The sequence below is a fragment of the Protopterus annectens genome, chromosome 8.part0 (genome assembly GCF_019279795.1).
Source record: "Protopterus annectens isolate FY-2018-M chromosome 8.part0, PAN1.0, whole genome shotgun sequence".
NCBI lineage: Eukaryota > Metazoa > Chordata > Ceratodontiformes > Protopteridae > Protopterus > Protopterus annectens.
In genome coordinates, this window is record NC_056741.1 from 367570028 (window position 1) to 367642116 (window position 72089).

Here is a 72089-nt window from a genome sequence, read left to right on the forward strand (position 1 = left end):
TTCCAGAAAGTTATGTGCCAAGTCATCCTACTTAACCTCCAAAACATGAAGGATAACAATCAAAGCCACTGAGCTTGTAAGTGTTGACCAGACATGGCAAATCTTACTGCCATGTTTCACACCTTCCTTTTTGTTTGCTAATACCTCTTTCTACTTTCCATTGCATAAATGCAGTTGATGTAGTTGTGTGTGTTTGTGCAGTGGCTGTTAAATGCAAGACTGAAATTTGACACTAATTCATACTTAGAGTTGCTACTTGACTTCTGCAGGCATGGTTGGTGCTGGAGATGATGGTGCTAAATTTAGAGCACACAGGTGGGGGTGTTGAGGAGTCCAGGATTTTTGTGGCACTCTTTGTGAAGTGTTAAAGCCATAGGCTACTACAAGGGGGCTATATTGGTCTCAGTGTAAGACTGACGCTTAGAACAGTTTAGCCTAGGCTGTCTCCAGTGCAACTGGAATTCCATGCAGTGAAGAGAATTTTTATCACCACTATTGTGGAACAGGGCAAGAAGGATCTCCTTAGATGATGGCAGGAAGAGTTTAGAACTGCTGACATCCCTCAGTTGTGTAAGTATTTTGACCCATCTGTATGAAATGATATAGAATACAGTACCCAGACAAGACTGCTATTCAATAGTCTTCCATGTCTCTTCTATTCATCTGTGTTTTACAGCTACTAAAGACATTGCAGTGAACTGTGAGGCACACCAAGAGAGATTAACTCATCTCATAGAGGCACAGGGGGAACTATGAATCAAATCTAACTGCAAACATAATAACTGTTGTAATTATATGCAATATAGCAATACTTTAGTAATAGTTGTATTTATGATATCATAGCAGTGTAACTGATTAATGGTATAACAAAGTAAGACCTTCCCATCATACCTGGATGTGGTAAAGGTGTAGAGACTGGATAATCATAACTGCTTCTTTTCTGAAATTATATTGTCATGTGACATGCCATGAATCTAATTCTGTCTCATTGTTTGACTCACTCCACCCTTTCTTTTTTAGTTTTATTTTTTAGGGGAATATTTTGTATGCCTTAAAAATATTATGTTGTCATGCATTTCTAGTGACAAAAACTTACATGCAGCAGAATGAGGTGGACCAACCACCAGTTCTGCCCTCCATCCCTCCACAGGCTTCAGCACTATCACCCAGCACTTCAGGGTCCCAAGCTGTCAGCTATGCCTCCACAATGCCTGCCCTATCTGCTCCATCTGCATCAGGTAGCTCTGCCCTTGCTACTGGTACACTGGTACCTTCCAAGAGTAGAAGTAGTAGTGGAGGGGATGCTTTTGTCACCCAATAAGATTTGACAGGGCCACTGCAGTATATTATAGAAAGGGGCTTTTGTGCTTGAATTGATTGTGTAGAAAAGGTGCTTCATCATATTGCAGGAGACAGTGATGGCAGTTCTGAGCATGAGGACTAGATTCTCATTGTTCTCAGGCTTGATGTCCTCTACCATCCCCAATCACGGTGTCCCCCAACCTTTTTAGTCCATCAGTATTCTTGTCTGTCTTGTTTGTCCTGGCAACTTAATGCCAAAAAAGCCCTTTACATCATCTGTATTTACATACCTCCAGGAAACAACATACCAGTTGTAGAAGACTTTCTCAATTGGGTTTCCAACTACTACCCCCAAGAAACCATCATTCTTGGTGACTTAAATATTGACTGGAATGCTATTAATAACGATAATCCCATCTCCCACATTAACCTAAATGGTTTCACCCAAACCATTACATCCACAACAAGAGTAAATAAGTTAAACAGAAAACAGACTATATTAGACTGGATTCTTATAAACAAACTTAATATCACTTATAATGTTGGGACCCTGCCTGATGACCTCAGTGATCACTGTTTAACATACATTGCAAGAGAAAAGTCTGATTATCTTCCCCCCCTTAATATAAGAAAAATACGTTCCACTAAACACTTCAAAACCGACCTTTTTCAGAACGAACTCAGAACTTGCAACTGGAACCCTTTAAAAACTCTTCCACTTAATGAAGCAGTATTATTCTTTAATTCTACTTTCCTTTCTATTCTAGACAATCATGCCCCCGAATGCACTATTAGAATGAAATCTAATACAGCCTTGACTCTCAAATGAAACTAGAAAACTAATACTCTCCAAAAACAAGCTCTGGAACAAATGGAGGTCCCATAGAATCAGCTCTGATTTTCATCACTTTCGCCAACTTAGAAATCTTACCAAAATGGCCATCCTCACAGATAAAAGAAAGTTCTACTGCAACCTACAAGAAACTAACCTAAATAAACCAAAACAATTCTGGTCTTCTATTAATAGACTCCTTACTCCTGGTACTGCTAAAACTCCTCCCCACTAAATGCCAACCCTGACACCCCTCTTCAAACTGCAAATACTTTTAACTCATTCTTCTCTGATACTATTCAATCTCTCGCTAGACAATTAAATACTAATAACTTTTATCCTCCTAACAATCAAACTCTAACTGTAGCTTCTCTTACAACCCATCTCTACTTCTACCATCTTCAAACTACTTCTCAAACTCAAACCGTGTACTCCTCTGCTGACAAGCTCCCCCTATTCTTACAGAAAGCAGCCAAAGAAATTGCTTACCCAATTTCTTTACTCATAAATAGAACCATCCAAGAAGGAACCATCCCTCATATCTGGAAAATTTCTCATATTATCCCACTACATAAAGGTGGTAACTCTATTGTTTATTCAAACTTTAGACCTATTGCTCTTCTCTCTCCTTTAGCAAAATTATGGAGAAATGTATACATCAGCAACTGGTACAGTACCTATCTATTCACAATATTTTAGCTCACTGTCAGCATGGCTTTAGACCCCACCATAGTACTACCACTGCCCTCCTTTCCTTTGCAGATACCATTAACAGCAATAACAAGAACCTACTCTCTTCTGCCCTATTCATTGACCTCTCTAAAGCTTTTGACATGGTCAACCACTCTTCTCTAATTAGCATTCTCAACTCCCTCTCATTTGACAGCCTTGCCATTAACTGGTTTACATCATACCTCAGTAACAGACAACAAGCCGTTCTTTGGGAAAACCATATCTCCTCCTTACTTCCCATTGAAATTGGTGTCCCTCAAGGCTCTATCCTTGGTCCTCTCCTGTTCTCCCTCTATATTAATGATCTCCACTCTGTAATTCCGAAAGCTACCTGCATTCAATATGCAGACGACTCTACTATCATTTGTTCAGCATCCACCTCCTCTGATCTAACCACTCTAACTCAAAATACATTCAACACTGTAGAAACATGGTTTACTAGACGGTATCTACTTCTCAATGCCAAAACCAAACTTCTCCTCTTCACCCCCACCACTCGTACCTCTCCACTTAACTTCTCTATCTATTCAAACAACAAAACTATCATCTCTCCTGACTCTACAACAAAACTACTTGGTATTACCATTGATAACAATCTCTCTTTTGACCAACACATCAACAACACTATCAAAACTGTTTAAGTGGATCACTATACCGTATAAAACCTTTTCTTACCCAATCAACTAGAGCTACTATTGCTCACACCCATCTTATATCAACTCTTCTATGCCTCTCCTATCTTCACCAACCTTAAAAAACTAACCTAAACAAACTAGCAACTTGCTATAATAACATTGCCCGCCGCCACTAGTAACCCTTTTAGAACACATCACTGCCTCAATTTGAAACAGTTAGGCTGGCTGGAACTACAAAACTATCTTAATATTTCACAACTTACAATTGCCCAAACTACTGTACCAACCTAGTAACACCCCTATACTTTCACAACTACTACTCCATTATAACAATCTCACCTCTCTTCGTTCCTCCTGTAAACTTATGACCAAACCCATAAAGGCCCACAACTTAGCTGGTGACTCTCTTTTCACCAATACTGTAGGCAGAGTATGGAATTTGCTGCCACAGAGTTAACACTAATCTCATCCCTACCTCTCTTCAAACAACAAATCAAACTACATTACCAAAACCACTGGCTCTGTTCTTGTAGTACCCAGGCTAACTTCCCTCTCCTTACTCTCCTTACCTTTTACCCTTCCTTCTGCCTGAAACCAAACATCTACCCTGCACTTCCCCTGTCCTCTTATGCTCTGACCCATCTACTATCTCTCCCACCTCGTCTTGACTGTCTTTTTCTTCTCCTCTCTTCCTTATGATTCTGGCCTTGTGCCCTATCGTCTCTTTCCTTCATACTCCTTCCACTTCCCTTCTAGCTTTTACTGTCATCTTCTTGGCTGTTGCCTTACTGCATAACCATTTGTTTTAGGTAAACTTGCCTTGAAATCTACAGTACATTGTGTATGAATTTAAATTTTTGAGTTCCTTAAATGTATGTTGATTTTGACTACATAGTTGATTTAAATGTATATTTGTATGTGTAAGTCTTTATTAACAATTTGTCAATCTGTCTTGTTTATGTTGTGTGTGGAGCTTTTCTCCCCGGGCCTCTACTGAAAATGGACATATATCCAGCTAGACTAGCCCGGTCAACAAATGTAAAATAAAATAAAATAAATAAATAAAAATGTGTGCACCTGCTTCTTGACCTAACATTCTTACCAAACTCTCACATTCCTAAGTGCCTTCCTCAACATTCCTCTGTCTTTGAAATAAAAAAGTAAAAAATGGGCATCTGTCCCACAAAAAACAAATCACCCAAACATAGCTCTCCACTTCACCTATGTGCCCTCTTGACACACTTGATTTGGTACAATTGGTTAAATAATGTTATTATAAGTTAATAGATTCACAGATGTTTACTAGGCCTTTTTAAGCCTAGCTATGTATCTCAAATTTCTGACAAGTTCTGCTATCCTTGATAAATATAAGCAGCAGCTTGGGAGATGAAACACTTACAAGCAAGGGCCTGGGAGATGAACCATTTACAGTCCCCCTGTGCCCATTAGAGACATAGGTGTCAAACCAGGGATGACTTTGCTGTTCCCCCACCAATTGTACAAATTACATATGAATTGGGTTGGGGGAACACTGCTTCACATGGATGAAGAGCTTGTTCCAGAGAAGGGTAGTCTCTAGGACACATGTCTGTCTCTACAACAGGTCCTATTTATATCACAGGCAAGGTTTAAGTCTTTAGAAAAGGTAATGTTGGTGCTGTTTGTTTTGCAGATATGCAGGGAATCCATCAGAGTGGGGGTATGACAATGTTGTGTACGCCAAGTATAGATATCTCCTCAATAGCCTGTAGGAGACATAATACAGGGATAGGGCATTGAGGTAGTCTGTGCATGACATGTTACTTAATACCCTGTATTCATTTAGTGAGAACCCTCTGTGGACATTCCAATTATTGAATATACCAGGTAATGCACATACCAAAGGGGACATTGTATTCCAGGATAGGTCTAATGAATGCCAAATACAGTAGAATAATGACTTCCTTGGACCTAGATGCCATACTTTTGGTTATAAGTTGCACAAAATAGAATGATTTCCTTACTACTATAGAAACATGATGATCAAAGACTAGATTACTGTCTATGTGTGTTTCCAAGTCCCTGACTGCTGGGTCAACTCTTAGGGGTGTGTTTTCAATATGCTAGTTACCAGAGGTAGATGGCTTTCTAAAAGATAATATTATGCATTTCTTGGCATTCAGTTTTTGTTCATGGCTTTGACAGCAGTTGGTTTCTGTGTCAGTCCTTCCAAGAGAACATCAGTGGCAGTGGATGATTCAAGGACAGCTCCAAATTTGCAGTCATCTGCAAATTTAGTCAACCAGAGACCTTAGGTATGATGGAAATGAGCTTTTGTGGTTGAATCAGCTGTGTAGAAAGGGTGCTTCATCTTATTGCCAAGATGATGCCATGTTGAGCACTAACAAATGAAACTGAGAAAGAAGACAGTGTTGACATTTCTGAGCATAAGGACTAGATTCTCACTGTTCTTAGGCTTGATGTTGGTATCCCTCTGATGTCCCCTACCTCTCTCCAATCATGGTGTCCCCCAACCTTTTGAGTCTATCCCTACCTTTGTCTGAATTGTTTGCCCTGTATGGCTGCACCTGCTTCCTGACCTAACCTTCCTACCAAACCCTCACATTCCTAAGTGCCTTCCCCAACATTCCTCTCTCTTTGAAAGAGAAAAAGCAACGAATTGGGCACCTGTCCCACAGAGGAAATAATGACCCATACATAGCTCTCCACCTCACACATGTGTCCTCCTGGCACATTTGATTTTGTACAATTGGCTGAATAACATTATTATAGGTTCATATATTCATGGGCGTTTAATTGGCTAATGACTACAAGGGGGGTTTTAAGCCTAGCTATGCATCCAAAGTCTCTAACAAGTTCTGGTATCCTTGATAAGTGTAAGCAGGGGGCTTGGGAGATGAAACATTTATAAGCAAAGGCCTCGGAGATGAGCCATTTAAAGGTTGCCTGTGTCCATTAGAGACATAGATGCCAAACCAGGGATGAATTTGCTCTTCCCATCCAATTGTCCAACTTATATTTGAATTTGGTTGGGGGAACTCTGTTTCACATGAATGAGGAGCTTGTTCCAGAGAAGGGTAGTCTCTGGGATGCATGCCTGTCTCTCCAGCAGCTCCTATTTATATCAAAGGCTAGGCTTAAGTCTTTAGACAGGTAATTCTGGTGCTGTTAATTTTGCAGATGCACAGGAGATCCATCAGAGTGGGGTATGACAATGTATTGCATTGGTCCAGTGTCTGAACGTTTCCTATGTCATTATTGATAATTTCCATGATAATTCTTAACATTTCTTTGCATATGAGACTTGTGATACTTATAGGTCTGTAGTTTCCAGGGTCTGTATATGACCCACCTTTGTGCAGAGGAATGACTCTTGCTGTTCTTCATTCATGAGGTGTGAAGCCTGTTTGAAGACTACAGTTAAATAGCAATTCTGTTGTTGTCACCTACCATTGGTGTGGTAACAGTCCAAATTAAGCAAATTCTGGTTACAATTCTACTTTTATGTTGAAATGAAGTGAATAGTTATGATTTTCTTGCACTTCCTGTAAATTTCTCTAGTCTTTCCTTTGTGGCCTCCCCACTTCCCTCCCCATTTTACCATTTTCCTGTCAACCTAATTTTTTCACATTTAATTTGGTCAAAAATAGAATCTCACACAACATGGCTAGGAATGGCCCATCCAAAAGCCTTCACTTTTCTTCTTCTCAACATTTGTGTAGACTTTGGTTGGAGCACCAATGCCAAGTGATGGTGAATAGCTGTTAATGTCCTGTGGATGTATTAAATTGTATTATATTTATGCTTCTAGAGCATTAATTTGAGTCAGTATGTTTAATTTAAATATCAGTTTAAAATATTCCTAACACTGAATATGTGACAGACCCTTTCAGTGTTGAACTGCAAATTACATGGACTTTTTAAGAACCAAAGTGAGGAACATTCCTCATAATGAGGCACACTTGGGAGGTATGGTCCATCCTGTGTTTCACAAGTGTGTATGTTTCATATACATGAGACAGGTAGGTACATGTCACTCTCAGGTCTGCGATATACATTAATGACAGCACAGCTAACATAGGTCAGCAGTTTGTATGCATTACTGATCCTAACATTACACTTAATCCATCTTAACAACAAATATGTATTTGCACAAAGCATTCATCTTCACAATATTGTCTGACACAGAATGAGAGCTAATCCTATTTATGTTGCATTGACACAGTTTAAAACTTATACTTATGTGGTGGTGCTAACATTAAATACTGTCTCTTTAACATTGCATAACTAGAAACTAGATAGGTAGGGGTTCAAATGTCACAGCAGTCAATGTGTGTGTGTGTGTGTGTGTGTATGTGTGTGTGTGTGTGTGTGTGTGTGTGCATGTGCGCGAGTGTGTGTGTGTGCGTGTGCGTGTGTGTGTGTGTGTGTGTGTGTGTGTGTGTGTGTGTGTGTGTGTGTGTGTGTGTGTGTGTGTGTGTGTGTGTGTGTGTGTGTGTGTGTGGAGTTGTGTTAATATGACCTTAAGTAGTAATGGCCTCAATAAATCAGTAGCCTGAAATGACTTTTACTCTGCAGGATGAGTCCACATCAGTGACAGACCCTTCTCCAGACATCATCTTCACTGCAACACCAAATCATGTCATCCACTAGAAAGTTTAGTCTCATAGTGTAAAAGTCAGGCTTCTGCAATTTCACTACTTTAAGTACTGTGTCCACTAGATAGATAGGGTATTCTAATCTCATAACAGTCACCTTGTGTGTATGGATTTGTGCAAATATGACCTTATCTACTACTTTTCTCAGTAATGTAGTTAAATTTACATTGCAGACTGAGTCCACATCAATGTCAAACCCTTCCCTCAACATTGTCTTCCCTGCAACACCACACTGATGTCAACCTCTTGAATGTGCAGTCTCTCACAATACAAGCCAGAGTTCTGCAGTTGAGTTTGCATTAAGTACTGTGCCCTCTAGATTGTGTAGCTAGATAGTTTGGGATTCTAATCTCATAGTAATCAACTTGTATGTGTGTGCATGTAGTTGTGTAACTAAGACACTAACTAAGGCTGACCTCAATAAAATAACAGCCAAGAGTAAATTTTATAGTATAGGGTGAGTCCACATCAGTGTCAGACCCTTTTCCCAACATCATGTTTTCTGCAACACCACAGTGATGTCATCATCTGAAAAGTGTGTTCTTACACTATAAAAGTCAGACTTCTGCAGTAGTTCTTGCATTATGCCCTATGTCTTCTAGATTGTGTAGCTAGACAGGTAGGGAGTTCTAATCTCATGGCAGTTAAAATTGCATGCAAGGAGTTCTATAAATGTGATTTTAACTACTGCTAGCCTCAATAAAATAGTAGTTAGGAGTACATTTTAAACTGCAGGGTGAGTCCACATCAATGTCAGACCCTTATCCCAACATCATCTTCTCTGTAGCCCCTCATGCATGCCATCCTCTAGATAGGAGAGTATCACAATATAAAAGTCAGACTTCTGTAATGGTGCTTGCATTAAATACTATGTTCTGTAGATATATAAGGCATTTTAATCTAACAACAATCAATCTGAGTGTGTAATGGTGGGACCATTGCATCACCACTGGAGGATTAATTCAACAGGTATGTTTATTTGACTCTCACTCATGAGAAATATTTACATGGTCAGATCAATCCCACATCCCTTTTTCACTCTGTCCACAAACACATACTGTCCGCAACACACTGATGATGTCATAATTTCACTAATGCACTCTTACACCATTAAAGTTATACCTCTTCAGTGGTATGCATGTATAATGTACTTGTGTGCAGATTGTGTCAGTCGAAAGGTAGGAATTTGAAATACAGCAGTGATCCTCTCCTGGTTGTGTGGGTGAATGTAAATGAATGCATGACTGTATTATATCTCAAGTATTGACAATATTTAGAAGCCCACATAGCTATAGAAGTCATTTTTGCACACCCATCTCCTTTGCATGACATTGCTGATGTCATCCTTTCAAAGATGCTGTGTACCTTGCATGCAATCTGACTTCTCCTGTGATGTGTGCATGTAATACATTAAGGTGTTGATTCTGCAGGTCAATAGGTTGAGAGTTTGAATACAGAAATGACTGTCATCTGTGATCCTGTGTTTCTTTCTCTTACTGTGCAGAACAAGCTGCAAATCCATATATGAGGTTATCTATACAATGTGGTGTGCAACCACATTTTAGAGGAAGCATGGAGGTAATACACAATGGTGATGCTATCCATTGACATGTGCAGTGTCACAGGCATCAAATAAATCTGTAGCTGTGCTTAGTCTTCATAAGCATGTGATGAAAGCCTGTAATGTTAGCCATATAGCCATATTGGTCACATTTTAATATCACTGCTTATAGTCACTGTACATGTCATTAACAGTGTTGTCACCAACATGTGCAATGTTCATGTGTAGATGTCATTTCCTGTTACAAGTTTTTATTCTACATTTCCTTTGGAAAGGCTGTATTGAAGACTGATGTTGTCATTGGAGTAGATTAGCATTCCATCACAGTTCTAGTGAAGCACATCCTCAGGACTGAGGAGAAAAGACAGTGTACTATATGTCCTTGCCTAATATTAGATGATATCCACATTGTATGTAACTGTTGTTTTACCATCACAGTGATGACATCAGGAGGCCACAGGTATGTTTGGGTATACCTAACATCAGGCAGTGCCATCTGCCATACAACAAGGCTCATTCTGAGTAATTACAGGGACAAATATTCCTTGATTCATACACATGATGTGATGCTTTCACATAACCACACATATGACAATGTACAATGGTACATTAATTGATCTCACTATGGTGCTGATTTTCTCAATGCTTAGGCAAGTGTTCTAAAGTAGCATTGAATGACAGTAAGTATTTGTGCCCTTAACTGTTCTGCATGAAAGACATCCCGCCAATTATACTTTGTCTTCCCCATCAGTTTTAGAAGATACAAATTATGGACAAATACAGTACAGCTGATTGAATGACTTCACATAGGTGGAACTCAACACCTGTGATAACAGTTCCTCTGTGGAAATTGTAATTAGTAGCCATATTGTTATTTGGAGGAGATGTACAGCTTAATGTTCAGTTCTAGCATGGGTTTGTTTAATTTTGTGTGAACATACTGACATCACACAACAACTATTATATCACATCAGTTTTATCCCTTGATATGTTGCAGAAACATATGTGAACAAAGCTTTGGATTTCATGGCAGTAGACATTTGTTCTGCTAATGTCATGGTGAGAGTGCAACTTTAGTACATGCATTGTGTCCTGTTGTGTATGCGAGTGTGCTCCAGTTCTTGGATGGTATGTGTACAGACATACAGAGAAGCTGTCCTTGACCATGGAACATTGATATAAGATTGATCACAACTGTGTGCACATGAGTATACACATTTCATTGCTATTAGTCTGACATGCTGATTTGATATTCACTATAAGAGATCCTTTCTTAATTCACATATTCATTTCATTTGTTTGTGACAATACCAACTGCTACCTCCTATGGCCGATACTGACAATACACAGCTCTGGGGAAAACATTGCATCATAGTGAGGTGTTTGCATCTGTTCTTATCTGTCTGCACAATAACTGCGTCAGGCAGGACTGTCTTACACAAGGGCATTATGTATGTTACACTCAGCTCCCACATTTGCAACACCACATACACCTATACATGGGATACATGACCATTAGAATATTGAAATGCATAATTCTCTTTAAGGGTGATTCTCCTCATGCATGCGTTAGAACACAGTTAATACACATAGCAGTGTTAAGAATAATGGAATGGGTTCAAATCCTGCAAAAGAAGAATGTGGCTTTTGAACCATTACAAGTTTCCAACACATTAAATTGATGGAATGCATGCTGTGCAAATATCCCATAACGTGTATACGGTCCTCGTGGACTATCATCTCAGCATGTCAATGACATTCATATACTATTTCATTCCTTTCTGTTACAATTTTCATTTGTGTAACTGTCACATCCTATAATACCTTGTCTGCTTTACTTACATACTTTTATTTAATATTTGTTGACCAGGAAAGTCCAACTAGGACAGAGCCTATTTTCAGTGGAGGCCTGGTGAAAACTGCTGCAGACACTTGTCTTTGGAATATGGGAAGAAACCAGAGTACCCGGAGAAAATCTATACGAACACAGGGAGGACATGCAGAATCTGCACAGTAAGCAACCCAGCTGAGAATCAAACTGGAGAACCTCTTGCTGTGAGATGACAATGTTACCGCTGCACCACTGCAAAAGTCTATTACTACAAAATTGTCTTTGTAACATAAGTACATTCACATCAGTTATCTTACTAGACTTTGAACATTTACTCTCCCCTCTTACATATCTCTATATACATATCTTTGATATTTTTGTGCATATTGTTTCCAGTACAGATTTTCTGTCTGGTAACCCTTGTATTATACTCTAAAATAAACACTGCAATGGCAGGGATCCACACCACGTAAATCTTTATTGAAACAAATGTACATGATTGAGCTCTTTCTTCCCTGCTACCAGGGATTTCATCAGAATCTACTTCCTTCCCAGTTTTCCCCTATAAATACTTAAATTACATCATGATGTCACAAACTACTAAATTAATTGATGAATTTTAAAGTGCTAAGTGTATTTAAATCATGTTAAAAACAATATAATTAACATTTTAAAAGCAACAATAAAAACTTATAGAATACAATTCATACCAAATGTTCCCATAAAACAAATTCATTTTGTGAATTCCACTTTTCTATTTAATATTGGCTTTATTGTAATGATTTCATTTAAACCAGGGGGTAGGCTTGCTTGTAATTTTATTTGCCACTTGATTTCTCTTTCTTCTATAAATGTTCTATAGTCCCCACCCCTTGGATTTCTTAAAACCTTTTCTAAAATTGTAAATCTAAACTCTTTACAGCCTGGAGAGCTACTAATATGCCTATATAGTGCGTTGTTAGAGTTGTGTGTATTTATCTGGTATGTGTGTTCATATATTCTGTCTTTCAATTTTCTTTCAGTTTTACCTATGTAAAAACTGGGACAGGTTTCACACATAGCCAGATAAATCACACCAGTCATTTGACAATTCCCTCTTACTGGTTTCACTACATTTTGTAAATAATTGTTAATTTTTATATTTTGTTCTGTACATTTGTATTTACACTGTGTGCAATTACCACATTTTGTAGTCCCTAGTTTAGAATTCAACTTAGTGTTCAATTCAAAATTCTTTTTCAGGTTTACACCTACTTTGTATACAAAATTTGGTTTATTACCCCCTATATTCCACAACTTAGGGTTATTCCTCAAAATAGCCCAGTTCTTTGTTATAATTTTTTCTACCTCCTTTGCGTAGCCTCCAAATGGAACTATCATAGCTCTTTCATAGTTCTTATTATTTTCTATGTTATTTATTCCACTGTCTTCTCTCAAAGCATGGATGTTACCTAAAAGTGGCTTATATTTTTTACCCCATTCACCTTGAATGTATTCCACATATTCATTTACTATTTTTACCGGATAGTCCCTCTCTAAGAACATGTGGGCTACTTTTCCTAATTCCTCATGCAAATCTTCCTTTTTTGAGGTCATCCGTGCAACCCTGATAAGTTGTCCCTTAACTATACTATGTTTTTGTTTAATCGGCTGGTTACTGGAGTATTGCAGGTATGAGTTACTGAAAGATGGTTTTCTGTATGTCTTAGATTTAAAAGTATTTATGTCCTTGTTTATATATGTATCCAAGTAGTTTATACCTTGTGTATTGTAAACATATGTGAATTTCAAAAATCTTGTACTGTTATTGAGGTACTCTACCAGATCCTTAATGATACTTACAGGGCCCTTCCATAAAATAAAAATATCATCCAAAAATCTGATGTAAAGTCTCATATGTTGAAAAAAAGCACTGTTAAACACATAGTTTTGCTCCCAGTTTAACATCACCAAATTTGCAAATACTGGGGCACAAGAAGCACCCATTGCTACACCTCTATGTTGCTTATAATATTCTCCATCAAAGAAAATGTAGTTAAAATCTAAAACAATTTCCATAAATTCCACTATTAAGTTTTGTTTATCTGAATCCAATGTTGTGTTCTTATGTAAACAGTCCCTAAACATGTCTAATCCCTCCTGTTTGGGAATGCATGTGTATAATTCAACTACATCTATCGTAACAAATGTTATATCTTTATCCCAAAATTCTTCCTTAATTCTTCCCAGGAAATCCCATGAATCTTTGATTATGTGATCACTATTGTGGACCTGGCGTTTCAGCCATTTATCTATAGTTGCTCCAAAAGGGTACGTTTTTGACCCTCGTCCATCCACAATTGGTCTAAAACATAAATTTTCCAAATTTTTGTGGGTCTTTGGTATTCCAAATATAGTGGCTATTTTTGGGTTTATAACTTTTAAGTATTTGTAAATTTCTCCTGTTATTCTTTCTTCTAGGAGGTAATCTTCCAAGTAATAATCTATTCTTTTGTTACTAATATTAATCTCGTTAAGGGATGCTGGTTGATATGTATTTGAGTCGTTCAACATTTCGAATATTTTTTGTGAATATTCCAATGAATCAAAGAACACCATCCCTTCTCCTTTGTCTGGACGCATAACTCTTGTATTATAATAGCGCTTCCTGTTTCCACTCTCTCCTTACTTATTTCTGCATTCATCTATATGATCTATGTGCAGAGTACACTCAGTAAACTTTCCGTGCCTGTGTACAGCTTACATTATTTACCTTATGTAGTATGTAGCTCTTCGTGCTGTCCACCCCAGCATGCTTAATTGGTTTTCCCATAGGCAAGCTTGCTTGCTTACTATATGTGCTCAAGCTGCTCAACACAATTCCCTAGCTGCCAACACTTTTGCTGGCCATGAAAATGTGTTGATATTTGTGTACATGTGATGAGTAGCATGCATATTCTCTTAGCACTGTTGCTCATTGTGCTAACACATAAACATCACCTTAAACCTAAATGATTGCTCATGAATCCCTGACAGTGAGATTTCTATGCATAAAGTGTGTGTGTGTTTTTCAAGAGGCTCAGCAAAAGAAATGCCTTTAAAAGATATCTGCAAAACTATATGTCAACTCTGGGTGCAGGAAACACTAAGTAAAATTATGATTATGTGAGTTTTGCTGTCCTGCATTACTGCTGCATTGAACATTCATAAAAGTGAATTAAGATGAAGTATAAATCATTTTTGCTACAAGTATAACATTTAGATAATAATGTTTGCCTACATAATATATGTGGTCTACTTGTGTCTTCATTCTGAGTGCTGTAAACTACTTAACAAATCATTTTTATAATTATACATGTTTAAATTGCAGACATTGTCCAGATTTCTTGCACTAAGAGGTTGAGATGTATGGTAGTTAAAAGAAATTGAATTTGCTAGCAAGGCCTTATGAACTAAACAAAGATTTTCTGCTGTGTTATTGAAGTTTTCCATTGCTATTGTTACTGTTAAGCTTCTCATGTATATATATATATATATATATATATATATATATATATATATATATATATATATATATATAGATATAGATAAATATATATATATATATATATATATATATATATATATATATATATATTTATAATATATCTATATATTTATATATCAGAAGCATCATTTCTGCATTACCTGGAATTAAAGACCATGTGCTTCTGAAGTATATCCAAACTACTTATGTGCTGATGATATCAATAAAAAGGCAGAAGTATGCATGTTCACAGCTTGTGGGGTTTGGCTTTAGTTGCCTGAATGTAACCATAAAAACTTATAAAGTACAAAAACAATCATGGGCATTCAGAAGCTGTGTATCTGAAAAACTCAATGTTGTTAGGGGCCATCTGTATATATCACATAGGCCTCCATTACAGGAGGGGTAAGTATCACACAGTGAAAACTCTGGATTACCTTGCTTTTTCTTGCAGTTTTTTACTGAATATGTATAGTTAGATATAGATTTAGATATAGATATAGATAAAGATATAGATATAGAAATAGGTATAGATAGATATCCATATATGTCTTGCATCAGAAATATCAAAGTAATGCCTTTATTCAAGTTAGTAAGTCATTTATGCTAGACAATGACATACAGTCAGATGTTCTGACTAATTAAGCAGTTGCATTCATTACTTTTAACAGCAGATTTATTGGGGTCTATATCATATGAGTGAATCGCACAAATTGTGAACGCTCATAATATCAAATGTACCGGACCTCAAACTTCCTATTGTGGGGGGTTGTGCCCCCACACCCCCCCGCTTAATATATATTCCAACTCTGAGATCGCACTACAGTGAGGAAATGGCAAATATTCCATTATTCACTGTACTGCAATCTCAGAAAAAGCACTTTGTGGTCCAGTACGTTTGATATTATGAGTGTTCGCAATTTGTGCGATTTGCTCATATGATATAGGTCTAATTTAGTGAGACTTTTGTATGAATCCATTTGGTGAAGACAGTTTATAGATTCTTTTGATTATTTTAGACATTGTCTAATTGACTAATTAAGCAGTTGCATTCATTACTTTTAACAGCAGATTTATTGGGGTCTATATCATATGAGTGAATCGCACAAATTGCGAACGCTCATAATATCAAATGTACCGGACCTCTAACTTCCTATTGTGGGGGGTTGTGCCCCCACACCCCCCGCTTAATATATATTCCAACTCTGAGATCGCACTACAGTGAGGAAAGGGCAAATATTCCATTATTCACTGTACTGCAATTTCAGAAAAAGCACTTTGTGGTCCAGTACGTTTGATATTATGAGTGTTCGCAATTTGTGCGATTTGCTCATATGATATAGGTCTAATTTAGTGAGACTTTTGTATGAATCCATTTGGTGAAGACAGTTTATAGATTCTTTTGATTATTTTAGACATTGTCTAGGATTCCAGAAAATCTTCACCACTCCTGTGACACTTGGCCAAGCAAGTTAAACAAATAATATCTGGCCGTCAGTAACCAAATCAATACACACATTTTATATCATATTAATCTTTCACTTTAAGACTGTCACCCATCTATGGCAACATGCTTGGCATTATATAGTCACTATTTTAATCTTTTCATATCTCATACTATTTTACCAACTTCACCCTTAAGAAAATTTAATTTAAACTACAGGCTTCATAACCCATTGAAGGTGGACCTCAATCACAATATACATAAATAATGCATCTTTACTGCAACTTCCCCAGCTGGTAACTCAACTTACCTAAATTTTTAATCTAATTAAACAAACAAAAAAAATCTAGCCCAGTCAAGGTTACCTATATAATATGTATATGTATATATATGTTTATATATATTATATATATTTCTATATATATATGTTTGACATTAATCTTATTCATTCTACACTGGGGTAGATAACAGTGTGCTAGACGCAAGAAGAAGGAACAGTTGAGATAAACTATGCTGGAAGCTTGAAATCAGAGCCTCAGATGCCTGAGACACTAACTGAACTCAGGGTGCCTCATTGGAAGTCAGGAATCCCTCTATGCCACCTGTGCAGAAAAATATACTCTTTGTCATTGTCTTTTGTTATACACAGACCTATTACTTTTTTTTTACTATATATAAGAAGCATAATGTTTTAGTATCATAAAACTATATTTGTTTCATCTGCACTTCTATTGTCAGTGGTATAAAAATGTTGTAGTGGAGGATGGTCCCCTGTAATGCTTTTTACCTACAAAAACAAATAAAATAATAAATAATTAGTTTCTTTGATTTTATTTATTTATTGAAATTTTAATGATATTAAGCATATTAACATTATTAATGAATTTTTGTATACATAAAAAGACAACTTGCTTGTCAATAAACATTCTGTTTTTATACTAAATATGATCAGGTTAGTTTGACAGCATTCTCCAGAAGAACAGTACGGTTATTTTTGCTGTAACTGTAACATGCCGGTTCAGAAGGTAAGTATCACTTCTGTGCAGCTCCTTTCAATTTCTATTTTCATTACTGTTATCGACTTCATTGCTGTTCAATCTAGTTGGGCGACTCATTGGTTTTTCCTATAAATGAGATAAAAAATTAAATATTACTAAGACATTTGAACCTGAAACTGTTTCCTGGTCAACAAAGTTGCATATTTAGTATTCTAATGTTATATTATGGGTTTGCATGTGTTTATTCACTCAGTATATTTTTTAATAATCACATTCTTACCCATATTATGGGTGTGCATATGTACATTAATTCACGATGAGAGCATAATGAAACAATTAATAACTGATTAGCTTTTCTTACTAATACTACACCTATTGGATAATATAGCCATGGGACAAAAAGGTTATATAGGTTCATAGGTTCCTAAGATCATAGGCTGGTACTAGGCTATCGGCCGTAGGGCCTATACAAGCCTAGCCATAACAATTCCCTGGCTATTTCTTATAGCTATACTTAAAATGTCTCACCAGGGATACTAGCCTAGTAGTATACAATGGACCAATATATATATTTGGTTTATCTCCAAAATGTGAAGGTGCACTTGTTCGACACTCATATGAGTGAAAGTATGTTAAAGAATGTTTTCAAACATTCGCATTAGTGAACAGAAAAATGCCAAACCCATAACAATGAGTGTGCATTCGCTGTTGTGAATTTCGCTTTTTCAGTGGAGATCGCACTACAGTGGGGATCGGGATATGTACCCTTTCCCCTCACTGTAGAGCAATTTCGGAGATAGTATATATAATTAGCAGGGGGTGTGGGGGGGTGCAGAGGGGCTTGCCCCCCCTGCTTAGCAGTTGTTGCAGAGATCTGGAAGTGACGGGTGTTTCACACAAGGTCAACATTGCTTTGTCAACTTTTTTTTGAGCAGCAAGTTCACTCTTCTGAGAATTTGGCTTTACAGTTTCTGACATTTCAAGTTGAGTTAGTGAAGAGTTGTACAAGTGTGTTGCGACATTTTGGAGGTAAACCATATATATATATATATATATATATATATATATATATATATATATATATATATATATATATTATATGCATGTATGTGTTTGTGTGTGTGTGTGTGTGTGTGTGTGTGTGTGTGTGTGTGTGTGTGTGTGTGTGTGAGCTATAATTAACTGCCTAGAAATGAAAGAATGTTCAAATGTTTACTGTTTTATCATCTGCTAACAGGTGCATATTATATTTCTACTGTTGATTTAATGGAATGATGTAAGAAATTAACATTTGCAAAAAGGGACATTAAAATCTGATAGTCTACATACCTTAATGAAAATACTAACCTAGAAATCCTAAGTTCAAACTTCATTTCGAGGAAGGCTTGATGTTCTTCACTTAGAAGAACAAAACAATACCGAAAAAACATATTACCTGGAATTTTATTCAAACCTTATTTATCCTTAATCATAGCCATGATGACTGTCTGGGGCAAAGCAGTGGGGCAGTTTATAGTATTGCTGCCTCCCAGCTTCAGTGTCTTTAGTTTAGTCTTGACCTCTGGTTAGTGATGTCAGAGTGTTGCCCCTTTGTGTTTATGGATTTCCTTGCATACTCAGTTATTCACTTACCTCTGAAGGACATGCTGATTAGTTCAACTGGCTACTCAAAATTATGAATTCATATACCTCCCGACTTTATCTTACTTCTCATTTCTTGGCTAAAATTATTTTCAAAGATTCGCCTACTTCCTTGTTTTAAAAATGAAAAAAATAAGTGTGCAATAAGTAGTGTGTGTGTGTGTGTGTGTGTGTGTGTGTGTGTGTGTGTGTGTGTGTGTGTGTGTGTGTGTGTGTGTGTGTGTGTGTGTGAGAGTGCGTGCGTCTGTATGTATGTATATACATGTTTTTGTGCATTTGTCTGTATGTGCATGTGTCTATGAGTGTCTATGTGTATTGTGTAGGTATTATGGCATGCCCAGTGGTGTTGTAAGGCACAAGGATATCATTTTCTTCCAAAGATCATATACTCTCTGCTCAGTGCGAACATCGATATGTGTAATGCCTGGCACTGATGCAAGACTTTTAGTGTGAGCATTGATCACAGTTTGAACTATTTTGATGTCATACATCACATTTTCAGGCACAGTTCAATGTAAACCACAGTGGTGTTATTTTCTTTAGAACTGTTACTACAGCGAACACTTGTTAAACAGCCTCTTTACCAAACTTACAACATGTTTATGGAATCTATTCAGATGCACTCATGATCATTGATGATAACCATCTCAGGTAGAACTAAAGTGTTTTTTTTTTTTTTAATTCATAAGGCAATATCAACTTAGACCAATTTAGCTGAGATCTTGAGATGTTTTGTGATAGGCCAATAATTCTATATTCCATGTATTAATAAAACAAACAGAAACATATATAATTAATGTCAGGCTTGATTGTTATTGTGCAATTTATTATTATCTGACAACAGCAGTTGATCACTCATCAACACATGTTTTATGCTCATGATCAAATTATTCCAGGCAGGAGAAAATGTGACCATAATTTACCCCTGCCATTGATTATTTCTTAAATATGTCACAGCTTCATTATGTAAAGTGACCATTCCCAGTTAGTAACCTCTCCAGAGCTGCACTCATCTTCTCCATCTGCCTGCTCACATTAGGTTGCTACCATGTTCCACCAATTAATTCCACTTCAACATATCAGACATATATTTCGGTAATAGCTGCCACTACAGTAATTACAGAGCTTGTAAATGCATCCCAACATTATGGTCAGTCAGAAGCAGAAATGTAAATAAGGAATGCACACAGAAGGTAGAAATGACAGTGTGACAAAAGCATGTTTTATCCAGTCATAGGTTTGTTTGGACCAGCATGTACACTTAAAAAAAAAAATCGTAGTCATACAGGGTTGCTAAGTGTTAGTTGCAACCATTACCAGTTCAACCTTTTCAAATTCTCCATTTTAGAGGTTGTTTACATTGCTTGCTTCCAAATCATTTTTATTAGTCATAAACAAGAATTTGTATTAGTCATAAACAAGAATGTTGCTTGAATTGATATTTCTGCATTATGTGATTAATAAATACCAGTTTGATTTTCTAATTTATACAAGAATAGCTATTCCATCCATCCATCCATCCATCCATCCGTCCATCCGTCCATCCGTCCATCCATCCATCCACAACTCCTTTTTCTATTTTGCACATGGAGCTGGGAGCTGATGTTCATACAACTGAGTAGCTAGCCCTGCATGGCAGCATATTAACTGTATTAAAAATAAAGTTATTAGATAATCCAAGCCCACATGGTTATATTCTGTTGTTGCATCAACCTGGTCTCATTCAGAGTTCAGGCACTGCTCCTGTCCTCAGACTTACTTCTAAAAGGTAGTTGACCTTAGATATAAGAGTTTCTTGATCTGGGTGACATAATTAAGGAGTTATTTGTTAAGACCACTAATTGATTTGTTGATGTTGCATTCATTATAATAATTAAAATAATAGTGGTTTGCAGTGTTCTAGTTCACACAGAGAGTTTAAGACTGAAACACTCCTAGTACAATCTTTAGCTCTTCTTTGATAACAGCAGTACAACAGGGTTTTACAGTTAAGCTACCTACTGGCATTGCTCCCAGCCACAGATAATGGCCATAATCTCAATGTCATTTCCGATATGCTTGCAAGCTATCTTAGAAAGGGTAAGTTCTGAATGTGCTTTCCTAGAATATAGTTAAATAGGATAATAAAACATAACAGAATTTGCAGAATGAAAGCACTGTTTTTCATTTGTCTTGAGCAGAAATTCATTTGCTTATTTTTTGAATGCTTTAGCCACTTATTTTATCTTCAATCATGTCCAAATCAAAAGACTTCCTTCTGGAGACAAAAGAAACAAGACAAGTATATGTACAAGTTTATTATTTCTTTTTTCACAGTTTTCAGATAAGTCAATTAAATAGGTGCACTGGTAAAAGTAGGTTGGGGAGCTCTTATTAGATCCTTTCAGCCATGAAACTGAGCATGCTTTTTGTTGCAAGCAAAGCTTTATACAGGGTCAACATCCTTTCCAGTAGGGATGTTACATGCCTTGTATTCAGAGTGGCTGTCGAAGGACAGGTCAAATGGTATGTGGATTCACTGACAGTCCTTGGACTTTGAGCTTCATGTGCCCATCCACTGCCTTCTAGTATGCAGAAGATATTGTGGCATTTTAATGCATATCTATGAATGTGTTCACAGTATAGGAGAAAAATGAGATTCTCCCTCCTCCAGTGGAAGAAACATAATCTCCATCCATTCACAACCCCTGAATTTGAGAGTAAGCTAATATGCTAAAGAATCATGAGCAGAAAAGCTAGCTTTGCACACTGGGTAATTACACTCTGCTACATATGAGGTTACAGAGGACAATATGACAGACTGTTGTAAGTACTAGCTCGAAAAAATATGACATTATCAAAAGGCAGTCATTTACATCCACATGGTCATGATGGGTATGACCATAAGGATGTCATAAAATTTGGAATTCTGACCACCACTGACTTACGGGTTGGTAGAATTTGCATGTGTGAGCATAAGTGAATGAAATTTATTTTATTTTTATTTTACATTTGTTGACCAGGCTAGTCCAACTGGATACATGTCCATTTTCAGTGGAGGCCCAGGGAGAAAAGCTCCACAACACACAGTAATATTTACAGTAAATGACATTTTACAAATACAGGTACAAAACAGATTTTTGCCATTCCTTGTGATTCTGCTTACAGAATCGTAGTACTTGTCAGCTATGGTTAGACATACAAAGAAATCTCTAATAACACTTTAAACAGTTAATTCACACTCTCTTTATTGTTCATAGAAAAGTAACTAGCTTATACAGGTATGGAGATTAATGTCCAGAGATAAGTGAGGTAGTTAGTCAGGGTTAGCACAGGGGCATAACCACTGTGATTTGAAATATGGCTTCAGTTTGCTTTTAAATAGGCTTTTAGTGGAAAGGGAGGTTTGGTCACTGGGGAGGGAGTTCCAGGTTTTACCAACAGTGTTAGAGAATAGAGAATCACCAGCTATATTGTTAGTTTTACTTATTTGTACAAGTAGTTTATTTGATGAGCATAGGGTCTTTAGGTTATTATAGAGGGTGCTAAGTTTTGTAAGCATAGGTGTGTTAGTAGGTTGATATAGGATTTTATGGGCAACTGTTAGTTGGTTGAATAGTAGTAGATTTGGCAACTCTAGCCATCCTAGTTTTTGAAGATTGTTACAATGATTGGTTCTGTAGGGAGACCCAGTAGCAAATCTGGCGATATTGTTGTAAGAGATAGCCAGCTTGTTCAAGTTGCTTTTACATAGTTTAGTATATATAGCGGAGGCATAAAGAAGGGTAGAGATTAAGTGGGTATGGGCAATAGTGGTCCTGGCTAGTGGGATCAGAAAGGGTTTGATCCTGTAGAGGGAACCCAATTTTTTGTTGACTGTTTTTATAGTAGTGCTAATATGGGAATCATTTCTATTAATCAGGATAGATATGGGGTAAGTTATGGCTTTTGCAGCTTTTTGCAGGTATTCTGCAGGGAGTAGGTCTGCAGAGAGGGTGGTAGGTTTAAGTTTTTGGATAAGTGTACAGACAAGGGATGTAGGAGCAGGTTGAAAGTGAAATGATGGGGATTGGTTAGAGATGGAGGTGGATGAAGATGATGTGTCAGAGGATAGCTGATTGGCTAAAGATTGAATGGTCTCTGTGAATAATGTGTTAAAGGTTTTGGCTCTTTGCTTGGGACTATTGTGGTCAGATCCTAAAGGGGTGGGCGTGACTGAAAGGCCTGGGTGTAGGGGTTTATTGATGCCTGACCAGAATTTTTGTGGTTTGATTTGGTGGGTTTGTTGGAGCTGAAGGTAAAAGTTTTGTTTGTCTAACAATATGGCTTTTTTGTTTCATTTTTAGCTGTCTAAACTTTAATTGATCAGCAGGGCTTTTAGCAGTATGCCAGTTGGCCCAGAGTTTATTTCTAAGGAGGATTTTTTGTTTGGTGGCTTTAGTGAGCCAAGGGGCTGGTTTTGTCCTAGTTCTAGTTGTGCGTGTTGGTGCATGGTAACCTAGAATAGCTAAAAATTTAGAATTAAAGTATTTCACTGCTTCTTCTAATGGTGGGTATTTCAAGGGTGACTAGTCACATGCCTTAAGTTCTTTTAGAAAGCTGTCAGGGTTAAAATCTTTGTTGGTTCTTATTGTCCTGTGGGTGGTTGGGTTTTGAATGTCACTTTTATATCTTATTAAGAAGGTGAGTGAGTTATCACTCATATCTTCAGTGAGGGTTCCTACTTTGTAATTTTGGTGATAACTATTTATGAGAATCCAATCCAAAGTGCTTTCTTTGTTATTAAGTTTCTTGGTCCTTGTGGGGGATGTAATGGCTTGAGTGAAAGTGTGTTGGTTAATGCGAGTAGAAGGCTGTTCACAGGTACAGCTCTTCCAGTTTATATTAAAGTCACCAAGTACTATGATTTCTTGTGGGTAAGTAGTGGAAAGCCAACTAAGAATAACCTCTAGGGTGTTAGTGTTATTACCTGGGGGAAGACAAATGCAGATGATAAAGATAGATTTACATTTGTTAAGTTGAATCTTGTATATGAGCATTTCTGCATTACTAGTTAATGGTGGTTTAGCATCTATAGAGGTCACTTTTAATTCAGATTTATATAGGATAGCTACTCCCCCACCCTTCTTAGCTTTGCGGTCTAGTCTCAAGATACTGTATCCTGGTGGAATAACCTCATTGTCTTTTGTTGATGCCTTGAGCCATGTTTCAGTGCTTTGCTAACTGCAGTAGTGATTGGCTGATATATTTGGCAGCATGCACTTGTGGCTCTTTTTATGTGGGACAAACTTCCCGCCCATTAAGATTATGTATATCTGAACATATTAGTAATATTAAGAACAAAAGAGCTCAAAATGCATTATACAAACATCATATGCTACACTCTACTGCCAAATTTTCTTTTATAGTTATTGACATTATACAAGGGAATCGTTCGAATAAATCAGGTTGACATTCTATGTTAAACGCCAAAGAAAAGAAATGGATCATCAGACTAGGTGGATTGTTTCCACCAGGGCTTAATGAACAATTTTAGTTATCCACCTATGAGCTTTGAGAAGCACTTATTTAAACAGCATTGTGTTTTTTTGTTGCTTTACACTGAAGAAGGCTGTGATATTGTCCGGCCGAAACCGGTCTGTTTTGCTGTTATATATTCTTAATAAATCTTTTTTCAGGTCACTGTATGCTGGCTCTATTCCTTTTTTTGATTTCATACATTGCCTTTTGAGCCGTGCATTTGCCGTCGTGCAGGGGGTCTTTTTTGCGTGTTACACCCATGTTTCAGTGAGACATAGGATGCCAAATGAATGTACATGAATGAGGGCATGTAAGTAGGCAACTTTATCATTTATGCTCCGAATATTAAGATGGGCTATTAGGAGTGAGTTAGAGGGTCTGGTGAGCAATTGGGTGTTGGTAGAAGTTGGAGTGTTTGGCTCTGTAGCTGTGGTAGAGTATGGGCCAGGATTTGGGTGGATATCACCATCTATTAAGGAGTGAACCTGAATTCTCAGTGTAAGTTTTAGTAGTTTATATATTATGGTCTGGAATTTTCTAGCTTTTGAACTATAGTATTTAATGTGAGTCAGTCTATGATATTTAGCCGGTAAGTAGTTAGGTGAGTTCAGTATGTTTGTTTGGCTATTTGTGTCTATAAGGGTTGGAGTAGAGGTTTGCCTCATGGGACAATGGAATCTTAGGCTGTTAAAATGCTCATAGAATGTAAGTAGGTAAGGAATGGATAGAAACGACATAAGCAAGAGTAAGAGTAGGGACTTAAGCTGTGGTGGGTTGGATGTAAGTGACATAATGGGAGTGTAATATATAGGATAATGTATAGTGCTAGGCATTGTTTGAGTTATATGTTAATGACTATTGGGATGTAGGATATATCACTTTAATGACATAGAGCATGTGATTGCTGGTGTGGCTGGGGGTGTGGCTAGGGTGTTTAAATATGGATGCACTGGGGGTGGGTGGAAGTTGGGGGCAGGGAAGAGGAGCAGAGTGAGTCCATAGGGCAAATAGATCAGGTAGAGCCAGTGAAGGACTGAGGTCTGGGAAAACAATCAGTGGAGCTCTGACTGCTAAGGTAAGTTTTAAGGGGAGATAATGGGCAGGGCACTTGAGAAATATACAGTAAATAATAGTAGGGTAGAGTGTAACCAGAAGATAGATAAGTATACTAAAACTGGGTGCCTGAAAGTTATAAATTAAGTTAGTAAGATAGTTATACAAGGAGATTAGACCTGGGAAAAGGGTACCACCTAGTGGGCAAATGATATATTACAACCATGGCTACACACAGGGCTAGCAGGTTTAGAGGTAAAAGGAGGGAAAAAGCAGGAGGAATATGCAGAGGCTGTAAGAGGGGACATGTATGGAAATGATGTTTTATATGATTTATTATTGTCATTAAAAGTGCAGGTGTTTTCATATGGTTATGAAGTTTGTTTTTAAATATCAATAAATCATGGGAAAAATGCCTTCTGTCAGTATTTACCTGAAGATGTTTTTAGCTAAAGGTCACTGATAAGTGTGGGATTCTCCTTCCATTTCAGACAGAATATTCAGTTGCAGGCACTACCATTGCCTATATCAGCACAACTTCTCCAGTTCATGGTAATGCGGTTGGGAGAGATTATTTTACAAAAAAGGTAATACTTACTGTGTATGGAGGTTGGGATGATGGAACACTGGATTCTGTAATAGAAAATCAAACAGTGAGGACCTGTTAAATTATTAGAAGAAACACAGAGATAGGAGGAAAACTTTCTATTATGAAATTAGAATAGGAATTGTGCTCTTCTGGTTTAAATTATAGACATATTCCTCTACTACAACAAGTTAGAAGCATGCAGAATGAAGACAGACTCAAGTTAGTTCCTAAAAATCAAACCAGATTCTATTAATTTGTTAAATGGTTTCTTCTACTTTCACAACATAAAGCAGATGTTGACTTATTGTCCTCTACTACATTTTGTATGTTTTGGTATTGAAGTTCATGTTGTTTCAGCTTATGATTATTTTCACTGCACCTGAGAATAAGGCTTTTAGAAACATGAGTTGTGCAAGATGCATTCCATCAGGAGTTTAGCAGGAAATATACATTTCATGGTCACAAGCAGAATGTAAATCTCCAGCAACTCATTACAGCCCCAAACCAAACACTACCCGAACAGCCTGCTCTAGCTTTATATTTAGCAATAGTACTAAATACCAAACACTACCCAAACAGCCTGCTCTAGCTTTATATTTAGCAGTAGTACTAAATACCAAACACTACCCAAACAGCCTGCTCTAGCTTTATATTTAGCAGTAGTACTAAATACCAAACACTACCCGGACAGCCTGCTCTAGCTTTATATTTAGCAGTAGTACTAAATACCAAACACTACCCGGACAGCCTGCTCTAGCTTTATATTTAGCAGTAGTACTAAATACCAAACACTACCCGAACAGTCTGCTCTAGCTTTATATTTAGCAGTAGTACTAAATACCAAACACTACCTGAACAGCCTGCTCTAGCTTTATATTTAGCAGTAGTACTAAATACCAAACACTACCCAAACAGCCTGCTCTAGCTTTATATTTAGCAGTAGTACTAAATACCAAACACTACCCAAACAGCCTGCTCTAGCTTTATATTTAGCAGTAGTACTAAATACCAAACACTACCCGAACAGCCTGCTCTAGCTTTATATTTAGCAGTAGTACTAAATACCAAACACTACCCGAACAGCCTGCTCTAGCTTTATATTTAGCAGTAGTACTAAATACCAAACACTACCTGAACAGCCTGCTCTAGCTTTATATTTAGCAGTAGTACTAAATACCAAACACTACCCGAACAGCCTGCTCTAGCTTTATATTTAGCAGTAGTACTAAATACCAAACACTACCCGAACAGCCTGCTCTAGCTTTATATTTAGCAGTAGTACTAAATACCAAACACTACCCAAACAGCCTGCTCTAGCTTTATATTTAGCAGTAGTACTAAATACCAAACACTACCCGAACAGCCTGCTCTAGCTTTATATTTAGCAGTAGTACTAAATACCAAACACTACCCGGACAGCCTGCTCTAGCTTTATATTTAGCAGTAGTACTAAATACCAAACACTACCCGAACAGTCTGCTCTAGCTTTATATTTAGCAGTAGTACTAAATACCAGACACTACCTGAACAGCCTGCTCTTGCTTTATATTTAGCAGTAGTACTAAATACCAAACACTACCCAAACAGCCTGCTCTAGCTTTATATTTAGCAGTAGTACTAAATACCAAACACTACCCAAACAGCCTGCTCTAGCTTTATATTTAGCAGTAGTACTAAATACCAAACACTACCCGAACAGCCTGCTCTAGCTTTATATTTAGCAGTAGTACTAAATACCAAACACTACCCGAACAGCCTGCTCTAGCTTTATATTTAGCAGTAGTACTAAATACCAGACACTACTCGAACAGCCTGCTCTAGCTTTATATTTAGCAGTAGTACTAAATACCAAACACTACCCGAACAGCCTGCTCTAGCTTTATATTTAGCAGTAGTACTAAATACCAAACACTACCTGAACAGCCTGCTCTAGCTTTACATTTAGCAGTAGTACTAAATACCAAACACTACCTGAATAGCCTGCTCTAGCTTTATATTTAGCAGTAGTACTAAATACCAAACACTACCTGAATAGCCTGCTCTAGCTTTATATTTAGCAGTAGTACTAAATACCAAACAATACTCAAACAGCCTGCTCTGGCTTTATATTTAAGAGTAGTACTAAATACCAAACGCTACCTGAACAGCCTGCTCTAGCTTTATATTTAGCAGTAGTACTAAATACCAAACACTACCTGAACAGCCTGCTCTAGCTTTATATTTAGCAGTAGTACTAAATACCAAACACTACCCAAACAGCATGCTCTAGCTTTATATTTAGCAGTAGTACTAAATACCAAACACTACCTGAACAGCCTGCTCTAGCTTTATATTTAGCAGTAGTACTAAGTACCAAACACTACCCGAACAGCCTGCTTTAGCTTTATATTTAGCAGTAGTACTAAATACCAAACACTACCCAAACAGCCTGCTCTAGCTTTATATTTAGCAGTAGTACTAAATACCAAACAATTCTCTAACAGCTTGCTCTAGCTTTATATTTAGCAGTAGTACTAAATGAGTTTAAGTCAACAAGCATCTTCTGTATCACCATACAATTCTTATTTACTTACACTAACATGTTACATGGCATTTTTTCCATGAAATATTTAATTGTTTATGAATGATTAAATGGGTAATCCTCAGTGACTTGGGGAAAGGAACATATCTGACCGGCATATGGATCATATCATTTTATATTGCATTATATATTGCATTTTGAAGCAAGAATTCCAGGATACCAACAGCAAAATAACAAAATATACATATATACATATATATATATATATATATATATATATATATATATATATATATATATATATATATATATATATATATATATATATATAGATATATATATATATATATATATATATACATATATATATAAAAAAGTCTTTCGGCTTTTCCCAGTTAGGGGGTCACCACAGCAGATCACCGGTCCGCTATTGGATTGGCAGTGGATTTTTACAGTGTCAAGTTGTCAGCCTGGCACCCAACTTTCACAGAAGGCACGCACACACTTACACCTACCTGCATGTCTTTAAAGTTCAGTTGACCGCAGGGAGGGCATGCTTCAGCTGAGAATTGAACCACAGAACCTGTTGCTGGGAGTCACCAATGCTAACCCCTGCACCATCAGAGCCAATAAATACATATATACATATATATATATATATATATATATATATATATATATATATATATATATATACACACACATATATATATAGATATAGATATAGATTAGATATAGCTATACACACACACACACACACACACAGATATATATATATATATATGTATATATATATATATATATATATATATATATATATATATATATGTCTTAGGATCATACGAGGTTACTTGTCTATTGGCCATGATGTCCTTGTAAGCCTAGCCAAGTGTTTAGACCATGTTTAGACAAGTCAGCACCCAAAGCCTCTGCCCAGCAGGGACACAGATGGAATCCCAGGGGTGTATTTTCTTTTTCCCATTCAGTTATCCAGGCTGCACTTAAAAAGGGATAATGAGGTAGTCTGCTTGACTTGGAGATGGAGTATATTCCACAGATGGGGGAATCTCTTGGACAGAAATCTGTCCTGTCAACAAGTCCTATTGATATCACAGACCAGGTTGAGGTTGTGTGTAGGGTTTCCTCGAGTGGAGCTTGACTTGCAGATATGCAGCAGTCATATCAAGGCAGGGTCTGAGATTGCTTTGCATGCCAGACAGAGGTAATCTCTGAGGAATCTGCATGAAACTGAGTAGAGGGACAGGGCTTTTAGCCTATCTGTGTAGGGTAGATGTTTGAGGCCCTAAATTCACCTGGTGTGGAACCTCTGTGTTCTCTCCAGCTGCTGCATGTGCGTTGTGAGGCGCATGTCAAAGGGGGCATTGTACTCAATAACTGGCCTTATAAGGGAAGAATACAGGGAAGTTATGAACTCCCTGGATGAGATACCCTCACTTATGGTGTGGGCCATGTAGAAAGCTTTCCATACAATGGAAGCAAAATGGTGGTCAAAAGTCAGGTTGCTATCAACCTGAGTGCCCAAATCCATCACTACTGATTGTGTACTTAGGACATTGTTATTAATGTAATAATATGTGGGGATGTCACTCTACCCAAAGGGGATGATGATGCATTTTTTGGCATTCAGCTTGAGGCCATGTTTCTGACACCAGTCATTTGTTTGGGTGAGACCCTCTTGGAGAACGTCCACATCACTTGGGGAATTGATGACTGCACTCAGCTTGCAGTCATCTGCAAACTTGTTCAGCCATAGCCCACTGGTTTTGGACTGCACCTCAGAGAAGTATATCCCAAATAACAGAGACCCTAAGACTGATACCTGGGGTATGCCACTCATTATGGGTCTACTGCTTGAGATGCCTTCCCCTATTTCGATTAGGTGGGTTCTATCAGTGAGCCAGTTTGCTACCCAGCTGGTAACATATGGATTGATACCTAGTTGAGAGAGTTTATCTATTATGTCCTAGTGTCAAAGGCTTTGGCCAGGTCAAGGTAGTCAGTGTGCACCATCTTCTTCTTGTCCATGGTTTTGGTGACTGTCTCAAAGAAGTTAACAGACATGACCTACCCTTGACAAAAAGTCAAACTGTTTGGGGTCGAATGTCTGTAGGTTGCCAATGTCCCTTTTAATGAGGTCCATGACAATCCATTCCATGGCCTTGCAGATCATGCTAGTTCAGCTGATGGGTCTATAATTTTCCAGATCGGTGGATACTCCACCTTTGTGTAAAGGGATGACAGTGGCTGTCCTCCACACAGCTGGGGCTAAGCAGGTACTCAGGCTTTGGTTGAATAGGGAGCGTAATGGTGCTGCAAGTTCATGACTGAGTTCATGTAGGATGCAGCCTGGGATGTTATCAGGTCCCATGGAGGCTGTATTTTTTGCCTTTGAGTGGGCAGTGATGACCTGTTCCCTAGAGATAAGGGGTGGGAGGCAGGTACATGGGGATGTCCTGATTTACTGATGGGGGTGACAGAGGTGAGAAGTTTTGACTCTGCCAGCCATTAGATTGGCTATATCTATAGCATTTGTATATGCGGTATCCTTGACCACCAGTCCTGAACAGATTTGGGTTCTTCCTTTGAGATTCTGGACATATGTGATGAAAGCCTTATGTGGCCAATTTGGACTTGAAGTTGGCTTTAGAGGATTTCACTAGTGCTCTTATTTGCTTGTTTAGGCTAAGGAGAGATTGCTTCCAATTGGGCACCTGCTCCTTATTGGTCCTGGACAGCAATTTTTTCATTTTGTTATATAGTTTATTTATTGCAGATGTCCACCAGACAGGTTTATGGTTCCTTGCAGAGGATGATTTTGTCCTGTCAGGTATTCCTGATTTCAAGCATCTATATAAATGCTCATATACTACTTTGGTGTAGATGTGGACATTGGTGCCAGTTCCTACAGAGGGGGAGGGGGCTGTAAAGCTGTTTATGCCATCCCTTAGGAGGTTGTAATCAGCTTTGGAGAAATTTTTTTGTATGACTCTAGCTAGAGAGAAGGTCAGGTGAGAGGTGACTTTAAAAGTGACTGCCTTATGGTTGGATCTTACTCGGGAGGATGATACCATATAGGTGCTGCAGTGGTTACTCATGCTGGTTAATATCAAATCCAAGATAATACCACCTCTTGTGTGGGTATCAACTAGCTGTTGCAAGGCATTTGCATTGACAAAATCCTGGAATTTCTGGGCATCTGTGTTCTGGCATGAGTAGTTTTTACAATCTATGGTTGGGTAATTAAATTTACACAGGATCAGAGTAAAGGATAGATATGAAGAGGTTTAGATAGGTGGAGTGGGCATCTTAAGTCAAATTTGGGGGCCTGTAGCTAGCTATAATTTGAATAGGGGTCTTGTCAATGGTTAACTGCACTTGTGTCATACTGTTTGACCAGCATGGAGGTGTGCGTGTCTTTAATATATATTGAAACTCCACCTCCTTTGCCTTTGCTGCCCAAAATTTGGAGTCTGAATGTATAATAGGGTGAGTAACAAGGTAAGGCTGGGGTGCTCTCCACAGCTTTGAACCAGGTTTCTCTGACTGCTCAAATGTCAGCATCTTCCAGGGTTAAGAATGCTTGCAATGAGTGCAGTTTCATGTTTAGACACCTAGCGTTTAGCAGCATGACCTTTAATTTGCTTATATATATATATACATATATATATATATATATATATATATATATATATATATATATATATATATATATATATATGTGTGTGTGTGTGTGTGTGTGTGTGTGTATGGAATCACTAGACAATCTCAATGTACTGAAATGTCAAATTTCAGTACGTCAAGACTGAATAGTGGAAAGTGCAGTTACGCAAAACTGCACTATGCCGAATGCGGAAGTGTTGAATCCGCAAATGTCGAATCCGCTATCATGATGTCGCGTGCATGACATGTGGTGCGGTTTGTGGATTTATCTGGGGTTTCAGGTAAGTGGTGTGTGTAAGGGTATTAGTTTGGGATTTTAGTGTGTGCGAGTGTGTGGTGGTGTGTTTTGTGTGTTTGTGTGTGACCTCGGAGTAAGACTATATAAATAGGGGGGTGCGAGGGGCTTGCCCCCCTGCTTATAAATTGGTTAATTTTGTTTGTGTGTTATGTGTTTAGTGTAGTTAGGCAGGTGTATGTGTGTGTGCTTATGTGCTGGTTTGTGTGTGTGTGTGTGTGTGTGTGTGTGTGAATGGTCGCGATTGTGCTATTCACGGTTTTGGGTTTTCGGGTATGTGGGTTTTCCACTATTCAGTCTCAAAATACTGAAATTCGACATTTCAGTATTTCGAGATTGTATAAATTTATATATATATATATATATATATATATATATATATATATATATATATATACATATATATATATGGGAACCTATAAGTTCCATGAAAAATCACTTACCTGAAGACGAGTTCACCGAGACCACATTGCCGAGACAACACATCACCGACAATGGTAAGTTGTGCGGAATGGGATGTATTCCTGTTTCTGCAATGTGGTGCGATCTCAGAGTTGCATTTGGAGCCACCCATAATGTTAGTCAAACATAAGATATTTCTTCAATAGCTAATCAAAACAGTATGTTATTTATTTTTATTTTTATTTATCTGTCATTTATTTACCAGGAAAGTCCAACTGGGCATGAATCCCATTTCCAGTGGAGGCCTGGGGTGAAAAACTCCAACATACATAGTTCAAATAATAAACTACATAATATTATGACATGAAGTGCAATAGTGATTGTTAGAATCGGCACACAGGATAAATAAAGTCAGATCAGAAAAACATACAATGATATTGAACAAAAATCATAGGGTACAAAAGGGAGGGGATCTGGATATGATCTACTCAGATTTCAAGACATCTAGCACATTCCAAAACAAAATACAACATATATTTTGCTAAGGAACAGGTCCAGTGGTGTTATATTTGATTAAAAAATTAAAGGAGAAAAATCACAATTGTGGAAACAATAAACGTAATCCTTATCTTGCTATTTAAATCAGTTTTGTGTATTTTTTTGCTCTTGATTTGAAGCTCACGCTATTAATTGAAGGCATTTTTATATACTGCATTGCTATTTGGGTTCTCTGCTGGGCCTACTATATAGCTGGCCCTAGAAGCTCCTCCCAGTCATATATCCTCTGCTTCTCTTACTGGTTACTGACAGAAGAAACTGGGATGACCCTGCCCTTAGACTGTTAGTGTACTTTGAAAATGACTTGAAGTATGTGTGTTCCTTGTTGCTGGCTTGTCTATCTTTGAATTGCTTGCAATTATTTCCAGGTAGTTGTTAGACTTGCTTCTGGTACCGTTTCACTTTTGACCAACTGACATGTGTTTTTACATTAAGAAGACAGGGACTGCTGTTCTAGTGGCAGTAGTAAATTAGCCTGGTCAGGCCAAGTTGGGGAATGCACACAGAGGCTTAAACTCAGAATTATTTGTTGTAGCTAGTTATTAGATTTATTTCTGATACCTTTTCTCTTTTGTATAGCTAAAATGTGTTTTTACATTGCAAGGCTGGGACTGCAATTCTAATGGGGGTAGAAAGGTAACCTGATCTGTCCGATTTGGGAAACGCTCAAGGGAGCTTATAGAGACAAATGACAATTACTTGTTGTAGCTAGTTGGTACATCTTCATGTATGGCTAACCCGTGTGTTTTTAAATCAAGTAGACTGAGACTGATATTCTAGTTGAAGTAGTAAAGTAGCCTGGTCAGTCCAAATTGGGAAATGCACAGGTAGGCATAAAGTGAAATTGCTTCATCAGCCAGAAGGCTTTTTATTGACCTAGTTTAGTGTTAATCTGTACTTGAGAGGTACTTTTGCTGTGCTTTTACATTAAGAAGTTCCAGACTCATCTATCTTGTGGTAGAAGATGTTCACCTGCTGTCTCTGAGTTAGGAGGCACTCCAGGTAGCTTAAAATGTAGTTGTTTATTGGCCAGAGGTCACAGGATTTAGTTTTCAGCTTTTTCTGTCTGTTACAAATTAGGTGCATTTTTGCAGAGCTGTTTGCCACTCGGTCATGTTTAACAGTATCCTGTATAATAGCAAAGCTATAAAGCTAGTGCTTAGGACTTTAATCCATAAACCTAAATCTTCTTTCTCCTCTCTTTATTTTTCTCTTAACTCTGTCCTTTCTCCTCTCTATAGTGCTAATACTACTACATATCAACACCCAGTTCTTGAAAATAATTTTCTGCATCCAGATTATCTTGTTACTATATAGATATACATAGAAACTTGTACAAAACTGTTAATTTTGTTAACTTCACTTTCTTATATAAATTCTTGTTATGACATTTGTGATGTAAATTTTTGTCTTGAATGACTGTAATTGTAACTGGAGCTTTTCTCCTTGGGTCTCCACTGAAAATGGGCCTTTGGCTCAGTTGGACCAACCTGGTTAACAAATTATAATAAATAAATAAACAACACAGAAATATTTTGCATGGCACTAAGCTAATGTCAGCTAGAAAGTGTCATACAGCACTAAGATCATAGCACTATCTAATATCTATTCTTCACTCTAAACACCATTGAGGTGACCCCTGTGAAACAAAGACCTTAAGTCATAGTAGCCCAGCACTAACACAGGTCCTGACAACAAGGATTTGCAATTTCATAATGTCTCAGCGGCCAGCTTGATAAATATGTGCATTCTGAGACAATGTAGCAACCTTTTTATACTTAAATAACACTACTGCTATAACTGCTACGTTTTTTTCTTATAATGCCAAAAGTAACAACTCAAGATTTTATACTATGCTACCAACTGTTATCTAAGTTTTATATAAGTTCTGATACACGCTGATAAGTTTTATATTGTCTATATATGTTTTACTTTTTTATAATCTTGTAACTTTGCTTATTTTTGCTATTAAAAATTGTTTGTCATCTGTATATGTCCTACTGTTAGTTGTGGAGTTTTTCTCCCGGGCCTCCACTGAATATAGGTTTCTGACCCAGTTGACTTTCCCGGTTAACAAATGTCAATAAATAAATAAATAAACTAAGACAGTATCCAAGAGATGTACATACATAACTTGCTTGGAAGCAAAAATCTTGCTTATAAACAAGGTTGTCAAAAACACACACAGTATATATCCTTCACATATATTGTTGACCACACACATAGACCTTTTTATGCAGAAGCACTTAATAAAAAACTCTCTAAACCTCAAAGACCTCCTAATTTATCAAACTGAAAGACGTACCCTTGGCAATCACTAAAACAGAACCTAACACCACATATAAACCTATGCCCAGTGATTCCCAAAGAGCAAAGCCCATAAGGCAAGCAAACACTTTACCTAGTACACTTGTCACAGTGTGTTCCGTTGTACAACAGACAGATACTCCTCTCACCTGGATGGACAAGGAGAAGAAAACAGTTTGTTACCTATCTAGAGCCAGGATCCTCAATGTCATACATGCACTCAGTTCACTGCACCACAGAAACCAATATAATTCTGTCATAGTTTATGTGGGTGTAAATGACCTGAGGCATACCTCACTGGACTATATGAAAAGAGACATCACAAATCTCTCTGAATATGTGTCACAGATAGGTACATGCTTTGTAATGAGCAGCATCCTACCGTCACCAAAAATGATGCCACAGTATGAACAGAAATTGAATGGTTTTAATAACTGACTTAGTTTCTGGTGTCACTCCAGGGAAGTCCAATATCTATCAGCATGGGAGGATATGGTTAACAGACCTCTCTGCTTTTCCAGTGATGGTCTGCACCTGTCCTCATTGGGCTTTCAGATAGTGGCTAAAACGTTATCCATCTCCTTGCAGACTTTTTTAGGCAATGTCAAAATGACAACACTATCAACATAGCAAAAAACAAAATAGTCAAAGCAACCTTAATGTGTTACTGCTCAATGCTCAGAGCCTAAACAAGAATATCCACATCATATAAGCTCTACTTACTCTGAAGAATGTAGACACCAGTGCTGTTACCAAGACTTAGTTTAAAGTCACAGAAAGTACTCTGGCAGTGGAAGGCTACATTGCCTTCCTCACATTTAAACCAACAGAAGCACATACAGGGGTTAAAGGTGGAGGTATCTCAATCTATGTCAGTCGCAAATGCAGCTCAAGGTTGGTGAAGCAGGATGATGCTCTAGAGTTCATCCATGTCCAAGTCTATATAGACAAGGTTCCCTGCAGTGCATTGGCCAGCAACAGGTCACCCTCTATGACCAACAATGCTCACAGCCCTACCCTGTTCAAGGGAGACTTTACCTACCTCTGTATAGACTGGGAAATGTACACTGCCTCTAACTCACAGGCACAGTGCTTCCTAGACTTCATCAGCTCAAACACCCTGGGCCATATTGTGTACTCTCCATCAGAAGATCAACTATATTGTACCTACCACTCACCAACATGAGAGAGCATTGCACCTCCTCTATCACTTCCTCATTGGTGATATCAGACTACAAAGCTATCTACCACAAAATAAAATTCAACCCAGAAAACCCAACTAAACCTGTAACAGTTAGAAACTATACTAAAGAGATAATACATCCTATTAAGTGATGGTTTGTCAAAATTCACAGCTCCCCCAAACCCTGAGAACTCAGCTACTTAGCCAGAATTATTTACAGGAACCCACTACAAGTATGTAAATGGCTGTGCTGAAGCTGCTGTACCTACCAGAAGTAAGCTCAAATCTAACACCAAAAACAAACCATGCTGATGGAATCCTTACCTTAACAGAATATATAACAAAAGAAAACTGTCATGGCGAAAATCATAAATAGTAACTCTCATAGAGACAAGAGTTTTCTGATTCAACTAAACAATAAACTAAGAAATCTAATAAAGTTTAGCAAGGCCAATAAAGAGGTCAACATAGCCTCTGTGGATAGAAACAATCACAAGGTCTTTTTTAGCTATGTCAGAAATCTTAAAGGTAATAGTCAGCAGTGTGTGAAGAACTGGTGGTAAATGGCACAACTTTCACTGACCAAGGTGACATAGCAAATCTACTGCCTGATAAATTTAGCTCTAACTTCATCCCCAATACTCTCCCCCAGGAAATCCATTCTAGCATATCCCCCTACCACTAGCAACAGGGAGATGGTACTGAAGGTGCTCACTAAGGCCAAAATACTGCTCCAGTTGGCCCTGACAATATCCCTGGTTGCCTCCTAAATAGCCTAAAACAAGAAATAGCAGGACCACTTGAAGCACTCTTCAACTACAGCCTCAAAACAAGTTACATGCCAAGTGAATGCTGGGCTGCAACAGTCATCCCTCTTCATAAGGGTGGGCCATCAACTGACCCCAGGAACTACATACCTATCAGTCTGACAAATCTAATATGGATAGCCATGGAAGGAATTATCATGGAAATGATCAACAAGGACATTGGTAACCTACAAACACTGGACCCATCCTAGTCTGGCTTTGTTAAGGGAAGGTCTTGCCTACTTAACTTGGTCAACTTCTTTGAAAGGGTAACCATGCCTATGGATGAGGGGAAAATGTTGCAAACCACCTACTTTGATCTGGCCAAGACATTCTATATAATACCCCTCTCAGGTATTGTTGACACACTCTCACAACTAGGTATAAATCCCTACATAACTCACTGGATTGCCAGCTGGCTTACAAATATGATAGAGAAAGTCACGATCTGTGATATCACTTCCACTAAGAGACTTGTCATCAGTGAAGTACCCCAAGGCTCTGTTTGGAACCTACATCTTGGAAGTCAAGACTAATGCCAAAGGGTTCTGATTCACCAAGTCCGCAGATGTTTGCAGAAGTTATCAGTTAAACCTACAGAGTTGTAACTTAGATTCTACACTGACCATGATGTACAGTATTGATTTATGAGCTACTGTATACTGTAGTTGCTTGATGGCACTCAAAATTACTGTATACTTAAACTGCTTAATAATAGTCGAAACCTAGTTTGGGATACTTTGCTGAATTTACTTTATTTTTTTCTCTGGTTTAATGCTTATCTGCTAAAATGGTCAGCAAACATATTTTCCAGACAATCTACACTGTTTTTGTTTAGTTGCATCTAGTGTTTGAGCTTTTTAAATCTACTGGTCAGTGTTTACCTCAATTGCTTATTTAAACAATTGCATTGTTAGGTTGACATCTGTTTCTTTTCATAATAAGGTTTGTTAATAATTGATCTACCATTTCCTTGCTTTTACATGACACAGCATGCTTTCTTATGTTGGTTAATGATCAGTACTACCATTCATCAAAGTAGGACTTTAACTTAAGTTATAAAGCAGTCTATAACTGACATTTGATACATTTATTATCTGTAAATGCAACAAGTCATATACTGTTATGTTTATTTTTTGTCTAGCACCACTCGTCCTCTACTGACTAACCCTCATTCCCTGTATCTCTATCACTGCACTTAATCCACTACAATCAGCTCCTTCTCTTTCGTCTTAACCAATATCTTTAGCAGCCTTATCTGTCTACACTGATTTAACCTGTGTTTTGTTTAGTCCACTTCTATTTCCATTTCTTACTTATCCTGCCTTCTTCCTTTTTCAGAGAATAATCTGCTGCTTATCAGCCATTTTTGCTCAATGCTCCTCCACATTATTTGGACAAGCATTTCCTATAAGAATCCTTTGACCAACTGGAAGCCTTAGTTCCTCATAACACCCAAGTGAAGCAAAGTATGTTTCAAGAACACTAAACTGTAATTATATTTATTTTTGTGCTCAGTCACTAGCCTGCCACCAGACCTTGCACCCCTCCCCCTCCTATCTTTATCACAATTTGCTTAAACACATCCTGATACTATACTGTTCCTGTCTCCTCATACCTGCATTTTGATATCTAACCATTTGCTGGTACACTTTATTTGGAACTAAACACTCTATAAAATGAGTTTTTTACTGTGCAAGTACTTTAACTTTCAAGCTAACCTTTTTTTTCATTTTCACTGTTTGTTTTGTTTTAATTGAGCTGTTCCAAATTCAGTGTAGCCCCGCTCTGTTTGGTCCTCAACCCTACCCCCATTCCCACCCATCCCCAATTCAATTACATTTATTCTTTCTATAGCTCCTCCACTACACTCCCATTAATCAGTCCCACACTATCTCATATTATTCAATTAATAACCATGCACTTAACATAACTATCTCTCTTAACACACATCTTCCCATTTTTTCCAAAAACTATTACCCTATTAACCTAAAGATATCCATACCCTATTTCCTCTCACAAATCCAACCTTCATTATATACCTAATCTACCTACCTTCCCCTCTTAATACCTCTTACCTCACACCACTCATAATACTGCAACCTAAATACACTATTCTTCTCACCTTACACACATTCACAGCTCTAACACTATTAACATATAATACTTTTGTCAATCGCAGACAAATAAATCTAGCTCCTAAATCACCCACATTTCCTACATAGGAAAACACCCAAGCAGCTTCTCAAACATAGTGGCAAGTCTAATTGGGCCAAACATGCTATACTTCTCAAAGAGAAAAAATTTAGACTTCACCTTAGAATCCATTCTACAATTACATCTAGTCTCACTCTTCCACAAAACTGTAATTAACCAAAACAGTTACTTCCCATACCTTAATAACCTACTACAATGTGGGGACATCCATCGTAATCAAGGACCCTGACATAGGTTCATAGGTTCATAGGTAGGTACTAGGCTATTGGCCCTAGGGCCTATACAAACCTAGCCAAAAAGGTGCCCTGGCTTTCGCCACTCGAAAAAATAATTTTCCTGTGTCCCTGTCAAGCAGAACCACAGAAATGATCCCCAGGGTGAATTTCCTATTACCTATCCAATCATCAAGATTTTGTTTGAAGAGTGCTAATGAGGAGCTCTGTTTGACATAAATAGGTAGTCTGTTCCAGGGTATGGGAAGTCTCTGGGACAGGAATCTATCCCTCCAGCATGTTCTGCATATTGTGGTGACAAGGTTTAGGTTCCTAGAGCATGTAGCTTGGAGGGATTGGGATTTCTTTAAGTGGAGCATGTCCAGCAGTTCTGGATTTGACATAGCTTTGTATGTTAGGCAGAGATCGCCTCTCAGTAGGCGAAATGCGATGGAGTAAAGCTGGAGTTTTTTGAGACGGTCTGTGTAAGGCATCTGTTTGAGGTCAATAATCCCCTTTGTGAGGTATTTTTGCAGCCTTTCCAGTTGTTGTAGATGTCTTGTGAAGTACATACCAAAAGAGGCGTTGTACTCTATAATGGGTCTAATGAGTGATGAGTAGAGGGGAACAATGACCTCTTTTTCTCTGGATGAGAAACTTTTCGTGATGAGGTGTACCACATAATAGGATTTTCTGACCATTGTGGCAATGTGATTATCAAAGGAGAGACTACTTTTCACCTGTGTCCCAAGGTCTCTTATCACACTTTCGGTGTTAAGTAGACTACCGCCTATGTGATAGTTCATGGGTACAGAGTTTTTACCAAAGGGGATGACAATGCACTTTTTGGCATTGAGCTTGAGACCATGGCTTTGACACCAGGCATCTGTCTCAGTAAGGCCTTTTTGTAGGATGTCCATATCATTAGGAGTTTCGATTATGGCTCCTAGTTTGCAGTCATCTGTGAATTTAGTTAGCCAAAAACCTTCTGTGTTAGCCTGTACTTCAGAGAAGTAGATACCAAACAGGAGAGGACCCAGGACTGAACCCTGTGGTACTCCACTTGTCACTGGTCTGAAGTCTGATTTGGATTCTGCTACTTTCACAGTGTGGGTTCTGTCAGTAAGCCAGTTGGCAACCCATCTTGTGACATAGGGATTTATACCTAGTTTAGTGAGTTTATCTATAAATCCAGAGTGGGGGATGGTGTTGAACACCTTGGTGAGATCTAGATAGGCTGTGTGAACCACCTTACCCTCATTTATGGCTTTGGTGACTACTTCAAAGAAGTCTATCAGGTTTAAGAGACATGATCTGCCTTTTACAAACCCAAACTGTGTGGGGTCCAGAGTTTGGAGATCTTCAATGTCTTTGTTTATGAGTTCCATTATGATACGTTCCATGGCCTTGCAGACCAGGCTAATGGGGTGGTAGTTCCCGGGGTCTGTTGTGGCCCCCCCTTTGTGGAGTGGGATAACCGTCATGGTGCGCCATTCAATGGGCACAAAGCCAGAGGTGAGGCTATGATTGAATATGGTACTTAGGTGGGGTGCCAGTTCATTCTGTAGTTCATGTAGAAGGCAGCCTGGGATGTTGTCAGGTCCCATTGATGCTGTGTTCTTAGCTTTGGAGAGTGAAGTTTTTACCTGTGCAGCTGTAATTACAGGAACTTTGCATTCTTCCCATATAAAGATGGGCCCTTTAGGGGGTGAGAGCGGGGTAAAGTTAGCACTGAACCTATCTACCAGAATGTTGGCAATATCAGTTGGTTCTGTATATTTAGTGTCATTGTGCTGTTACTCAGAGCAGATCTGAGTGTTGCCATTGAGATTCTTGACATAGCTATAGAATGCTTTGTGGTTGTCTTTAGAATCAGTGGCGATTTTGTTTTCATAACTAGCTTTGGAGGATTGTATGAGGGATCTCAGCTTCTTACTGAGGCTGACCAGGGAGTTCCTCCAATCGTGTTGTAGAGTTTGTTTATGGCAGAAGACCACCAGATTGGCTTCCTTTTTTTGGAGGATAGCATCTTGGTTCTGTTAGGGATAGCATGATCCATGCACTCGTGTAAGCGCTTATAAAGTGCATTTGTGTAGGATTCAGCAGTCATACCTCTATTGTCCATCTGTATGGGTGTTGCGAAGTTTGCCACTTCTGTCTTAAGCAGCATGAAGTTGGCTTTGGGAATTTTTTTACGGTTGTTTTCCTAATTGGGGGGGTGGGAGCAGGATGTGGATGTCTAGGGTGATTAGCTTGTGGTCGGATGTGACCAATGAGGAGTTGACCTCTGGTGTGGAACACTGGTCACCCATGTTGGTGATGACCAGGTCTAGGATATTGCTGCCCCTGGTGGGGGTGTGGATAAGTTGATTCAAGGTGTTGGAATTGATGATTTCCAGAAAACTTTGAGCAAAAGTGTTGGTACATGAGTAGTAATCCCAGTTAATGGTAGGGTAGTTGAAAACACCCATTATTAGTGTTGGGTTGTACCTTAATATTTTCCAGTGTATCAAGAAAAGAGGAGTGGGAATCCTGGGACATGGTGGGGGGTCTGTAGCAAGCTACAATCTGGATTGCATTTTTGCCCAGAGTTAGTTGAACTTGGATCATCTCGGATGCATTATGCTGAGCAACTAGCTTGGAGGTGTGGATATCCTTAATGAATATGGACATGCCTCCACCTTTAGTGTATCGGTCCGGGTTTAGTGGCTGAAAGGTGTGGTATGAATTATAGCCTGGTAATGCAGGGGTGCTCTCTGGAGCTTTGAACCAGGTCTCTGTCACTGCACAGATGTCAATGTTCTCCATTTTAAGGAGTGCCTCGAGTGAGTACATTTTGAGGTTTAGACTTCTAGCATTGAGTAGCATTACCCTCAAAATGTGCTTGCTTGTACCTGTTACGGTGGTGAATTTGTCATTTGAACCTTTCCTAAAAAAGGCACTATAGGGGTGGCAAGAGCCTTTGCCAGTATCAGCAATTGCAAGGGCAACAGGTGCAGGCCATCTCTGGCAAAGCAGCATGGTCTGTCAATCATGTCATCCCAGGCAGACAGATACTGGATTCCTTTAGAATGACACCAGAAGCTTAGCCAATTGTTAAAGTCAATCATTTTGTCCTTGTACTGTGGTATCATTCTGGGTGATGGCAGGATGCTACTCAGGGCTAGGGTCATACCTGCCTGGGCTACAAGATCAGAGAGCTCCTCCATGTCTCTTTTCATGTCCCCCTCAACCATCTTCTACAAAGCAAATAATGCTAGTCACCCTGAATATATGCAGCCTGTGTAACAAAATAACTGAATTATGTTCCTGATTAACACAATACTGCCCAGATATAGTAGCTGCTACTAAAATTTATTATTTTATTTATTTATTTTGTTTGCTAACCAGGTAATGTCCGACTGGGCATGAGGCACATTTTCCACGGAGGCCCTGGGAGAAAAGCTCCATGCATACAAATAGACAGTATTAAACAATCAAATTGAACATGCATTGATCTACAATGTACAAAGCAAGTCAGTAAAGAAATTAGTTATATCACAATAAATAACAAATAATTAACAAATTAACAAATTTAACAAAAAATGGCACAGTTAGAGATAATAACTGGCTGCATGCATTAATATTGAGAACAGTGTGATACAGTAATTGCAAGACAGAGAAATGCAGTCTACATAACAGTTAAAAACAAATCAGTATATGTGCATACATTAACTGAGACTGAGTGTATACTCAATATAGCCTTCAGCAGTTAATAGTTGTAGCTGTGAGAATGAGATAGTTTAGGGTAATGTAAGGGAGTATTAGGTAGCTTAACCAGGAGTATGGCCGGATCAGAGCCAGTGTTTTGCTAGATGTTCTTTAAGAAGGTTTTTAAACTCATGAATGCTGGGGTTTTTTACCATAGGTTGAGGAAAAGTGTTCCACAGTTTGGCAATTTTATGGGAAAAAGTGCAGTGCTCTGTGTGTTGTGGGCTTGGGTAACCTTTAACAATAGTTTATTTGAGGATCTTAGAGCTCTAGGATTGCTGTTGGGTTGGAATAAATTGGTGAGTGCTGGGCAGTTGTTAGGTTTGTGAATTATATTGTGGGTTATGGACAGTTGGTTAAATGTTAAAAGATTTGGTAGTTCTAACCATTTAAGTTGGGAGAGTACACAGCAGTGGTGGGTTCTGTAAGGGTGGCCTGTGGCAAACCTGGTGATTTTGTTGTAGCATGATTCCAGATTATTTAGGTCAGATTTATGAATGTTTGTAAATACTAGTGAACAGTAGAGGAGGGTGGAGAGTAGCTGTGTGCAGGCAATGGCTAGTCTGGCATTGTCTGTAAGGTAAGGTTTAATTTTGTAAAGCATGCCAAGTTTGGAGTGGACTTTTTTTTGATGGTGAGGGAGATGTGGGTGTTAAACCTTAGGTTATCATTGATTGTGACACCTAGAAGTTTGGCTTGGCTGGTGGGATCTATTTTGGTTAAATTTAGAAAGTGGAGTCAGACATGTTTTGGGTTTATTGTAATTGAAGACAATTTACTTGGTTTTGTTGGGATTAAGTAAGAGTTGTTGGCTAGTGAGATAGCTTTCTATGTCCTGGAAAGATTTTTCTATTTTTGTATGTAGGTTCTGGGGGTGCGAGCTGTGCAGATTAATGTAGAGTCATCGGCGTATTGGACTATGGAGTCTAGTTGGGTTGAAGAGCTGAGGTTGTTAGTAAAAACTGTAAATAGAAGGGGGCCAAGTATGGATCCTTGAGGTACACCAACAGTGATGGGTAGAAAGGGAGACAGGGTGTACTCAAATTTGATGGCTTGCTGATGGTTAGACAGATAACTATGGAACCAGGACAGGGCTGTTGTGTTGAAGCCATGGGATGATAGTTTATTTAGTAGGATCTGGTGGGAGACAGTGTTAAAAGCTTTTAACATGTCAAGGAATATGGAGGAAACCATTTGGCCTCTGTTTATAAGATCTTGAGTGGCGTTTGTGAAAGCTAGCAGGGCAGTACTGTTACTATGTTTTGGCCTAAAGTCGTGTTGTGTGGGGAAGAGGAGTTTGTGATTAAGGAGGTGGGCAAAGAGTTGGGAGTGAATTTGTTTGTCTAAGATTTTGGCTGGAGGGGAGAGTATGACTATGGAACGGTAGTTAGTTAGATCCTTAAAGGGGCTGCCTTTGTGTAGGGGAATGATGTGGGTTCATTTTCATAAATGGGATACATATTGTTCAGAGATAGAATGGTTGACAAGGACTGATATGGGATAGGCAATTGAGGGGGCAGCAATTTTAAGGAATTCATTAGGTAATTTATCAGCTGCTAGACAGCATGGTTTGAGTTTGGAAAGGAGAGATTTTATGTAGTTTGTTTGAATTGGGGTAAAAGAGAAGGGGATGGGGGAGACAGAAGAGGGAAGTGGTACAATGAGAGGGTGATCAGTTGGATTACCAAGAAGAGATGTGATTGAGTTAATGAAGTGAGTATTAAATTGTGTAGCTATTGGGTCTGAAACCTTGAAGTTGGTGGGTGGGTGGGGTAGGGTATAGCCTGGGTTGAGAAGATTGTTAATATTTGCCAAACTTTTCTGGGGTTAAATTGATGGGTTTGTTGGTATGAAAGGAAATAGTTTTGCTTGTCTATTTTTATCTCTTAGTCTGGTTGCTTAGCTGCTGATATGTTGTGTGATCTATGTTATTTTTGGTAGTGTGGTAAGTGGACCATGCCCTGTCTCTTTGCTTCAGCAGTGCTAGGAAATTTTTACATAGCCAAGGTATGTTCCTAGTTTTTGCTCTTATTTTTCTTGTGGGTGCTAGATTGTTGAGTATTTTAAGAATGGTATTGTTGAAGTAAATGACTGACTGATCAAGTGGTAGGTTTCTATGAGGTGACCAAATAATTTGCTGAAGAAGATGGTTGAACGTGGAGGGGGAAAAGTTTTTTTTTTTTTTTTTTGCTTCTGATAAACGTATATATTGTGTTGGTTTGTGTCTGAGCTCGTTTTCTGTACAGGAAGGTAGGTGAGTGGTCACTGAGGGAGTCTGGAAGGCAGCCTGCTAAATATCCTAGATTGGGTTTCTTAGTTAGTATTCAATCTAGTGTGGACAGCTTTTTAGAGTGTTTATCTATCTGGGTTGGACAAGATATAGTTTGGGTGAAATTGAAGAGATTTAGGAAATTGGAGGGGCTCTCAGTGTTGCAGGAATGCCAATCCAGGTTAAAATCACCCAAGATAATGGTTTCCTGTCTGAAATTAGTTGATTCCTAGGTGAGAAGATTCTCAATTATGGGTAGGTTGTTGCTGGAGGGGAGGTAGGTGGTTAGGATAATAATAGATTTGTTAGGGTTTATTACTAGGTGTGTTGTTAGGATTTCAGAGTTAGGTAGGTCAGAAGGGGCACTGTTTAATAATTCCAGTTTGAGTGTGTCTTTATACATAATAGTGACACCACCACCCTTTTTGTTTGGTCTGTCTAATCTAATTAAATTATATCCATTTGTAATAATTTCCTTGTCTTTGATGTAGGGCTTTAGCCAGGTTCCGGTTATTGCTGCAATGTCAGGTAAGTAGGAGTTAAGGGTTGCATGGAATTCAGTAATTTTATTTATGATACTACAGAGGTTAAAGTTTATAAAGACTAGGTCTATGTTGTTGGTCTTTGGAAGTGGAGGAAGGGGGTGATGGTTAGTAGTATGTTGGGGAGAGATTGGTGGTAGGCTGGGTGGGGAAATGGTTGGGTAATGAGGGATGTGGGTGAGAGGGCCAGGGTTGGGGTGGATGTCAGCCTGGAGTGTAATTTGTGTTATGTTGTATAGAGTGAGTTGTCTGAATTTATTGGTAAGTTTCACATATCTGTGAATGGAAGGGTAAGTCCTATGTGTGGGAAAATGTTTGAAAGGTAGGAGGAGAAAGGTAGTTGTGTTGCAGAGCCGTGAGCTAATGGTTGGATATGTGTGGGTGTGGCTGTTTGAGGAGGATAGAGGGAGAGTAGGTGATTGAAGCTGAATGATGGTGCATGCGTGGAGGGAAGTCAAGCTAAGCAAGAGGTATAGCAGGTGGAGTAGGAGAGTATTAGCTAGCAAGGTAAGGTGGGACATAGTGGATGGTTGAAAAGGTGTGGTGTGGAGGTGAGGGGAAGGGGAGGGATTGAGGGAGGTGTTTCATTGGCTGGAGGTAGAAGGGGTGTGTTTTTTTAGGTATACATCTAGGGAAAAGAGGGGGTTGGTGGGAATCGAGGTAGGGTAGGGAGTGGAGTGAGCCCAGAGTGAAGCAGAGGCTGAACAGGACGGGATGCACTGGGCTGCAAGCCAAGCAGCTGTGAGTCTCACAGACAAAACTGAATCTCCACAGGTATTGTTAAATTTGCAGGAAATAACATATGTTAACAGCCGACAGTGCTGCTTGAGATAGTTTTGATAGAATGGAAACTGTATATTGTCTGGTGAACAAAACTCCAAAAGCTGAAATGGGAGGTTGTTACCTACTTGGGACTAGAATGTAGAAACTAGCTGAGTAAAGCCAGATGTTGATAATGTATGAAGTGAACCCTTGGTTTAGAAAAGAGAGGACATAGGTAGCAAAGTCTTGGCCTTTAGCACAATTTCCTGAAGTGAGTTAGATGCCAAAGTGATACAGAGACTAGGGAGAGAGTTGCATACCACTCAGTATGGGTGGAAGAAAAGTGGTCATGATTGGGGGTTATTGAGCCGAGAAATACGTGTGCACGCCACAGCCTAGATTAGTTTGCACAAAAACAAAAGCTTCTAACACTAGGTGAGGAAGAAACAATTGGGACACGTACATAAAGCTTGTGATGGTGTTTTTCTATTTATGTTGGTTTCCTCCCATCCTTGGCTATACAGCAATCCTTGCATCACTTTGAGGGTCAGTAGATAGAATGGTAGCCAGGTATATTCAGGGTGGGGGGAGTTGAGGTCACTTTTCCGTGTAGTTGACTATTATAAAATAAATGAGAGATGCAATGAAAATAAGATAGTGAGCTTAAGGTGGTAAAAAAAAAATCAAATCTCTAGAAGAGAGAGCAATTAATGGAGGGGTAGTGAATATTAGGAGAAAGCAGAAAGAGTGAAATAGAAGGTAAACGAATGAGAGACAGACAGAGAACAATAAAAACAAAGTGAAAGTTGCAGGCTGGAAGGTGAGAAAGAAAGGTTGAAGGCCTGGAGAGGGTACTCCCGGGTTTACAGATAGCAATAGAAAGGAAAGACAATACTAGCAAGGCTTGAGAAGATAGAAAGGAGAGTAGCTTAGTTAACAACACAGATAAGGAGAAATGGGCCTTTAAATATGTATTGGGAGGGGGGAACACACAGGTAATAGAAGAATGATCAAGGGGAGCATGGGTCAGCATGCATTTACTCTAACATTTGGAGTACACAAAAGTAAGAACACAAAACATAGAAAGGTCAAGGGATGGTAGCATTTAGCCAAGCTGAAATAAGGAGAAGAAAGAGTGAATGCAGTTGCCAGTACCTAAATACTACATGCAGAAATTCTACAGTATAAACAGATTATGCCTTCTAATTGTACAGCACTAACAGTAAGCAAGAAAACAGCAGTAATTAAAGCACAGATTTAAAGAAAGGGGGCTTTAAGTAGGGACTGGGAGGGGAGAAAGCACACAGGTAAAAGCAGAAATGTCAAGAGAAGTAAGAAAACATGGTTAAAACCACATATCAAAGACACAGAGCTTCTCTCACCTGGATATAACATACTGAAAAAGGACAGAATCAACAAAAAACAGGAGGCATAGCATTAACTTATCCTACACTTATACACTAAAGCAAGTCCCACCATTGGCAATGCTGAAAGCTTCATTTTTATCACTAAAAATTAATCTTTCTAAACAACTGTGTATAGCAGTAATATATATACCCCCAGGCCAGAACATCCATATATTAGAAGACTTTCTCACATGGATGTCCAAGGACATCTCTAATGAAACAGGAATAATGGAGGATGTCAACATCAACTGGCTAGACCTATCCAAAGATGCACCAACAAACAGCATCAGTCTACAGCTTTACCCAACTCATCACCTCTCCCACAAGAAAACAAAATAACAACTTAACTTCTGCCCTTGACTGGATCCTTGTCTCTGATCCCCACAGGTACTCCAACAGAAATACACTTCCTAATACATTAAACAACCACCTGCCCATATATACCTATAGAAGCACCGCCCCAAAACCCCAAAACCCATACCTACAAAGCAACCAGAAACCTAAAATATCTTAGCCAAAGTGAGTTTAATAACATATTGGAATCAATCAACTGGTTTATATGAAAAACTCTACCCCTAAATGATGCTTTTAGTTAATTCAGTAAGCTATTCTTAGATATCCTTAACAACTTAGCACCACTTAGAACAAAAAGAATAAAAGCTAACTATGCTCCTTGGCTAACCAAACCCATCAAACAACTGCTACAAACCAGAGACAGGTAATGGAGAAATTGGATAAAAATAGAACTGATGCAAATCTCCAAAACTACAGGCAACTGTATAACAATGCAAATAAATCTTTCATTGCTGAAAAGAAAACTTACTTCTCACAGCAGCTAACCAACCATAAAAACAACCCATTTTTTTTGGAAAATCATCATATCACTTTTCACCCCTGTTTCCAAATAAACCCCCTCCCCCAACACAGACAAGACACTATCTGAAGTGGCCAATATATTTAATACCCACTTCATTGATACCATAGCTAATTTATTCACAGGCTTTATTTCTACTGCTAACTCTACTTCTACTTAGAATCTCCCCCAAAACAACCAACTACAATAATAATACCTTTATTCCCAATAACTAAAATCCATCAAATCAGAATTCTCAGACATCTTCTTTCTATTTGCAACCAGTACCTACTACATTAATTTGTGAACTACTTCGCAAACTAAAACCTTGTTCAACATCCTCTCATTAACTTCCATCAGAATACTTAAAATTTGTCAGTGGCTCAATTGCATATCCAGTAAGCATTCTTATCAATGGATCCATTATAGAATCACATGTCCCTACCCTTTGGAAGAAGTCCATCATTGTCCTTCCGCACAAAGGAGGTAAATTTAATGAACTAACAAACTATAGACCCATCTCTATCCTTCCCTCCATCTAAACTGCTTGAAAAGTGCATACATATACAATTGCTAAACCATCTTATCAACAATAATCTTCTTACACCCACCCAACAGAGCACTACCACCACTCTTATTTATTTTATACTTATAGTCAACAAAACTGGAGACTGCAACCTATATACCTCAGTAGTACTATTAGACTTGTCAAAGGCCTTTTACACAGTCTCACACGAAAACGTCTTCAGCAACTATCATCTCTAGGTTGTTCAAAATCCACCAAGCTGTGGTTTAACAGCTACCTATTCAATAGAGAACAATGTGTAAAGTGGCAAGATTGCCTATCCCAATACTAGACTAACAAAACTGGAGTCCCACAGGGGTCCATTCTCAGACGCCTCCTCTTCAACATTTTCATCAATAATCTACACACTGCCTGCCAGCATAGTACATTAATCCAATATGCCGACATCTCCACCATTATCTCCTCCTCTGATAACATACCAAACCTCTTGTAATAGACACAGAATGCCTTTACCTCAATCGAAACATGGCTAAACAATGAACAATTATTACTTAACCCAAACAAAACTAAACTCTTACTATTCACCCCCTAAAACTTTCAAATCTAAATTCAAAATCTACTCCCAAAACAAAACAGAAATTGAAATAGTGCCAAGTGCTAAGCTACTAGTTATCACCATTGACAGCAAACTCGCATCTGACCAACACATACAAAATGCTATTAAAAAAAAACACTTTAAACTAGGCATACTCTATAGACACACAAACTATATGGATCCTGACATCAAAAGAACACTAGCAAATACCTACTTGATTCCCTCTTTACTCTGCGGAGCACTCATCTTTATTAATCTGCACCTGACACTTAAAACCAAACTTCAGACTTACTACTACAAAATTACCAAATTTCCTACAGGTTCATCATACCCCACGTACTATTGCAATGCTCTGAAACACATAAACTGGCTAGAATTCCTCCACTACCTTGATTACCTACAACTTATTATTGCAGAAAAACTAACATACAAATCTGATAGCTGTCCTGCCTTACAATCTATCCTGCACACCTACATTCCTAGCAGAAATCTACGCTCTATTGACAAACAAATCCTAGATGTATAAAAGCTCAATAAAAGAGCTGGCCCGTGTCTCTACTCCCATACCGTAGCTAAGCTATGGAACAATCTTTCTAGCCATATTGCCAGCAACGAGAATACAAAAAAGTTCAAATTTTTACTAAAAAAACATTTCTCCAACTCATGGATTTGCCCAAGCCCTACAACCAACTAACCACCAATCTTTGTTGACTTGTCTGTCTCCTCTCAACTTCTCCCTATACTTACACCCTCCTGCTAACTTATTCATCCTTCCCTCCCTTTTTCTCACCTTTTTCTCTCAAAACCTTTTTCCACAATGTAATATCAAACACTATCTCTCTAAGAACTTATTCTCACATTTAATCATCACTTTAACTTCCACCTTTTACTCCTCTCACTCACACTTTTCCTTTCATAACTATAACTCGTCCCTCCTCTCCAAAACCTTTAAATGCAATATGATTCTGAAATGACAGTACTCCAATACACACACTAGTTTCTGTGTAAAATGCATCTTATGATACATTAACTTTTATGCCTAATATTTTATCCCATTGTACCACCTATATCTATCCTGCGCAATTTATGAATTCTTATATTATCTGCTTACTTTTACTTTTACTTGGATTTTTATGTACTATGTATACTGTTATTGCTTATTTTTGTGTCCACTGCTTTTGGAGCTTTTCTCCATCGGCCTCTGCTGAAAATGGGTTTCTGACCCAGTCAGACTTTCTCGGTTAATAAATAAATAAATACATAAATAAATAATGACTGTAAATTGGGAGCTATCATAGATTCCCCCATTACACCAATGTTTTACAAAAGTGTCTAACACAAATAAATGACTGGTACAAAAGCCATGGCTTAAAACTCATTTCAAATAACTGTATTATATTACCTTTGGGAAAGCATCCACCTAAGCTAATTACTTTATTGATAAAACACCATTAAGAGTTGATCTGATATGCAGGGATCTAGGTACATATGTAGACAGTAATCAGGCATTCAACCAACATGTAGCCAAGATAGTAAGGGAAACATTCTATGTCATCTAACTCATAAGCAAGGGTATGTCATCCAGGTCCAAGGAAGTTATAGTACCACTCTACTCAGTTCTTATCAATCCCATCATTGAGTACAATATCACCTCTGGCATGTACCTAGCCAGGTACTTGCAACAACTGGAATGGCCTTAAAGGTTCCTCAGATATAGAATCCAGGTTATAAATATCCTGTCCTCAAAGATCACCTTAAGGTCCTATCTCTGTACTGTCTCCTACAGGTTACAAAAAGAATATTTATGCCTAGTATATAAGGCATGGTTGGATCCAACTCTGATGGATCTCTTACACATCCACAAGACAAACAACACCATAAAAAACAAATCCAAGGACCTCAACTTTGTCTACAACATAAATAGAACCTGCTGGAGGGGCCAATATGTGAATCAAAGGATATCCATGCTATACAATAAATTACTAGTCTATTTGAGATAGAGTTCATCCCTCACCCTCTTCAAAAGAAACCTTGATCATTAGATGGGAAATTGCAAATTCATCCCCAGCCTGGCCCCCAGGTCTCTGATGGACAGAGGTCAACAGTAATTTAATTAATCCCCAACTAACATACTCCCCACACACATAACCTTTAGCTACCTCTTTACTAACATATCCCCACCCATTCAAGGAACTCTGGGACAAAAAAAACCCTGCTGGTCATTAACCTAGTATGAACCTATGAGCTGTGAAAGTATATAATGTCTGGACAAACAACATTGCAGCAGGACTAGCCAGAAAATCATCTGTCTGCAAGCCATATAAAGCTCTTTATCAGCAATGAGGCAGTTAGAATATAGGATCAGAATCAATTTTAATCTTGGTCAAAGGGCAAATAAATAAAAGACTAAGTCTAAGTCATTGCTAGACATTGAAATATAATACACCTTCATAAAAAAAAATTAAAAACTGTGCAGTTCTGGATAACATGCTGACAACTGCAAAATGGAAAAGCACCTTATTAGAGTACCATCAGATAATTTCCGTGTAATAACTCAATGTGGCATGACAATAAGGGAAGATGATGCAGGTGTACTAGAGACAGCAGGATTATGCACTGAGACTGAACTATTAGAAGTAAAAATGGGGAGTAATTCTTCCTCTGAATAGATACTATGAGACACTGCATTAGAGGAGTTGTTTGTGGAACTGGGAAATCCTCACATGAATGTATTGTTATTGAATGAAAGAAATCATTTGCTCAAATACATGCAAATATAACAATTAAAGGAATTTATAATCTGAAAAAAGTACAAGATACAAGTGATAAAACAGAAACATGTATTTCAAGGTTTTTAGCATCCATGTAAAGAGCAGAAAGCAGCACTATTCAGATTATAACATATGTGAACTCTGGGGTGACTGCCAGGTACACAACTTTAGTTTAGAAATAAATAGTTTCAATAGCTTGGAAGTATTATTAATGTATTAATATAAACTAACCATTACCACTTAAATAGTAATAGTATTTACCCTGTTGTTACAATATATTTATGTGTATGTTACTGTCAGATCATCCCCTGCTATGGTAATGAGCTTTAACTGTACGAATCATGAAGCTGAATTCTGCTTTTTATTAAATGCCACACATTTTAAAACCTAATTTCTTACTATAATACATTAATGTGCGTACTACTCTATGTTTCATTGGGACTGCATTAATGTCATTTGTTACAATGGCCTTGTGCATGACTAGAATAGATTTACAGACTATCCCATCTACTAGGCAGACAAACAAATAAATAAATTATACATAGATAATAAAAATAAATGCATAGAACTGTGCTCTCAAAGAATATAGCTATGAGATAGGGTTCCTGGGATAAACATCAACTACTTCTGTTGGTTTACAGATCAAGGGATATATAGAGTTTATTCTTTAGAAAAGAAATGTACGGAACAGGTAAACCAATCAGTCCACTGCCTAGGTATATTCTATGCATCAATATGATACTTGAGGAATTACAGTTTATCCATTAAACATTAGGCACACAGACTAGGTAAACCAAGCAGTCCTGCATTTATAGGTAGATTTTGTACTTCTTAGTAATCTTCCAGGAATTTGAATGTCTTGGTTTAATGTCTGTATACACTGTCATTTATCTAATGTCTAGTTCATAAGGTGACAGTTTTTGGGGATGAGTGTGTAAGGTTAGGATAGTACAGAAAGAAGATGGTATGTTTCCTAAAGCTTGCTAATTTAAGCAACTAGAGGGAATTATTTCTTAAGCAGTGATAGAATGATAGCACCCTGTTACTCTGAACAACTGTAAACGAATGTTAGTAGCAAGAGGGGAAGGGAGGTCTCTCCAGAATTTAGTAAGTTGGAATGTTTGGGGATACCACTTTCTGACATTTGAAGCCTGGATTATAAAGTTTAACATCTGACCTCACTACTTGTCTGTCATTGGTAGGAAGACATTTTTCTACAGAAGGAATGAGTGATTTTAAGAATTAAGAAAACAACTGAAGCACCTGAAAAGTGGCTGTTCAGAAGGAAAATGTAGAAAAGATAATTGGGAGGCTGGATTATAAAGGACAAGATGACAAAGTAACATAAAAACAGGCAAAGCTGCAAAGGAAATCCAACCCAGACAGACAAGCTTGTTAGAAAATGTGTGCAGTTGTGTTCTTACATGAGCAAGTGGTAGGCAGACCACTGGAATGCATTATCTTAATGACTTGGTGACTATAAATAAAAAAAAAAGTAATGCTGAAGAGTATAAAAATAGCCCCTGCTTAGTTTCCCCCTTTCTCAATTTGAGACATTCCTGCTTATCCCTGCTACAAATCTCCTTATAGGTTCATAGGTAAATACTAGTCAAGTGTGATTTTTTTGCACTGTAACATCTAGCTGTCACTTTATCTGCTTGCTTGCTTGCTTGCTTATATTTCTTGATTAATCCATGAAAGTATGCATGTATATATGTATGCATTTCTGTCTCTATCTATCTATCTATCTATCTATCTATCTATCTATCTATCTATCTATCTATCTCTCTCTCTTTCCAGTTGTCTCTTAAGTATTTATATCTCTGCCTATCTATCAAGCTATCTATCTATCTATATATCTATACATTGCTAATTTGATGATAGCAATGCATGCTCATGGAAGTAAAGCAGAAGGTAAAGGTATATGACTCATATGCTAAAGGTGAGTTCAAATTTGTTCACAACTCAGTAACTGACATACCAATCTGTACTACTTCACTTGCCTTCTTTTTAAGAAAATAAGGAATATAATTACAGTATATTATTGCAAAATTATACCAGTTGCCAGTTTCAAATTTGTAATTTCCAGAAAAAAATGAGTAATTTCAGGGCATTTACCTCTTGATTTTTTTTTGCCATCCCTTTCTGGTCTCCTCAGGAATTCTACAAAATCCACCTATATTATATTGATTACTCTTGCAAGTTTGAATGTGCTGTAATAATTCGGGTAACACATATTTTAAGGCACAAACTGAAAAATGCAGATAAAAGTTTAAATTTACAAAGGAGTATTATTTTCTGGATCATTCATTCATTCATTTCTATAAATCTTGACTAAAACCTGTCTTCTCCTGATGTTTCTGATTATTTGCTGGAAGTTGAAGTGTACTGTAAAGAAAAATATACTAACTCATACAGGTTTTGAAATATAATTTTGTGTTTGTTTGCTGTTAGTCTTCCTTCAGTTACACATCACATTTTGTAAGTTATTAGTTATCTACTTACTCTGTGGCCTTTCATTTTTTTGGCCCCTTTGGTGACAGTCTGCTTTCAGAAGCGTTGCAGCTACAATCAGAGCAATGAACAAAATTGCCTGAGCCTTCATGGTTTGACAGAGATGCTCTTTACTGATGATGAATTCTCAGATGAATTGCTCAGTAAATGATTACACACTGTCAGGGAAATGTTCCTTTTATAGCAGCTAAGAATTATTGAAACCTCACCCAAAACATTTGCCTCAGCAATTGTGATGATGTGAGGATTAGATTAAATCTCAAGTATCATCATTATATCTTACATGGAAAGCAATAATCTAAGGCTCCATACAAATATAAATGACCTACCATTATGATATCAGCAGGTATAACAGAGTGCAGATGTCATAAGCATCCCTCAATCTTTGTGTATAGTTTTATAATTCATCATAAGCTGTTCCATGGTTTTAATGTCCAAAGGCATCTAAAAAATAGGTTGGTATGTAGTAATAACTTATTTTAATATTCACCGTGCATTGTATTTCTCTCCAAGTATAATGTGTAACAAAAGTTGAATTAAGTCCAGTAGAACTTACATCGTTCATGGTATACATTACTTTTATTAACAATGCACCTCTCTTTTGACATGTGTTGTCAAATGTATCATTTTCAAATACTTGCTCAAAGCAAAACACAGGATGTGGATTATACTGTAAATTTACTTTTCTGCTGAGGGAAAAATTAAAATGGGAGTCAAAAGAATACTTTGTGTGTATGTGTATCTGTGTGTGCATATGTATGTGTGTGTGTGTGTGTGTGTGTGTGTGTGTGTGTGTGTGTGTGTGTGTGTGTGTGTGTGTGTGTGTGAGTGTACTCACATAAGTGCATGTATCATGCTCACACATGTGTAGTGGGAGCAGTCAAATTGATAAAACACCACATCGATAAATAATAGACTTCAGCCAAATACATAAAAAAAACTTCAACATAAAGATCACTGTCTCAGACAGTATATCTCACTAACCCAAGGTATGACAGCCCTGAATTTCATACTCCATTTTATTTGATCTCTGCTTCAGTCACTTTTTCAGTCATTATGGAAGTCAGTTTTGTGATTGTTACAGGACTACTGTATATCCACTTCCAACCACATATGTAAACCATGATAACACACTTAGAATCATAAGGCAAAACTCAGTGATAATCTGAGATAGCATATTGAGTCCCAGATGGGGCACATTTCATTTAATGTACTTACAGATTACCATTCAGGAACATAAATGCATGTCTGTCAGTATGTGCTCCTTGGTGCAGTACAGTGAAGAAAATGGTGCTCTGAGCATCACAGTGTACTGACTATTTATGTCTCAACTGTCAATGCATGCTCAGTGTACAGCACAACAAAATGAATGCTGTACAGACCATCACAATGTGCCATTTATCTCTGTCACAACTAATGCATGTTCAGTGTACATTACAATGAAATGATGGACAGACCATCACAATGTGCCATTTATCTCTGTCACGACTGTGAATGCATGTTCAGTGTATGGTACAATGAAATGATGGACAGACCATCACAATGTGCCATTTATCTCTGTCACAACTGTGAATGCATGTTCAGTGTACAGCACAACAAAATGAATGATGGACAGACGTACAATGAAATGATGGACAGACCATCACAATGTGCCACTTATCTCTGTCACAACTGTGAATGCATGCTCAGTGTACAGCACAAAATGAATAATGGACAGACCATCACAATGTGCCATTTATCTCTGTCACAACTGTTAATGCATGTTCAGTGTATGGTACAACAAAATGATGGACAGACCATCACAATGTGCCATTTATCTCTGTCATGACTGTGAATGCATGTTCAGTGTATGGTACAATGAAATGATGGACAGACCATCACAATGTGCCTTTTATCTGTCACAACTGTGACTGCATGTTCAGTGCACAGTACAATGAACTGAATGATGGACAGACCATCACAATGTGTCATTTATCTCTGTCACAACTGTTAATGCATGTTCAGTGTATGGTATAACGAAATGATGGACAGATCATCACAATGTGCCATTTATCTATGTCACGACTGTGAATGCATGTTCAGTGTACGGTACAACGAAATGATGGACAGACCATCACAATGTGCCTTTTATCTCTGTCACAACTGTGACTGCATGTTCAGTGTACAGTACAACAAACTGAATGATGGACAGACCATCACAATGTGTCATTTATCTCTGTCACAACTGTTAATGCATGTTCAGTGTATGGTACAATGAAATGATGGACAGATCATCACAATGTGCCATTTATCTCTGTCGCAACTGTCAATGCATGTTCAGTGTACAGTACGACGAACTGAATGATGGGCAGACCAACACAATGTGTCATTTATCTCTGTCACAACTGTCAATGCATGTTCAGTGTACAGTACAACAAAATGGTGGATGGACCATCACAATGTGCCATTTATCTCTGTCACAACTGTCAACTCATGCTTAGTACACAGTACCTTCAAATGGATGGTACAGTGTGCTGTATGTGCATTGTACTAAATGCTACTAAAGGGTGAATCTGCATCCAGGAAGTACTTACATAGTGGTGGTGATAATAGTGAGGTTATCTTCATTTTCATATCTTTTTCTGTCTTTTAACCTAACATACTTTAGTGAAATTTTCAAAATAAATTCAGAAAAATATATGGAAAATGACATAAAATAATTGTCATCAACACATAAAGTAGAGGGTACCACACCCCATGCAGTATTACCCAAATCAGGAAAGTTTATTCTGTACCACAACTATTTCTAAAGAGCATATGCATCCTTTGCCATGAGTTCAGCATGATACTTTATAGCTCACTGATTTAAACCAATACTAAATGCAGTATTATATTTTGTAGCCTTTAGCAAACTACTTTAAATAATTGAAAAGGCAGCTTGATTCTTATTAAAAACAGGCTTGAAAACATCAACTATTCAAAAAGATTAGTAACTGTTACTGTATTTTGTTTCTAACAACACATTCCTTAGAGGCAATATCTGTCTTGTCTATAAGGAAATATCTGACCAATATCTTGTAATGTCTAGAACTAGAAAGCATTGCATTACACTGGGTGCTAATACCAGACCAGAGAAACTAATACTATAAATAATTATCAGTAATACAGAAAAGCATGGCTTACATATTAAATAGTGTTTTCCAAGATGATGTAAATAAATGTCCCATCAAGAGAAGTCAGTCATTAATTATGAAATAATCTTCTCCTAACTATCTAGAGAAGTGAGTCATTAATTTCACTTTGCCTTAATACATAAATCTACATATCAGAGTCAGAAAACATCACCCTGGTAGTATGGATTCTTGAACACATGTAGGATGTAAGCTTGACAGTCAAACGTATAAGCCATGCAAGATATATTACTAAAAATACAAAAATAAATATAATACTCTAACAAATCAGTTCAAATCCCTTAAGCAGCTGTAAAGAAACAGAGAAGCAATGTAAAAAGGGGAGAAAATCCACAGACCTGTGAAACTGGATTGTGAATATCCTAGTAGCAAGGCATTTCATCTCCACTAACCACAATAAGTAAAATATGTGAAACAAACAAACAATTAGATCTATGGTCATTAATCCTGCTTGTAAGACCTTTAGCTCAGCAGGGTTCCACACCCACCACACCAAATATAGATAGTGAAATGTAGCATTAACCTGGCTTACCAATTGTCTGCTACCTATCTGCTTTAATTTTCCTATATATATGTCCTATAGGACCAGTCTGCAGGATTTACAATTTTCAGACACTCATTAAATTTACTGCCTTTCAGTATTCCAGATTTAAACCGTATTGCAACATGGCTAGTGTGGCTCAAAGAAGGGAGGTGCCTGTGGAGAACATTTCAGAGGGGTCATCAGCAGTGCAAGCTATGAATTATGTCATTTTAATTCTGTAGGAGAGAACTATGTGAGGTTTGTGTAATAAAGTTTTAACAGCAGTGTGAGGTGGGTTTCCATTCATGTTTGTGTTACATGAAGAATCCAGAGAGAGGTTACATAATTAAAGGGAGCACAGTGGTGTAACCTCTACACCCATCTCTGCAAAAGGCATGAAAATGTTGCATACCTAAAGGGTGTAGAACACTTCAAGTTGTGATTAACTATGGAGTAATTTTTCATTACTATCAGGAGATGAGAGTCATGAATCTCACTTAGTCTTAATACACATATCCACATATCAGAGTCAGAAAATATCAACTTGGTACTATGGCAATTACATTTCTTGGCACCAATAAACTGTAAGTTTGACAATTAAATGTATAAACCATGCAAGATACAAAAATGAAGAAAGAAATGTAAGTATGGTGCCTTAACTAACAAATCAGTTTGCATCCTTTAAGCGGCTTTAACAAATAGAGAAGCAATGTAAAAAGAGAAAAAAAATCAACAGACATGTGAAAATGGATTATGACTATCCTAGCAAAGCATTCCACCCCCACTGAAGGGTGCAAAGCAGTACAAGATCTTCTACCATTTATGTTAAGGGTGCACAACTCATCCAGAGATGGTTACGCAATTCAATGGTGCACTGAGGTTTGTAACCTTTGTGCCTGTTCTTGTTAATGACATACCGAGTGTTGTATAACTGCACAATAGTATAAGTTGTGCACTTAACCATTTTAATGGCAAAGGAAGTGTACAGGCCGGGGCTGTTCACCTGGAGGGTGCACAACACTGCATGTTTTGTGTATATGCAGTATTATAATTGAAAATAAAATCCAAATAGAGCAAGGAAAGTTTCAATACTTTATTTAGTGCTTTCAACTTTTCACTTAATATAAACCTCTTCAGAGTAATAATCGGTAGATTTAAGCTAATTAAATATTAAAACAAGAAGTCACAGATTCTACTACAAGCTTCCAGTCCTCCAATCAAAATCTTTCATTATTAAAATTCCTTTTGAGCGTCAACAAATGTTTAACACTGAAAGCATAAGGCCAAGGAGCTCACAAGCATTTAAACTAACTTGTCACTCTGTTTTCTAATAGGCTCCTAAGTGCATAGCTGTATACTATGCTAATGATCACAAGGGCCTTTTTAAGTCTAGCCATGCATTCCAAATTTATCCAACAATATTTGTGCCCTAGAGGTTATTTTTAGGGGATATGTGTAATCTAGGGCATGCATGGTCAAACATTTGTAGTTTGTCACTGTCCAATAGAGACATGGATAACAGACCAGGGATGAATTATTGATTTTCCATCAACTGGTCCAGGTTATGCTTGAGTATGGTCAAGGAAGAACTCTGCTTCACATGGATGGGAATCCTGTACTGGACACCTGGTTTTCTCTGAGGCACAAACCTGTCCCTCCAATGTAACCTATGTATATGGTAAGCAAGGTCTAAGTCCCTAGATCAGGTAGTTCTGATGATATTTATTTTTCAGATATGCAAGAGGTCCATCAGAGTGGAATCCCAGAATGCCTTGTATGCCAGACATACAGAATCCCTCAACTGTCTGTAGGAAACAATAGAGATAGGGCTTTGAGGTGAATAGACTAGGACATGTTAACCTTCTGTATTATTTTTATGGTGAACTTCTGTGGGACATTCCAGTCATTGCTTGTGCTTGGTCAGATACATTGTCCTCAATGATGGGTCTGATGAGGGCTGAGTATAGTGGAACAATAACTTCCTTAGCTGCCGATACCATGAGCTTGCTTATAAGTTGAGCATTATAAAATGATTTCCTTACTACCTTAGACACATGTTGGTCAAAAGCCAGGTTATTGTTTACATATGGCCCTAAATCCCTGACTACTGGGTGTCTGTATCATCCCATCCTGGAGGATATTAGTGACTTAGGAGGATTCTGTGACTGTTCCCAGTTTGAAGTTAACTGCAAACTTGGTCAGCCAGAGGCCCTTGACATTGGACTTGACTTCTGAGAAGTAGATGCCAAAAAGAAGAGGACCCATTACTGAGTGCAGACTCCATTAGTGGCTGGTCTCTTTTTGGAGCTGGACTCCCCTATCCTAACTTCCTGGGTCCAACCTAACAGACAGCTGGCAATCCAGTGTGTCTTTCTTTTATCAAATGTAATTCAAGTCTCATCCTCTAATGTCCATTTCCAAAGCATCAATTACAAGAAATAAAAACTTTTTAAAAGCTTCGATGTTTTTGAGTATTTCCTTAAAACATTATTTGCATCCTCAGATCTTGTTGCATACACAAGTTTATATATATATATATATATATATATATATATATATATATATATATATATATATAAGTATAGGTTTACTATCAAAACTTGGAAACTGCATCGGTCAAATGGCATGTGGTTGACTTGCAGTTTCCAAGTTGTCAGAATGTCGAACCCAAATGAATCAACTATACTACAGTGAATGGGTAGTGTAAGTCAAGCATTTGGAATTGACATTGTGTAGGGGGATCACAGTTCAGTGAGGAAGTGGGTATTAACCCATTTCCTCACTGTAGTGTGATCTCAGAGTTGGTATAATTAAATGTGCAGGGAGTGAGGGGGGTACAGCACTCCTGCAAAATAGTAGAATTAAAGTACCGTTGACTGTAAAGTTTAACAGTATGTTAATGTGCATAGCAGGATGTGAGTGATATCACCTCCTGCTATGTTGAATACATCAAACCATGGTTGTCAATGTATTCATTTTCACTTTGCTTTACTTTTCGGCATTCCGAATTCCCCATTTAGAGTTGACATTCTAATCTATCGACCGAAGAGGATTCAACATGCCAATAGCAAACCTATATATATATATATATATATATATATATATATATATATATAAACACTTCAAGAACCTTCTAGTTGTTTTCCCAACATAGAAGGAGTCAGAGCTCAAACAAGTAGCAACATAAACAACATTAAATGAGTTGAAATCAAAACTTTTAACCAATGGATAAATAAGTCAAAAAATAAAAACTAAACAAAAAACAGCAACTAAACAGAGCTTCCAGCCTTTTATGATCCAACAGCATCCAGTAAGCGCTTCTGTCTATAGCTAGACTTCTTCAGACTGAATGAAAAAACAAAAAAAACTTTATATATACATAATCAAGAAACTTGCGTAATTTCAATCAAGAAAATTTACATACAGTGCTGCTATAATCAATTCAATCTTAAAAAATGTAGTAATGCCCGCAGTTAATGTATGAATTTCCTTCTCTTTAATAAAAAATCTGAAAATTGTCTTTGTCATTAAGCCCTGGAGGGCTGCTAGCATCTAATCTAAGTATCTAGCAGTATTGCCTCCAGTCCAGCTCTAGATGATGAATAGACTGAAAATGTTATTGTTAGTGGATTGAAGTACAGAGGTATTACAAAAATAACAAAGATCAGTGATTTTGAGAACATATTCACTTCATGGGAGGAGACCATTTATAACTATGACTCATCTGGTTTCCAGTGAGGCTAGTTTGGAAATCTTATATGAATTTTTCCACTGAGTGAGGCCTTTATTGGATTGGCACTTTGTTTCAGCACTTGGGAAAAAATCGCTTTGCCATCATTGTGAATTTGCCCCTTTCCCCACTGTAGTGTGATCTCAGAGTTGGTATATTTAGTTAGGTAGGGTGTGGGGGGCACACCCCCCCACATTGGGGGGTTGAGCGAGCAAAGTCCCCCACTTTGTAGTGATGTTTTGTTCCTGGTTGACCGATGCTGATTTGGCTGTTCACGTAACTGGTGGTTTGCTGATCAGGGGTTGATGAAAAGGCATTCGCTGTAATGCCTTTTTGATAAGATAATAATAGACCCACACTAATTACATATAGACATGATACAGTGCAGACTACACAGTAAAAATATATATCATGTAACTGTCATACAAGTTGACATAACAATGGAGAAGATGTCTTTGTGTTATAAGCATCCTGACATAAATAATTGAGAGGACATCTATCAGGGATGTTATATACAATAGAGATTAGGTGCATATTGTGAAGCTGTGCAAAATAAGTTGTCTGAATATGACTGTAATGTCAGCATAGGTCTCCACCAAGTGGAAAACATAGTTACAGGGTCATTGACAACAGTAAATAGAAGCACTCACAATCATGGACAATAGCAGATTAATACTACCAGTGATCCCATGTCTATGACATAAATATGTGACTGTGAGTGATCATAGATGGCTCTGCATTTGCACAGTTGTACAACTATTATGAGATGTCAGCAATCTATGATGGTAACCAAGCATACTGTCATCACACTGTAACATCTGCTGGAGGTGTTTGGAGTGAAACTGCTATACCTGTATGTGATATTATGATCAATCCAGGCTAATTGACAGGTGAGCATGGCATATATATGCCACAATCCCCACTGTCATGAATATAACCCATGCCATAAATGTTGTCAAATAGCTATGTATGTACTGTATGCATCACCAGAACAGGTATCACACATGCATCTGTTATATCACCTTGATGGGGATTTTGCACCATCAGACACAAATGTTTATACAAGAAAAAGAATTCCCAGGTATGGCCAATATGATGTGTGACAGCTCACTGTGGCAAAGGTAGTAGGCTTCAGTTATACATCAGTTATTGGTGCGATGAAGGCTGTGAATTATGGATGTGTTATGGCCATTGATGTTGATGTCCTGAACATACTCAGGAGTTGTGTTACATACAAGGGAGTTGTCATTGCTGTGGGCACATGCTGGTGGATATTCCACATGCCATCTACCTCAGTACATAGGTCACATACCACTTGGTCAGCTCATAGGGGTGGGATGTCTACAGTATCACTGGGTTGTGTGTTTGTTTTCAAAATGTTACACGTTGCCCACATTTGTGTTTCATCTCATGTTCTTGATGGCTGTGGCAGCAATCATTGGTCTGACTTGAACAGTGTTAGACAACACTTTATAATTGATGAGAACAACAGTGTCTGGTGAGAGGAAGATGGTAATAGCAGTTTCCAACATTCTGAAATGCAATGCTCTCCTTAATGTCAAGCAAGTGCTAAAACACACACGGACACACACACACACACACACACAAACACCAGTTGACTGCAGTGAGAACAGAACCAGTGCCCATACCTATCTAAGTAAATTAACTACATACCTCTGCATTTAATGCAAGTGCCACAGCACAAGTTTGACTTGGAGTGTGTTGGACATCAGCAGTGTCTGGTGAGAGGACGATGGTAATAGTATTCGACATGCTGGTGTAAAATGCTATCTCTAACATCAAGCAAAGGCACAAACACACACACAGACACCAGGTGACTACAGTGAGAACAGAATGCCTACCTATCTAAGTAAATTGACTACAAACCTCTGTATTTAATGCAAGCACCACAGCAGAAGTCTGACTGGTGAAAGGAAGATGGTAATAGCAATGTCCTACATGCTAGTGCAAAATGCTCTCTCTAATGTCAAGTAAGTGCATAGACGCCCCAGTTGACTGCAGTAAGATTATCCCTCATATTGAACTAAGGGCACGGACTTTTAGAACTCAGTACTTTTTGCAAGTACTACAGCACAATCTGACTTTAACAAGGCTGCAGGACAATTTATAGTGAATAACATCAGTACTGGATGTTGGAGATAAGCTGTTGGGAGGACTAAAGGAAATGGATAGCTAGCCATGTCCAATTGTCAAGATATTAAATTTATGAATGTTACTAGACTGATGAGTGTCCAATGTGTAGTATTTGCTGTGGTGTTTTCAATGTGTAGGTATACTTTGAGAGACAGATTTATAAACTATATGCAAACAACTGTCTACTTTACAACACATATTGCAAAATCTGAATGTGGTTTGTAATTATAAAGATGTGCATGGCATAGAAGAAAGAACTTGTTATTTATTTATGTGGTTTAGTTAATATATTTCTGAACAAGTACTGTTATATCAAATCTGAAGTGCATGGGTGGAGGTAACAGATTGCTGCAGTATAAATATGTGTTTTCTTAAAAATTGCTTTCCCTTTGTTTGTGTTTTACATGCACTTTAATGGGATGACAATAAACATAAGTAATATATGCTACTGTGCATTTTCCATAGCGCACCGCCAAGCAGCAGGTTTGTACAATTGATGGCAAAGTGTTTGCACATGTCAGATAAACATTTCTGCTGCTTTCCCTGTTTGCACATAGCTAAGCAGTGAGCAAACGTGAGCCTTATTGCTACAATTATGAGAGTTCTGAGTACTGATTATATAAAGTACACCTACTGCTTAACTGACTCTGAGACAGCAGGTGTAAATGCATTAGCATATTTCATTTGGAGTCCTGATATAGGGTTTGAATCCAGGTGTATGTAATAGTTTGATATAAGTACTGATAATGCAATGATGTAATTCTTTATACTACATTCACTGTGTGTTATTGTGTGTTGCCTTAATGCAGCATGTTTTGGCAGCATTACTCAGAGGTAGCCATACCAGCGAAGAGCCGTTCACCACTACTTGGCATTGATTGGTAATGCCAAACTCTGCACAAACATAGAGGCCAAAAAGTGAAGGGCTCCATTACCTTTTTTTTTTTTATATATATATATATTTATGTGCATTGTGTGTGATTCTATTTTTTTGACCAGATTAAAGGTGTTAAAATGGTGTAAATAGGAAAGTGGTAAAATAGGGGCCAGAAGGGGGAAGAACAAAGGGAAAGCAATATGGGAATGTGCAGGAGCGGGTAGAAAAGAACTATATCTACTCACTTCTTCAACATTGTAAAATGCAAAGATGTACAAAATATTAGCTGAATTTGTACTGTCACCTCAAAAAAAGGGGTGACAACAACGTAATCATGTTGTATTGCCAATTGGACCAAATTGAGTGTGTCAAGGAGACATGTGTGAAGCAAAGAGGTATATCTGGGATGATATTTGTTTCTGTAGGACAGGTGCCCATTTTTTTTATTTCAGTAGGAGAGGAATGTTGGGTAAAGGATGTAAGTATTTCTGGGTGAAGTAAGTAGGGTAAGTGTGGAAGTAGATGCAAACCAACAGGATAAACAAGACAAGACAAAGGAATGGTGAGGGATACAAAAGGTTGGGGGACATTATGATTGGGGTTAGGGAAGGGACAACAGAAGCCTATGCCCATCAAACATGAGGACAGTCGGAATCTAGTCCTCACCTGCCGGACTGTCATCACTCTCCCATTACTTTTCTGGCTGTTGGAGTGGTTTATGTCTCCTCCTATGGACCACAAATTAGAACAGCCTCTCCATTCTGTGTAAGTATGCACCAATGATGCTGTGCACAATCTTATGCACAAACCCTGGCATCACCTGGCGGGTGATAAAATCCCCACCTCAGCCATTACTCTAGAAAGGTAAAACATCACCACCTGCCAGGGTAGTGCTACCTGAGGGTACAGGTAGTGTAGGGGAAGCAGAGGCAGTACTACCAGGTTGGGTCCCAGATGTGCTGGGTGTCAGTGCTGAAGCTGATGGGGGGACAGCATGCGCTAATGGGGTTGTCCTACCTCCCTGTGCTGTAACACATTTTGTGATGTGTTAGAGATGGAAGACATGGAATCATTTTCATGACACATAGAAAAAACAGAGATAAGGAATGGGGTGAGAGAAAAAAGAGATACAATTAGTACCATCATATGTCACACCAAATGCATTATCATAATAATGAAAGTATTTTATCGGAAATTTTACATTTAAGTATACTTCTTAACAAATGCAAACTATAATTAAGGATTGCTCAAAGTAATCCTTGGAATGTGCAGATATTGCACATATGTTTGGTCTAATAATACAGCTTAAGTTAACATCAGAGCATTTATGCCACTTGTGTAGAAATTAATTTGTGTAATATTTTTGAAGGATTGCACTATTTTATACTTGTTACTTGAACCCACAATTTCAGACTACAGTCTTACACTTCACTCCTACAATTGGTTTGTGCTACAGACTGAAGCATGCATGTTTGCTTTTGCAGTTAGGATATGCCTGCTTACTTTTCTACAACTGAATAGAAAAGAAAATGTTTAATTTAAAAGCACAGTAATACTTCTCTTGTGCTGCATACATCTCCCCTTGCTTTCCTCAGTCTCTCTAAATGCTCAGCATTGGCTTCTCTACTCCCACTCTCCTCTGACTTGTACTGGATGCTGGTATAGTCTCTCTGCAAAAACCTTCAACTGTGGCCCTTTACAAGGAGTCCAAAAAGATTCTGGACTCCTCAAAACCCTACCTCTGCTTCTTAAATTGGATACCTTCCCTTCTACAACCAGACATGTCTAACCAGAGAGAACAGCAATAGCTAATAATGATTTCCCACCAATACCTGTTATCACTATTACTGGTAGTGCAAAAACCAGAATAACAATGCCAACCATGTTTGCTTTATGTTAAGCTGAGAACAACAGTGCCAAACAGAGAGGAAAGCATATTTCTTTTAAAATGGGAAGGTTAATATGACAGTTGACAATAGTTTGAGGGTTGTTTGCTGCTGGAAGTCTTAGGTGATTTCACTTTGCCAACATGTACTGGGGGCATACATTTTATGACTTGACACATTTTTGCTTTGGCTTTATACAATGATAAAACTGATTTTTACAATGTGGGATTCAAACCTATGCAAAAGAGACAACACATTTTCTTCCACAGTGGTGATTTTACATCTTTGCCACAGAAAAAGTGCTTCTCAGATATAGTTATGAATTATATATAAATACACATGGGAGATTGAGGGTAAACTGTGTATGTGTATGACCTGACAAGGTCCTGGTTTAAACATTCTTGTGTTTATGAGTCTTATTGAGGTCTGAAGGCCATCCAAGGCCAGATAGCACAATTATAATTACAGAAACAGAGTATTCTCTCCAAGTGCCGGCTAATACTTAATCCCAAAAAAAACAAAATGCTTTTATTCTCACCAACCCAAAAGTCTACTCCCTTCTCCTTTACCATAAATGCAAAAGATGGGACAGTTACCTCCCCCGAACCCCATACAAAATTACTGGGCATCACTATTGACAATAACTTAAAATTTGACCTACATGTAAATCAAACAATCAAGAACATCAATAAAAAACTTGGGTCACTCTATAGAATTAAGGCCTTCCTTACCCCACCAGCTAAGATGGCAATTGCTTGCTCCCACCTTCTTTCAACACTTTTATATGCCTCCCCCTTCTCTACAAACTAAACAAATCTGAACTTAATAGACTCTCAACTTGTTATAATCACATTGTCAGGTTAGCCACAGGCCTGCCATTTAGAACCCACCACTGCATCAACCTCAAATAGCTTTGGTGGCTGGAACTTCCCAATATAATCCAATATAATCTGCTGATCATGGCTAACAAAATCCTCTATAACCTAGATAATGCACCAGCCCTCAAACACATTATCCTCCCCCATAACAATCCAAGGCTACTCCAATCCAGGAATAAACTACAAATTCAGACAGTTAAAATAAACAATGCAGCTGGGAATACCCTCCTTGCAAACTCAGCAGGTATAGCCTAGAACGCACTTCCAGCCGATATTACTTTGCTCTCCTCCCTAGGCCAATTTAAAGCTAAAATCAAACAACATCTGGCATTAAACTGGCTATGCCACTGCAACAAGCCTGGCTAAATGCTCAATATGATAATTTATCCATTTAACTAGCTAATGTTAAATTTCTCCTGACTACAATCAGGGGTAACTTTTATCCTGTAATCCTGTCTTTTCATGTTTACCTTTGTATTTGTTAGAACTACCATATGTGTAATTATGTCTTATCAGTCATTTAATGTAATTGTATTCATTGGAGCTTATCTCCCAGGGCCTCCGCTGAAAATGGACATCAATCCAGTCAGACTATCCTGGTCAACAAATGTAAAATAAATAAATAAATAAATAAAATATTCTGTATAGCCTCAGTCATACATATAAGCCATATGAGCTCCACTGCTATACATACTTATTGTTAATGTTATTCAAAATTATGCTTAACTTTTGTATGACACATTCATATAAAGTGAAAGGGACAGTAAAAGTACTTGGAATTTCCTGTATTAGAGCCCAGGACCATTGGTTCTGCAACCCTATAATTACTCCTGCTACCACAGGAAGAGTCAAGTAACAGTTGGATATTTCCCTATTCATTAACTGCTGTGTGCTAAACACCTCACAATGCCACTTAGTGTGTTTATACAGTGCCCAACATAATTGACAGAATGTATCCCTTTTGAAATTATTGACTGTCTGCTTCCTCTCTGCATGTGTTCTAGACCTGCACGTGTTGGGGAAGACTGCTAAATGTCGTACATCACTAAGTAGTGTTGAATGATAGAAAGCAAAACAAATGCAGCAATGTATCCTTTTTGAAATTAAAAATGTCTGAATCCAGTCTGCTTCATGTGGGCCATTACTCTAAATTTACATGATGGTAAGAATCGTGCAAACAAGACAAGCAAGACTACACTTCTTTAAACCTTGTGAGCAGTATTTATCCTTGAAATACAAACGTAGGACTAGAACCCTGATCTACAGATAGTATATGTTGTGTGGAGCAGCATGAATAGCAGATGTGCTACACATATAAGTGATTTGCCCATATTGTTGATGTATTTGTTGTCAAAGAAGAACTTTACATGACATTTATTGTGTTACCCATTTCCTGTGTTTGCACTAACCATACACCAAGCAAATATTAGCATTAAAAAGAAAAGAAAAGAAATCTATAAAAAACAACACTATAAAATATGTTAGTACACATAAAAGATTTTTACACAAGTCTGGATTTGAATTCTCACACCAATGAACCTTCAAAACACATTAAGGGTATCTTATCTCTCTTTGCCACAGAAACAGCTTTGCAGCAGAGCATGAAAATCATTGGGCATATAAGGAAGTCCAAAAATCAACCACAGTACCAACGACATATTGCACTTGTACACTTCTGATTTGTTTGTACATGTACAGATGTAGTACAATGAGTGATCACACAGCCATTTATGACTATTTTTTGCAGAAATGTAGCTCAGTCACATCTCTGTATGGTGTTAATTATTCTCTTATCTGAGAATTAATCTTAGACATGCAGTTTGTAAGGCATTTTATATCATTGTCCTTAAAATGTCTGAGAATATTAAATGACAATAATATATAGTTTTCAACAAATGCAGGGGAGATTGGATGTTACTGAACAGAAACTATGAAGTGTGCACTGCTTACTTACATTTAAAACCTTGATACATATACTTCTACACTTTGTAAGTCAAACTTGGCTGGCATACCCACTGGAAATAAGGGTGTCTGAACTGCTGTGTTTTCTTTCTCTCTACCCGTAATCGTTCACATATGAAATCCATTAGCAACACACACTGAGGAAGTGCCTGTACTATGTTTACATCTACGACACTAAGCCAAGAATTTGGGAATCAGTGATTCTAATGAGTTCACACCTCATATGCATCTTTACTGTGCTCGCAGGCCTTCATCTACACTATAAAAAGGGAACCATGTAGCTAGGAAACCTGAAGGTGAGGAGACTTGTTTATATGGATAACACAGAAGAAGATTTCTATTACTTTGGATTTATCTGCACAGAAAACTACTCATCTTGATAATGCATGATTACATTTTTCAGTTATATACTGGAGGTATGCATTAGCAAATGCTACTTTTATCAGTCTGCTGTTCTTA

General features: G+C 37.9%; 1 long non-coding RNA gene across 1 annotated transcript; it reads right to left on the bottom strand.

Annotated features, from left to right (window-relative positions):
- Positions 1 to 17398: 17398 nt before the first annotated feature.
- LOC122808024 lies at positions 17399 to 56587 on the bottom strand. The gene is made up of 3 exons (XR_006365762.1): positions 56442 to 56587; positions 26290 to 26324; positions 17399 to 17624 (listed from the first exon to the last, which is right to left on the bottom strand). It is a non-coding gene; the product is annotated as an uncharacterized LOC122808024 (long non-coding RNA).
- Between the last annotated feature and the right edge of the window lie 15502 nt (positions 56588 to 72089).